This window comes from Phoenix dactylifera, chromosome 16 (assembly GCF_009389715.1).
Source record: "Phoenix dactylifera cultivar Barhee BC4 chromosome 16, palm_55x_up_171113_PBpolish2nd_filt_p, whole genome shotgun sequence".
NCBI lineage: Eukaryota > Viridiplantae > Streptophyta > Magnoliopsida > Arecales > Arecaceae > Phoenix > Phoenix dactylifera.
In genome coordinates, this window is record NC_052407.1 from 420,220 (window position 1) to 481,276 (window position 61,057).

The 61,057-nt window shown below is 41.7% G+C and overlaps 5 protein-coding genes across 6 annotated transcripts; 2 read left to right on the top strand and 3 right to left on the bottom strand.

The window, feature by feature from the left end:
• Window positions 1-10,062: 10,062 nt before the first annotated feature.
• On the bottom strand, window positions 10,063-11,586 carry LOC103710206 (agmatine coumaroyltransferase-2-like). The gene has a single exon (XM_008795853.3). It carries the CDS (start codon window positions 11,565-11,567, stop codon window positions 10,230-10,232), a length of 1,338 nt encoding a protein of 445 aa, XP_008794075.2. The 5' UTR covers window positions 11,568-11,586; the 3' UTR covers window positions 10,063-10,229.
• Window positions 11,587-20,534: 8,948 nt separating this feature from the next.
• Window positions 20,535-22,493, bottom strand: LOC120104117 (dapper homolog 3-like). Its single transcript, XM_039114644.1, has one exon. It carries the CDS (start codon window positions 22,491-22,493, stop codon window positions 20,535-20,537), a length of 1,959 nt encoding a protein of 652 aa, XP_038970572.1.
• A 195-nt stretch (window positions 22,494-22,688) lies between these two features.
• Window positions 22,689-40,732, top strand: LOC103710181 (peptidyl-prolyl cis-trans isomerase FKBP16-4, chloroplastic). 2 transcript variants are annotated; one of them, XM_008795819.3, is made up of 11 exons: window positions 22,689-22,846; window positions 22,938-23,087; window positions 24,060-24,115; window positions 24,205-24,260; window positions 24,815-24,872; window positions 25,818-25,892; window positions 26,210-26,299; window positions 27,668-27,745; window positions 40,019-40,059; window positions 40,159-40,268; window positions 40,569-40,732. In XM_008795819.3, the coding sequence occupies exons 1-10, from the start codon at window positions 22,753-22,755 to the stop codon at window positions 40,184-40,186; spliced, it is 726 nt and encodes a 241-aa protein (XP_008794041.2). In that variant the 5' UTR covers window positions 22,689-22,752; the 3' UTR covers window positions 40,187-40,268; window positions 40,569-40,732. The 2 variants fall into 2 exon arrangements, with proteins under 2 accessions (XP_008794041.2, XP_017699049.2); XM_017843560.3 differs by lacking the exon at window positions 25,818-25,892.
• Window positions 40,733-40,884: 152 nt separating this feature from the next.
• LOC103710207 (protein CHUP1, chloroplastic) lies at window positions 40,885-43,049 on the top strand. The gene is made up of 2 exons (XM_017843559.3): window positions 40,885-42,342; window positions 42,444-43,049. The coding sequence occupies exons 1-2, from the start codon at window positions 41,110-41,112 to the stop codon at window positions 42,921-42,923; spliced, it is 1,713 nt and encodes a 570-aa protein (XP_017699048.3). The 5' UTR covers window positions 40,885-41,109; the 3' UTR covers window positions 42,924-43,049.
• A 2,323-nt stretch (window positions 43,050-45,372) lies between these two features.
• Window positions 45,373-46,339, bottom strand: LOC113463136. The gene is made up of 2 exons (XM_039114637.1): window positions 45,606-46,339; window positions 45,373-45,495 (listed from the first exon to the last, which is right to left on the bottom strand). Exons 1-2 carry the CDS (start codon window positions 45,907-45,909, stop codon window positions 45,398-45,400), a joined length of 402 nt encoding a protein of 133 aa, XP_038970565.1. The 5' UTR covers window positions 45,910-46,339; the 3' UTR covers window positions 45,373-45,397.
• Between the last annotated feature and the right edge of the window lie 14,718 nt (window positions 46,340-61,057).

A 61,057-nucleotide genomic window follows, 5' to 3' on the forward strand; every position in this document is an offset into this window, starting at 1 on the left:
CCGACTAATATCCATATCCATATCTGTATTCATAAAAAAAAATATATATAAATATGAATAGATAACAACTATCCGATTAGTATCCAAATACCTGATTCTATTTTTAATCCTATTTTATTTTATATAGTACTAATGAACTTTTACAAAAAACAAATGATAATATTAATATACTATTAACTTGATGTATTATCTACTTAATAATATCTTTGATTCTGTGATCGTAAAATTTAATTATCGAACTTATATTCGTATTTATATACATACTTTTGGTATCCGATTTGCATATGTATCCATTTAAAATAAATATGGTATTTGTATTCATTAAGCAAAACAAATATGGATATGAATATACTGCTATCCGATCCGAAATCAGCTCTATGAAAGGCTTAATTTAAATCATCAATGATAATAAAAAAAAATCACTTTAATTCAATTAATACATATGCAGCGGATTTAAAAGTATTCTATCTTAGTAACCTCAAGGAGAGGAGCAACCCAAATCCCTTCAGGACTTTCAAGGATTAAGATAAGGAAATCACAATCAGACATTGTCTACCAAATTAATTCTTCTTCTTCTTATTATTATTTAGTTTAAAAATTACAACTAAAGTATTCTCGACCATTCTGTAATTCCCTGCACATATATAGGCTTTTTGTAAATAGTCGGAAACTGGTTGATGATGGATTGGTTTAGCGGTTTCCTTTAAAACATCAAACTTTAGTCAGATATACTGCTCTCCCTCAATTTACATGCGATTGTCCAGCCTGACCTCCATTGCCGGCAAGTGTCTATTGATATCCAAGTATATATCTAGTCGCTAATGTCTATCCTAGATTATTACCGTTACCAATTGGGCTTCAGGGTTCCTGGTTACAACTCATGGCAGGAGAGCTGAATGTGTTATGTGATGACCATGATTGAATGGCCTCCCAAATAAGACTCTGTAACAATCCATGATCTCACCCAAAATAGCTAGCCGGAAGGTATTATTTGAGTTCCTTGATCCTGTATAAGTACTCAGATCTACCCAGCGAATAACCGATATGGGAGTAAACACACGCTCGTACGGATTCTCACATACTCCCCCCGTTCAAGCCCTGACGTCTTCGTCAGGCTAAGGGTTTATATCTATTCAAATCTAATCACAAACACCACGATTAGCCTGTGGTCAGCCCCAATGTATCCGTGCTGTAATGTCCCCAATTCCACATTGGTTATGAGCCGGGTCCGTCCTGATACCATTTATAACAACCCAGTACCTCACCCAAAATGGCTGGCCGGAAGGTATTATTTGGGTTCCTTGATCCTGTATAAGTATCCAAGATCTACCCAGCGAATAACCGATGTGGGACTAAACACACGCCCGCATGGGTTCTCACAGGCTCGTATGGAAAGTGGCTGCAAAGTCCCGGAGGCGCTCTTTGGTCATATTTGATCCTTTGGCATGTGTCATATTCGGCCACTAAAGTTTTAACATGTTGCTTCAATCCTTTCCAAAAAAAGAAAAAATGTTTCACATACAAGTAGGTGCAAAGCCAGCCCGTATGACCCCCTTCCTAAAACAACATGCCATCTATTGATATCCATCGCCATTCGATAACGGCGGTCATACATGGATCGTTATCATTCGATAGATTACTCTCGAGCTTGAAAGCATCCAAATTCCTATATATTTACCGTTAACATAAATCTCCATATACAATTAATCGTGCATGTGAGTGAAGAAGAGCAAATGCCGCTGAAATTTAGATTAATCAGTATTTTTTATTTGAATTTTTCAATAGAAGGATGAATTAGTTGGTACCATCTCAAATGTCAGATACACAGAAAAGCAGGATTTTCAACTTCATTGACATCTTGGTTTGTATCAATATCTAGCGCCTCCAAAATAAACTAATAAAATGCACGATATTGAACTTTTGACTCATTTTTTTCAATCGTTTTTTTCTTATCTCCTTAAATATAATTTTATTTTATGTTTATTATATTGACCGAGATGTCGATATTTAGGTTGGTGGAGATAGGTTGAGTGCATTCTTGACCCTCCATCAAGATGATTGGTATATCGAGATTTAAAAATTGGTAGCCGTACGCTTTTTAAGAGCATCTCTATTGTCTGGTGGACTAGCAACACTGCACGGCCAAGTCAATCCGGGACACTGTCAGAGTTGGTGTTATCTCAGACCGTGGGACAGGTGAAAGGGAGGCGTCTAAAGGGTGGTTAGGCGTCAAATCCTTGTTCCTGGCGAAGTCCTGACCCGTTTCCTGGGTGAAAATTTTAACTAACCAAAAAAGAATTGGCGAAACAAATCGGTATGTGGCTGGTCGTCAAGGATTAGAAATGAAAAAACCCCACTCAAAGTGAATCACACCAACCCAGCTAGCATTACTTGTTCCATAGACCTTTAGGTCATCCTAATCTTTTTGTCATAACAATACTCTTTCTGCTAATGACCTAACCCAAATTGATGTTAAATATGATAGGTGTCACCAACCAGCTAGAAGCATCGATTCTAAACAATGGTGATAATATAAAATATCATTCTAACTCAACATCAAATCTAATAACATCTCATAATCATATGTCAGGTCATGCGCTAAAGAGAGGAGTTCCCCAAATCCCATTGGGACTTTGGGGGACTTTTGAATTTTCAGTACCTCCAAAAGCACTTTTGAATATTATAGTGGCGTTTCGTAAAAAATTAAAAAGTTATCTTGGTTTCAATCAAATATTTTTAATGACCAAAATACCCATCAACAAATCATATAATTACATTTTATATCATATCATATCATTATACTATAAATATGACATAATATAATAAATTAATAATATACTATATTGTATTATATTATATTATTAGATTAAAAAGTATAATATATTATATTATTGTAATAATATATAATTGTAATATATTATATTCTTATATTATATTATAAGCATAATATAACATATTATTACAATAATAACATTATTTTATTATAATATAACCATATTATGTAATCCATTATAATATTTATAGAATTACATTACATTATATTATATATTATAATAAAATTGTACTATTAATAATACATTACTATATTATATCACATTAAGTTATATTATTATACTATAATATTCAATATTATATTACACTTTATTATAATAATATTATAATATATAATAATATTTTAATATATAATAGTATGTAATATTATATTGTATTATACTCCACTATACAGTATTATGTACTGTCCTTTATTGTTATGTTATCATACCAAAAGTACTTTCTTATTTTGGTTGCTAAACATATGTTAAAGTTCAATGGTACTTTAGACATGTAGTTGCCAAATAGTAAACAACTTTTTATAAAATCTTTACTTTCATAAGCTGTACTTTTTGAAAGCTCTACTTCCAAAAGCTCCAAAAACGTTATTGCCAACAATAATCTCAAACAAGGCCTTAATCACAATCACAATCTCTCAGTCACGATAGCCCATGTGTTATGTGATGATCAAGATAGAGTGGTTCTTAAACAACAAGCTATCTCATTCAATGGGGTCATTAGATAGTGGTGGCCATACCATAAATGAATCATTTTGATTTGTAGATGGAAAGCATCTTATCTATGAAAAAAAGTCATATAGGGAAGCCACCAGAGAAAAAAAATATAGGATGGGCTTCTTATTTTGCCATGTTTCTTTTAGTGAGCATCTTAAAGAAGAAACCTAAAAGTTATAGGCCCTGTTTGGGGGAGCTGTTAGTAGTAGAGCTTTTAGAAGTAGAGCTGCCTGAAGCAGAGCGTTTATAAAAAGCTGTTTGTTGTTTGGTAACTACATTTCAAGTGCTCTGGCACTTTAACATGTGTTTAATAAACAAACTGAGAAAGTATTTTTGTATGACAAAATAACCATAAAGGACATTACCAGTATTATACAACAGAGCATAATAAAATATAATATGTATTAATATATAAATATATGATATAATATAATATTAATATAATATAATATAATATTATTATAATATAGTACTATAACATTATGTATTATAAAATAATAATTTAATATAATATTAAATTATTTAACATAACATATCAATGTATTATGATATAATGTTATATAATATTATATTTATAGTATAATACAATAATAAATATATAAAAATATTATAATTATTAGTGTAAATTAATTTTTTATTCTTTTAATGACCATTTATCTCTCTAACACATTTTCTAGCTAGGTGATAAAATTGGTTAAATAATTACTATTATTTATTTATTTATTTATTATTTTATTTCATTTAAATATAGAGGGGTCGCCGGCCATGGGTGGTGGCCGGCATGGTGGCTACCACCGTGGGCAGCCACGAGCTCCCAAAACAAAAAAAAAAAGAAAAAAAAAAGAAGAGGAAGAACGAACAGAGGCGGCGACATTGAGAGGAAGAAGAAGAAGATAGATTGGGAGAGGGAGAGGATGGGTGAGAGAGGAAGAGGCGGGATGAGGATTTTAGAAAAAAAAATGAGATTTAAATGGAGGTATTTTGGTACAAAAAACAGCTTTCCGACAAAGCTGAAAACAGCATTTTCGGAAAGCTCCAAATTGGAGCTTCTCCCCAAAAGCTGTTTTCAGCTTTCCGCAAAAGCTGAAATAGCTTTCCGAAAATTTTACAAAACACCATTTTTTTATCTAAAAGTACTTTTGGAGGGCCAGAAAGTACTTTTTAGCCCTCCAAAAGCTCTCCCAAACAGGACCATAGATTTCTTCTATAAATGGAGTCGTTAGTTCTGTAATTAAAAAAATATAAAAAAAAAATTACAGTACATACTATATGGCCAAATAATATATACCAAAAAATTAGTTATTTAGCTAGTCAATACACACATCTAGGTAGATGGAGATGATACATACCTAGCAAATTAGACCCTATTTGGGGGGCTGTTGGCAGTAGAGCTGTTGGAAGTAGAGCTGTTATAAAAAGCTGTTTGTTGTTTGGTAACTACATTCGTAAAGTGCTGTGGTACTTTGTTTTGTGTTTGGAAAACAAACTGAGAAAGTACTTTTATATGATAAAATTACCATAAAGGACATTGCATAGTATTATACAACAGAACATAATAAAACATAACATAAATTAATACATAAATATACGATATAGTATAATATTATTGTAATATAAAATAATATTATGTTAATATAGCATAATAGTAATATAATTATTAGGATAAATTAATATTTGGTAATATAACATAATATTAAATTATTTAACATAACATATTAATGTATTATGATATAATGTAATATATATTATATTTATAGTATAATACAATAATAAAAGTATAAAATATTATAATTATTAGTATAAACTAATTTCTCATAATATAACATAATATTAAATTATTTAAAATAATATATTAATGTATTATAATGTAATGTAATATAATACAATATTTATAGTATAATACAATAATAAAGGTATAAAATATTATAATTATTATTATAAATTAATTTTTCATACTATAACATAATATTAAATTATTTAAAATAACATATTAATGTATTATAATGTAATGTAATATAATATAATATTTATAGTATAATACAATAATAAAGGTATAAAATATTATAATTATTAGTATAAATTAATTTTTCATAATATAACATAATATTAAATTATTTAACATAACATATTAATGTATTATGATATAATATAATATGATATTATATTTATAGTATAATACAAAAATAAAGGTATAAAATATTATAATTATTAGTATAAATAAATTTTCCATAATATAACATAATATTAAATTATTAACATAACATATTAATGTATTATGATATAATATAATATGATATTATATTTATAGTATAATACAAAAATAAAGGTATAAAATATTATAATTATTAGTATAAAATAATTTTCCATAATAATTTCTCATAATTTCCCATAAAATAATTTTCCGCGGTCCAGGGGCTCTTCTTCGTGGTCGACGCTCGAGAAGGACCTCAGCGTGGGCCGCGAGGTTGATGATAAAAAAAAAACAATAGATTGATTTTGGAAGGTATGGAAAAAGATTAAAAATTTTTTCTTCTAAAATGTGGTTCAAGTGATGCATACAAAAATTAAAAAAAAAATACCTTTTCTTACGGAAGGGAGTCTGACGGCTTGGGTTTGTGGCTCCAGCAGATTTTTAGGTTTATAAAGAGATAAACTATGTAATTATGTTATTTTAATATGGCATTTTTGTCAAAAATATAGCTTTCCGAAAAAGCTGAAACAGCTTCCTCCCAAAAGCTCCAAATTGGAGCTTCCTTCTAAAAGCTATTTTCAGCTTCCCGCAAAAGCTGAAACAGCTTTTTGAAAAATTTACCAAATACAGTTTTTCATCTAAAAGTACTTTTGGAGGGCCAGAAAATGCTTTCTGGCCCTCCAAAAGCTCCCCTAAACAGGGCCTTAGTCAATTAGCAACCCAATACACATTTCCAAACAAATTAATACATAATTTCAGAATATTATATTCACCAATACGCACTATATGACTGATGATATAAACTCGTTGACTTTTTGATACATATTGTATTGGTGTGGTCCCTCCTCATTTGGGATCCACATTATTTAAAAAAAAGATAAGATAATGTGCTAGTAATTTTGTTTCCAAAAACAACTTGGCCTAATAGTATATTAACCGTAAGAATTCGAGTAACGGTGACTGTGGAAATAGAAAAGAAAACAAGAAAAAAATAAAAAAAAAGAGAAAAAAAGAATGCTACTTTATCGGATGATCGGATAGTTGATTTTATCTAGATTTGGCTGAAATTTTAGCATGTAGTTTATGGTATTGAGAGTTATAGGTTGAATGATTTGGATATTTGAAAAGATTTCTCCATTGATTATTTCAAGCATCAATACTTGGTGACATCCATCCTCTATTTTATTGTTTATTGTTGAAATTTGCTTTATTGGTATAAATGTTCTTATTGTGGAAGCCAAGATTAAATCTTGATGATATTTGTGCAGTCTCTAGTTGAACTAGAGAGGATATATTGTAATTTCATTATTTTAACTAATTAAAGTTTTTGGCTATAGTTTTTTTCTTCACATCAAAAGATTTTCTATGTTAAAAAAATTGTGTTGTCTCTTGTTTGCGGATTGCTTGATTATTTTGTTTGTAAATTGCTTAAGTAGATGGTAGAGATTATTGTTGCTTGATGGGTAATATCCCATTTAATTACATAAAGAGGAAAAAGAAGTTTGCAACATTATTATTTCTTGATTGTATTTTTTCATCATACTGCAAGCTTATCTAATACACACCGAGTAGTGATCCAATACACATTTTTGGATAAATTGATATATGGTTTTAAGAACATATAAATTTTTTATCAGCATACACTAAATTGGTAGATGATACACAATAAGCAATTAATCATCTCGTATTTATTTTTTTTAAAGTTATATGGTTGACAGATTCAGTTCGTAGTAGGAGTTTTATTCTTATTTGACTTAGATTTTCTCTTTAAGATGGATGTTAGAGAAAATATGACGAAACAAAAGTCCCACCTCATAATATATTTTATAGCGTCCGTACCATAAAATTTTTGTTCCTTATCTACACATTTACCATTTTAAAATCTTTACTTTTATAAGCTGTACTTTTCGAAAGCTCTACTTCCAAAAGCTCCAAAAACGTTATTGCCAACAATAATCTCAAACAAGGCCTTAATCACAATCACAATCTCCCAATCACGATAGCCCATGTGTTATGCGATGATCAAGATCGAGTGGTTCTTAAACAACAAGCTACCTCATTCAATGGGGTCATTAGATAGTGGTGGCCATACCATAAATGAATCATTATGATTTGTAGATGGAAAGCATCTTATCTATGAAAAAAAATCATATAGGGAAGGCACCAAAAAATATAGGACGGGCTTCTTATTTTGCCATGTTTCTTTTAGTGCGCATCTTAAAGAAGAAATCTAAAAGTTATAGATTCCTTCTACAAATAGAGTTGTTAGTTTCATAATTAAAAAAATAAAAAAAGAAAATTGCAGTACATACTATATGGCCAAATAATATATACCAAAAAAATTAGTTATTTAACTAGTCAATACATATATCTAGGTAGATGGTCAGATGATACATACTTAGCAAATTAGTCAACTAGCAATCCAACACATATTTTCAAACAAATTAATACACAATTTCAAAATATCATATTTACCAATACACACTACATGACTAGTAATACAAACTCGTTGACTTTCTGATACATATTTTATTGTTATAGTCCCTCCTTATTTGGGACCCACATCATTTTAAAAAAAAGATAAGATAATGCGCTAGTATTTTTGTTTCCAAAAACAACTTGGCCTAGTAGTATAGTAACCGTAAGAATTCGAGTAACGGTGACTGTGAAAACAAAAAATAAAATAAGAAGAAAATAGAAAAAAATACAAAAAATGAATGCTAATTTGTCGAATGATCGGATAATTGATTTTATCTAGATTTGGCTGAAATTTTAGTATATTATTTCTGGTATTGAGAGTTATAGGTTGAACAACTTGAATATTTGAAAAGATTTCTCCATTGATTATTTCAAGCATCAATACTTGGTGAGATTTATCCTCTATTTTATTATTTATTGTTGAAATTCACTTTATTGGTATAAATGTTCTTATTGTAGAAGCCAAGATTAAATCTTGATGATATTTGTGCAGTCTCTAGTTGAACTAGAGAGGATATATTGTAATTTTATTATTTTAAATAATAAAAGTTTTTGGCTAGACTAGGTTCTATAGTTTTTTTCTTCACGTCAAAAGATTTTTTATGTTAAAAAAATTATGTCGTCTCTTATTTGTAGATTGCTTGATTATTTTGTTTGTAAATTGTTTGAGTAGACGGTAGAGATTATTGTTGCTTGGTGGGTAATATCCCATTTAATTACATAAAGAGGAAAAAAAGTTTGCAACATTATTATTTCTTGATTGTATTTTTCCATCATACTGCAAGCTTATCTAATATACATCGAGTAGTGATCCGATACATATTTTTAGATAAATTGATACATGGTTTTAAGAACATATATAATTTTTATCAGTATACACTACATTGGTAGATGATACACAACAAGCAATTAATCATCTTGTATTTATTTTTTTTAAAGTTATATGGTTGACGGACTCAGTTAGTGGTAGGAGTTTTATTCTTATTTGATTTGGATTTTCTCTTTGAGATGGACGCTAGAGAAAATATGACGAAACAAAGTCCCACCGCATAAATATTTTATAGTGTCTGTCCCATATAATTTTTGTTCCTTATCCACACGTTTACCATTTGAATAAATCTCGATGAACAACTTGCCATGCATGTGAGCCTGGAAGAGCAAATGCCGTGGAAATTTGGGTCAATTAGCTTTCTTTTTTATTCTTTAGTAGAAGGACCAGTCAGTTGGTAACCACCCCCACTCCCCCCCATCATGGTGGTTATGGACTAATATAGATGGTGGTATTCCTAGCATATATTTTTAAAAAATAATATCAAATTTCATATGCATGATGAATAAGATTTTTATCTCGATTCAAATCTTGGTTTTATATTGATACTGGGCACCACCTGATAAAATATATGTAAAAATCTTAATTCATCGAGACGACACCATTCGCTATCTGCTCTCAACCATTACAACTACTACCAACCTCTCTATACTAAATTCTTAATAAAATTATGTCGGAAGTACCTTACTTCCTCCATGAATCTTCAAAACAAAAACAAAAAAACACGCGGTTCAATTATCTCGATCAAGATAAATTGATAAACTATAAGACATGAGCTAATATGATTTTTTTAATCACCTTTGACCTCCTTAAATATATGTTTAAATAATAAATATTGAGATTAATATTTAAATATAATTTTTAACTTAGATTTATTATATTGGCTAAGATACCGATATCTTCGTTCCTTTTAAATTTTTCCATTAACCATGTCGTTCGAGATAAACCAAAACCACAGTTCATCACAATCTGGACCTGCACCTATCAAGTTAGATTATTGGCAGTCTTGTGTGTTTCTTGAAAAGGAAAACAATCTCATTTCTCAAATACACGTAACATGGTAGATTGGCATGCAGCCCTCCACGGGCAAGTCAATGCGTGGACGTAGAAGGTAGAGTTTTTGTTTCTTTTTAATAAGAGAAGCAATTATTGAGAAAATATTATAATGATCGACATGCGAGACGCTTCAAGCTAAGACCAAGGAGTAGCAATTATGTTTGAAAGCGTCGACATTGTGACAAAACAAAGGCACGAAGGCATCAATGCTGCTATCTCCCATCGACGATGGCAGGATGAACAGCATGCCTTCCACGGGGAAGTAGCTGGGCATGAAGTAGTACGGTGGGCTCCCCCCACCAAAATCCAGATCATAGAATGGGAACCGAAGCCAGCTATCCACCTCCAGGTCTGGACACAGCACCGACTTCCCCATGTCTGCCGTCGGCGATAAATTCTCCGACTGCACCACGCCGGAGCTCGCAAAATCTATAAACGATCGAAAATATCCGTCGTTCACCTTCGCCACCTCGTCGTGGATGAGCTCCGCCGCGAACTGCAATGGCTGGCTGATCAGCTCTGCCACCTTCGCCCGAGGAAACGCCCACAGAACCAAGTTGCCAAAGTACTCATTGGGCACTCGAGGGCTTAACCTCGTGCGCCCGTTCACTGATATCCTTACCTGGGTGGTCTCGCAACCATCTAGGCCCCGAGCCTTTGTCACTACCCTCCACAGGTGAGCCACCAGGCTTTCAAACGTGGTGTGGGGCCTATTGGATTTAGACCCCAGCGAAGCCTGGGCCTTGAGCTTGTTTAGGAACTCCTTGGTGAAGTGCACCTTGGAAACAACTATGTCATCCTTTAAGGGATCTTCCTTACCTTTGTCGAACTTGTTCTTGCTCGTGAACTCCACTCCCCGGTGCTTGAACTCGAGCTTCGGAGGGCTGCGAGGGACGAAGAATGTGGTACGGTCGTGCAAGGGGAGCGGATCGATGGCGAGACCGCGCGACGAACGGCCCCATGCAACCAAGAAGTTGCTGGTGGCGTGGCCGTCGGCGACCAGGTGGTGCGCCGTGAATCCCACCATCAGGGAGCCGCAAGTAAACCGTGTCAGCTGGACCTGGACCAGCTCTGCCACGCCGTGGAGGCTCGGGTGAAAGCTTAGTAACGCCGCTGAGGGCTTGAAGGGCATGGCCTTGTCAAGGGTGGTTTCCGCCGATGCCTCGATGAAGCGGACGCCTTCATCGTTGAGGAGGATAACCGGGTTGCCTTTAGGGTCTTTGCCAAGCCTTCCGGCCCACTCCCGGTACTCGGAGAGCACCATGGAGAGGCCCTTCTCCACCGTAGAGTTGCAAGGGGTCGGCGGCCGGAAGGCGTAGATGACGGCAATGTGGGTGTTGTAGGTGACCTTGTCGAAGACGCTTAAGGGGACGCGGAGAGTGGTTGGGGGAGGGTGCCCTTCGTAGGAGGGCTTGACGAGCCTTGAGCTCTCCACTCTCACCTTCATGGCTTTGGGGTCGTTTGGCATGGTTTCGGGTTATGGGCTAACTGTTTATGAGGTATGAGAAGGGGCTTCCCTGGTCTTGTTGCTTAAATAGGCTACTAGAAGTGGGTCATCGGTGTATTGTTTAATTAAAAAGCCTAGGGTATATGCTTTTGCCAAGTCCTCGGATCCTCGTTTTGCTTTTTTCTCGAAGGTCCAGGTAATTTGGATTTCGTAAAATAAAAGCTTGGATGGTTAAATTGAGGCTGAGTAGGAGCTGATTTTTGAACCGTATTTTTTGTGGACTGTTCATGTATTCCCTTCATTGCCATTTCAATTTTTTATTTTTTTTGGTAAACGGAAATTTATTAAACCATTCAAGTGTCAATACAACCCTGAGAAAATAAAATATCTAATAATTGCGAAGAAAAATCAGACATAGATATCCACAATGTAGAATCCATATATATGTGCAGCAATATATGAAGCTGTGTAATTTGCAGTACTATTAGCTTCTTAAAAAATATATTTAAACTTCAAAAGATTGAAAAGATGCAATGAGAATTCGAAGCTTTTTAAGTATTAGTTGCGAAAGATAAGCTTTTCCATGCAGCACGCAGCTCCGTCGCATAAACCATGATATCAAACAATCTAACTTCACTTGCTACCGTTACTACATCACTCGAGTTCCTATTAACAAAGCTTGATCCATGCATGTGCGCCAGGTAAAACCATGAAGCCTAGTGCATGCATGCATGCATGCTTTTATGGATGTATCACCATTAAAATCAAGTTATTAATTTTACTGCCAGTTATAGGATTCATATCCCCGATATCAGTGAGAATGTAAACACTTTCTATTTTCTTCTATCAGTTAACTCCAATATATTTTCAACATTTGAAGGCATGCAAGTAACTAAAGTTCAGATATACTCTGCGGTGGATAGTTTGTACTGCAGAGGATTGTATAAAGCTCTCGATAGCCGTCACATCACCCCCATCGCAAAGATCGACGCCGTCTTCTTTGAAAGCTGAACGAGGGAGGTATGCTCCATTGTTTTTATTAAACATTACTGATGACATACAACGTCAGAGTGATCTGGCCACTCTTATTATATTGTGAGAGGTGGGAGAGGGGGGAGGGTGTAGGCTGACCAAGCAGGCCTGCGGACCTAATTTTTGGTGGCCGGTACGTATCCTGTGAGCATCTCCGTTCGTCCGTGAGCAGCGCTCCTTTCCCTACGTGCATGGGAATTCTCCGTCTTTACCGAGAAAATCGTACATAATGTGTACGAATACAGTAAAAAAAAATCAAAAAAAAAAGAACATCATAGAGTGTACAGGATAACTCCGCCTCTCCTACTTAGAGGTGGTTCCCGAATGGTTGGCAACAAAAAAGGCCATTCAATCTGCAGCCCTAGTGGCCTTTCTAAACACATGCTTCGCCTGGAGCACCATCCCACCATAAACCATAGTCCGAATATCTCTCAACAACAGGTAGTAATCACCGTCCCTTCGGACATTTGCTGGATCTACCCAATGATCGTTGCAGTCACCCTCTAGAAGAACCTCTCTCTCCTGCAAAGCGTGCCAAACGTAGCACAAATCAGCTGCGCTCAAGCCGCTCTCAACTCCGTTCCTGGCACCGAGGTGTTAAACAAGTGGCAGCTTCCGACAACAATCACTCTGAAGTCCGGGCCCCTAACAACAAAGCCCGCACCACCCCTAGTCCTACCTCCCTCCAGAACGTATCCATCGAAATTGACCTTGAGGAAACTCGGAGGTGGGAGCTCTCAGATGAAAACTCCACAAATAGATGAGGAGCTCCAGATATTCTAAGCTGTCAAAGGTCTATCCGACGAGATCGTCTGAGAGGCTTCCATCGCCAACAGTCGCACTCTCTCCACCACTACTTCCGGTGGGGGGCAGCCCTCTCCAAATATCTATGCATTTCTTGCGAGCCAGTTCTAATAAATAGCATATGTTGTCTGAACTGCTTCCGATCTGAATTGCAAGGCCCGACCAAAGATCGAGAATCGAAGAAAAGAGGCCGCATGAGTCCGGTCTTTATCCCTTTATCTGCACGTAACTCTTTCCCACCGACCAGGCGTGAGTTAGAACCACCATCTCCTGTTTGAGCCCAGACACGGCCGCTTCTCGGACACTCAAGCTTCTTTTTGGACAAACATACGTACGTCAAAGAGTGCATCGTGGTGGGTGCGAAACTCGGCATATTCTGATTGTCACCAGACAGCCGTCCGTCCATGCGATGGGGCCATATGGTGGTTATTGAGAGCTGCAGGCCTCTCGGTGCAAAGCACATCCCGAGGGCAAGCAACTAACCAAAGTAGAACTCTTTTAACTCTTGTTGAAGTTTATAAATTTGACTCAAATGAGATGTTAATTGGATCCGGTCAGGTTTGTAATTCGAACTAGCTTTCAGCTAGCAAACCTACAATGCAAGAAGCTGGGAAGGAATATGCTTTGCACCTGTGGTTTTCTTCATTTTTACCTCAATTGCAATTCTAGTATAAACTGGGATCTCAATTTGTTTCGATAATTGACATTCACCGATACATTGATACTTGATACGAGCTGATGTTTTATTTTTCAATGCATCCATATATACAATATACATATACACACACATATATACATTTATGTATATATAATATTGCCTACTGTTCTCTCACTATAGGAAGTTGTTTGCCTCGTTGATTCTTGGCTAAGGAGAATCTAAGTTTTTAACGGTTAAACATATGCTAGCCGAACATGATCATCATTTTCATGAACGTGGGATGAGATAATTATAAGTGAGGTGTTTTCCTTTTCTTTACTTTTATTGAATAAGAGAGTATCTTACTAAGTAGAAAGACGTAACTGCGGAGTCTGCTTGACAGATTGATGGAGGTTGGATTTGAAGGATGCTGATCCATCCTGGGTGGCCCTGTTCATATGAAAGATGGCATGGAGCTGCCTACCGACCAGGAGGATGTTAGCCAGATGAGGTGTGCAGACCTCTCTGTTTTGTGATGTATGCTCAGATGCTGAGGAGACCATCACCCATGTCATCCTCAGGTGCCACAGGGCTGCGCAGATTAGGGAGTGCTCCTCCTCTCCTCCCCCACAGGTGTTGAAGTCAGCAGAGGACCTACTACACCGTTTGAGGGACTCCATGAGGAGTCTGAGCTGTGTCGAGAAGGGGATCAGGAGGCCATACCTGGCCTACCACATATGGTTGGACATGAATGCTCGTGTCTTTGAGGGCAGCAGCTTGACGCCGAGGACGGTGGTGGCCATGGCTTTTCGTCATGCTGCGAAGATCACTACGGTTACCGCATAGAGATCCTCTGGGATGGTCAGGGACATCTGAAATACCTGTTTCGCTGTTACAACACCCAAGTTTGCCCTTTTTTCATGGATTCACCTACCTCTTGGTCATCTTAAAGTTAATTTCGATGGTGGCATGTCAGCGGATGGATTGCATGGAGGAGTGGGATTTGTGATCAGAGATCATCATGATATGTTGGTAGTGACAGGAGGTCGGCGCACCTTTGGCCTGACTGTAATTGAGGGGAGCTTCAGGCAGCCTGGGAGGGCATTTCTTATGCAAGGAGAGTATTCAGAGCTGATCGGGTACACCTGGAGGGGGATTCCTCCATGGTGATTGACTGGATACGGGGTGTGGACCGCTACGGGAATGGCCACCCATTGATTGGGGAGACCTGCAGATTGGTCAAGAAGATAGAGCATTTTCAGGTAGCTCACGTATTTTGGGAGCCAAACAGAGCTGTAGATTGGGTTGCCTCCTCCGTGGCTCGGCACTTCGATGAGTTTATTTGGACGATTGCTGATATCCCTTCTTCCTCGTATCATTTTCTTTCTGTTGACTTGTCTGGCTGTACTCATGTGAGAACTATATGATATGCCGTTTTTACCCCCCAAAAAAAAGAGAGAGTAGAAGATCTACAATAATTACGGACTATTTGAATATTCCTGCAGATTGGGTTGAAATTTTTGTAGGAGAATGGGCTGCCCATTTAAATATTGCTCTATCAACCAAATACCTTCTAGCTTGTTACCAAAAAAAATCCAAATACTACTTTCCAGCTCAAATATTGTAGAGAAAAAGAAAAAAACCTTAATGGATCGTTTTTTTCTTCCTGTAGCATGAGGGCTAGATTTGGACCGGGATTTACGCATGCTCTTAAAAATTGTGAGCTACATAGGCGAACAGATACTATCTGATGTAAGGAGTCGGTGCATGATGATCGGTTGCATGGTTTAAAAAAAAAAAGAGAACAGCACAGCTATTGATTTCTCTTCAACAACAATCTACCATTTACCAATCTATTTATATTTTAACTTGCTGCTTAAAAATGGAAAAGTTATAAATTTCACTTAATCCACCGAAGGAAAATTTCTTTTGTTCACGAATAGAGTAATATATCGTGGCTGGACTTGGGCTAAGCGAAACCAAAGTTTGAACTGGGCTGGCCCAATTATTTCAACATAAAACAAAGTTTTTTTTCGAACCGTCGATTTGTATCTTTCGCCCATCGGATCGCACTACGCACAGATCGCAAAGCAGTCATACGTCCCGTTCGTCCGCCTGCACAGCTCTTGAAGCAACGGTCGATTTGCGCAATCCAACGGTCGATTCGCGCGAAGGAAGGTGAATCCTTCTTTCGCGCGAAAGACACAACCCAGTCCCTATTTTTTTTTTTTTGGTTAAAACGGCAATTCATATAGCTCTAACTTGAGTACATCCTGCCAAATCAGAAAAAAGCAAAAGATACAGATCAGGCGGGAGTTCTGCCGTGGATGACCAACATAACTCCCCAGAATGCCGTGCAGCATAGGAGGCGACCCAGTCTGCTGCCCTGTTCGCCTCCCGGAAAACATGTACTGCCTGAAACTCCTCCATCGCCATAGCCAGCCTGCGGGTCTCCCGAATAAGTGGGTGGCCATCTCCATATCTATCCGCCCCCCGGATCCAATCTATAACAATAGAAGAGTCCCCCTCAAGAAACACCCGCCCGGCCCCGAGCACCCGCCTCACGTAGGAAACACCGGCCCATGCTGCCCATAGCTCTGCTCCCACAACCGAGAGCCCTGTCGAGCCCCGGCCACCCGCCGCAATCAACCTCCCATGGTGGTCTCTGATAACAAAACCGACTCCTCCTGACCTCCCATTCCTCGCCACACTGCCATCGAAATTTACTTTGAGATAACCAGGGGGTGGGAGTACCCAAGAAACCACCGCAAAACTCGGCGCTGAAACAGCACTACGGATACCCCAGATGTCCCTAGTTGGCCCAAGTGAAGACGAGGCCATGCAGGAGAGGACCTCCTCCGCCTGAAGCACCGCTCTCTCCACCACCATCATCGCCGAGAGCCTCCTACCCTCAAACAGACGAGCGTTCCGGTCCAACCAAATATGGTAGGCCAGATACGCTCTAAGTATCCCTGCCTCTGCGAACATAGGGCTCCGTACCGAGGCTCGCAGCAAGTGCAACAAATCCTGTGCCGTCTCTACCGAGTGATGAATAGGAACAGGAGAGCGCCTCCAAATCTCCCTAGCCCTATGGCAGTGTAGTAGAACATGTCGAATAGTCTCCTCTGTGTCCGAACACACCTCGCACTCCTGAGGAACCCGAACACCCCGCCTGACTAGTATACTCCTGGTAGGGAGGCAGCCCCAAGCCACCTTCCATAAAAGCAGCGCAACCCTCGGGTGAATCCTCATCCGCCAGATCCAACCTCCCTCAATCACTCTCGCTGGCTCCCCCCTGAACAAAGCCTGAAGGTCCCTGGCTCGCACCTGTGATCGGCCCGACGGCGCCCAGACCAACCTGTCGGTCTCCCCCTGAACTGGCACCGGGAGGCCCAAAATCGTCTCAGCCAACTGAGCCCCAAATGCCTCTCGGATCAATCCCTCCCTCCACCTGCCCTCCTCTGAGTCCAACAGGTCGCTAACCCTCCGGCCTGCTAATCGCACCGTGTCCACCATGGTCGGCATGCGGCTGATCGGCACTGCAGTCACCCAACAGTCCTCCAATATATCAATGGAGCATCCATCACCAATCGCCCATCTGATCTCCGAAAGGACCACCCCAGCTCTGGCACACATCTCCCTCCACACCGAGGAGTGAGAACGGGCCGCTCGCACTCCGGGCACCAGAACGCCATACTTGGCCCTCATCAGTGAGGACCACAAACTATCGGGCTCCATAACAAATCTAGCTACATGGCGTGCCGCTAGAGCCTCCCTCCGCACCAACAGGGACTGCACCCCTAGACCACCACATCTGGTAGGCTGGCACACCACCTCCCATGCCAGCAAATGAATACCACCTCTACCACCTTGCCTACCCCAAATAAAGTTCCTAACCAGCTGCTCAATATTCCTCAAGGTCGACACTGGAATAATAGAATGGGAAAGTAAATAAACAGGGATCGAGGAGAGAACTGACCTAACCAGGGTAATCCTCCCCATCATAGATAGAGAGCGCATCTGCCAACCCTCCATCCTCTGCCTAATGCTGGTCTCCAGATAGGAACAGTCACTCCCACGCAAGCGCCGGCCAGAGAGCGGGACCCCCAAGTATCTCATCGTGCCATCCTGCTCACCTATCCCCAAGATCTCCCTAATAGAATGTCTCATCTCCTGTCTGGTCGACGGGCTAAAGCACAGCAGATTTCGAAAAGTTGACCCTCTGACCAGACATAGCACAATAGTCCTGAAGGACTCTAGTAAGAACCAGAGCATCTCGGCAAGTCGCACGGGCTAGCAGCAAACAATCATCCGCAAAGAGCAAATGTGAGATCGATGGGGCATCCAGCGCGGGCCTGTAAATCTCCAGCTCCTGGGCGAGCACAACCTGATGCAAAGCTCTGGATAGCGCATCCGCACATAGAATAAACAGATAAGGGGATAAGGGACACCCCTGTCGTAGCCCTCCCGTAGACACAAAATAGCTAGAAGGCGTGCCATTCACCAAGATGGCAAAAGAAGGAGTCCTGACACAACCCATGATCCACTGAATCCACACCCCAGGAAAACCAAACCCCAGCAGAGACTGATATAGAAACTCCCATCGCATCCTATCATAGGCCCGCTCCATATCTAGCTTGACTCCCATCAAGCTCCTCCTCATCGGAGCCCTCTCCAAATCAAACATGAACTCCTGGGCTATCATCACATTGTCGGATATACTCCGACCACCTATGAAAGCACCCTGCTCCGGACTGATCAAACTCGGCAGAACATCCCGCAACCTGACGGCAAGAATCTTCGCCGTAGCCTTGTACAAAGTGGTACAGAGGCTAATCGGTCGAAAGTGACCCGGCTCAGAGGCATCCTGCCGTTTCGGTATCAGGGTAATGAAAGTCCGCTGCCAATCCGAGGACATCACTGCTGAAGTAAAAAACTGCTGTATGGCCGCCGTCACATCCTGTCCCACTATCCTCCAGTACCTCCGAAAGAAGAGCGGTGGAAAGCCATCCGGCCCTGGCGCCTTGTCCCCCTCAAGAGACCAAACCGCCCCCCGAATCTCCTCCACCGAGACCGGCCTAGTCAGCTCAGCAGCCTCCTCCCCCGACACCCTCACTCCCGGTACCGGCGGCTCCACTCGGCCCCCCTCTCCCCTCTGCTCCGTCCACCTCGCTCTGAAGAAGCACTCAACAATCCTCCGGATAACCACCGGGTCATCTGATACCTGGCCGTCCTCACCCCTGATAGATCTGATCCTGTTCTGGTTCCTCCTAATCACCGTAGACTGGTGAAAGAACTTTGTATTTCGGTCCCCCTCCAAAATCCACTGTACCCTGGACTTCTGTCTCCATAGTGTATCCTGCTGTCTGAGAAGGGAGTCATGCAATGCCAAGTGAGATCTAAGCTCCCCCATCAGAACCTCCGATAATCCTCCCATCTGTGCCTCCTGAACCTGAAGTCTGGAAATGGCCTCCTCTTCTTCCTCTGCCCTCCTAAAGATGTTCCCCACTTCCTCCCGATTCCACCTTCTCAACCTCCGCCTAGTCAACTCCAACCTTCGGGATACCCGATACATAGCATCGCCCCTAACCGGGGAACACCACGCCTCCCTCACCATCTCCCAAGAACGTGGATAGCTAAGCCAGAACTTCTCAAATCTGAAAGGGGGGCGAACTGGGGTGTATATCTCAGTACTCACCAGCAATGGATGATGATCCGAGGCAATCCTCGGCAGATGTCTGACATGATGGTCCGGAAAGCACTGAACCCACCCGGCTGTAGCACAGGCTCTGTCCAATCTCTCCCATACTCGGGCCCGCCCCTGCTGATTGTTACACCATGTATACCTAGGCCCTGAGAAGCCCAAGTCAATCAAACCATTGGCAGTAAGAAAATCCTGGAACTCCTTGATCTTCCTGTTGAGAGTAAAAGGGTTCCCCCCCAACTTTTCCGAAGCATCCACAATACAATTGAAATCTCCTGCTACCAACATAGGGTGACCATGACTTATCAGTCGCGTAGCCTCCTCCCATAGTGTCCTCCTGACCCTATAATCAGTACTGGCATAAACTGCTGAGAGAACCCAAGGACGCCTGTTACCCTCTGAGATCACCAAGATCACCTCTTGAGAGCAAACATTAAAACACCCCAATGTACATCGACCCAAATCCCATGTGACGATGATACCTCCCGACAATCCTTGAGAATCCACAGCATAGAAGCCCCACGCTCGCGGGATCACCCTTCTCACCTTCTGCAAACTACTGCCACAAAGCCGAGACTCTAATAGCACACAAATATCCGGGTTGTGCTGTTGCACCAACCGACGAAAAGCCGGAGCAAAGGAGGGTTTCCCCGCCCCCCGGCAGTTCCATAGTAGGATCTTCATAAAGCACCCAATGGTCCCGCACAACTCCCAACACCGGAGCTGTGGCTACCCCTTGCATCCTCATCCATGCACTCTACACCTCCTAGTGAGTCACTTCGCATTCCCTTAGCCGAAGCCATAAGCTGAGCTAGAATTTGAGGATGCTGACTGTTGCCCTGTGCCATATGGCACAAACCGTCCACCGACCCCGTGCCAATTGTGCCAGTCTCCCCCCCTTCCCTACACATTCAGAGAGGTCCTTCCCTCCGCCGTTTTTTAGAGCCAGCTCCCCAGCATCAGAGGCCACTATTTTCCCCTTCACCTTTGAAGCTTCTGGTTCACTGTACACCCGTGCCATTTGGCACGGACTGTTCCCCTTCAAAGCCGATGTCACCTGCCCATCCGAGCCACTCCCAGTACCACTAACAACATCGGTCGACACCGTCAGCAACTCCCCCGAAGCCATCGTCTGCGACGCCGTCCGGCCAAGCTCCGTCAGGTCCGCCGCCAGCGACAACGAACGCGCCAGACGGCCACCTGTGCTCGCGGCCGGCTCCAGCCGCACGTCACCGCCCGCCGATTGCTGGTCCACCCGGGGAGGTCGTTCACCAACAGGCGCGAGGGGCGGAGGTGAGCTCCGACTCCTCTGCCGGAAGAACACCGCCGGCCTCCGGCCCTTCACCTGGACAGGAGTCTTCCCCTCACCCGAGGTCGTCGAGTCGCCCGTAGACAGGCCAGCGCCCACAGCTCTCCTGGGCGGGCTTCTAAAGCGCTTCATCGGACTCTGAGTCGGGCCCCCCAGTCGAAGGCCCCCACTGGCGTTGGGCCGCTCTTCAAGCCGGCCCACACACGGAGCCACCCGGCCCGAGTCCTGAGTCAACTCAGCATCCGACCCGGAACCCGCACCAGGTTGACTCGGTCCACCCATCGGCCGGCTCGCACCCGCCTCCGACACGTCTTTCTCCGGCGTCCTCCGACGAGCCACCTTGGATGGCTTCTGCCACCCTTCAAGGTCGATCGGAGAGGCCGGCCCGTCCCCCGGCCGGCTCGGACTGGCCCCGGACGCCGCTGGCCCCGCCGTCTTCCCAGCATCAGGACGCGGGGACTCCTTCTTCCGGAACGCCGGCGGGGTTGGCCCAATCCGATTCGTCACCAACCATGGACCAAAGGCCCCTGCCTCCCGGGGTCGTTCCCTCCCTGTCTCCGCTTGCTTAGGCGTCTCCGAGGCGTCAATCCCATCACGGACCTCCTCAGACCCACCACTTACCTCCTCCGGATTCAACCTCCCCTCCGCCGGAGGCACAAACACACATCCCACCGCCGAATGGCCTACTCGTCCACATTTAGCGCACGACACTGGCAGGTTTTCATAAACAAAACCCTGCCAGAAAGGGGCCCCTCCATCCGCCGAGCTCCCCCGCACCCATGTTCCGGGCACAAGCGGAGCAGAGGCGTCGAGTTCCACCTTCACCCTGGCGAAGCCATACCTCCGCCTCTGCTCTGTGAAGCCATCCAGCGCCAAGGGGGTACCGGCCCTCGCCGCCACCCTGAAGATCGCTTCCTTCTTCCAGAAATCCATCGGCAGACTGGGGAGCCGTAACCAGACAACCACCCGCCCGAAACACCCGGGCTTCGGAACAAAGCTGGGCCGCCACCGGTCCATGGCGAGCACCTGTCCCGCCACCATCCACGGACCATTCCGCATCGCGGCTTCCCGGTCGTTCTCGTTGGCGAACCTGATGGCAATGACCCCCTCCGACAGGGTGAAGCACTCGGCGTCATAATCCAGCTTCCCGGCTCGCCGTATCTCCTTCACCACCCAATCGGCCGGTATGCTCCTACCCAGGCTCCTCACGAGTACAGTGGTACTCCTCCATTCAGACCGCACCTCCTCCAACTCTTCTTCCGGCACCTCGACGACCTCCGGGAACCGGTTCTGCAGCTCCTCCAGCTCACGTGAAGGGGTCCGGTGGTAGGTCCATACCGGAGGCCTCGGAACGCCTTTCGTCACATCAGCCCACGACGGACGCTTGGCCGCAATCCCACTAGATGGCTTCCTCTGTGCTCCCCCCTTCCCCAGCGCCGGCGTCCCCCCAGCTTCGGCCATAACACCCCGCCGGCAGGTGTTTGGCGAAATGCTCGAAAGATCACCCCCCCCAAACACAAATCTCAAAGCACCCGCTCACCCGCTCACCCGCTCACCCGCTCACGGCCCTCCCTGATTGATTCATTGAACCCCAGTCCCCATTTTCGAACGGTCGATTTAGAGCCTTGCTTGCGAACATTATCATGACTCATAAGGCGGGGGAAATAAAGGAATCGATCCTGCTGTTCTCAGCCGCTCGCCCCTCTCTCTTTTCCTCACCATGGAGCTCTCCCTTCTTCCGTTCGGTCAGCAACAGCGGCTACCAAGCTCTCGTCTCGACGCTCTCCACCACCCGAGCCTCTTCCCATCCTCTGGTACCCCGCTACTCCCCCTCTTTCCCTTTTTTTCTGCCGCTTTCTCTAATCTTGTTACATGTTTCTGGATTCTTTCCTTCCAATACCGCAGCAAGAACGCTCCTGAAGCGAAAGTTGGCGTCTTTGCCGTGTCGCTGCTCCAAAGACCCATCTGCGAGCCCGGCGGGTTTGAGTTCGGTCTTTTCTGAGGTTCTTCCGGCAGATGGAAGGAGATGGTTCTTGGGCTTTCTCCTAGCTTCAGGTAATCCCCGCTTTGATGGGTTTTTTCTTCCTTTCTTTGTAGCACAAGGTTAGTTTTTTAGCCCTCTCTTTCAAGATCGCGCTGATTCTTGAATTCTTGAAACATACTGGGAAATAGAAAGAAAAAGAATGGCGCCCAAGGTTGCCCTTTGACAATGCCTTGCTTTTATTTCTTTTTACTTTTTCATAATCTTTTTTTTTTAAAAAAAAAATGGTTCTTGGAACATACCTGAAAAAGGAATGGTGCCCAAGACTTCAATTCGATAATGCCTTGCTTTATTTTCTGTTTGTTGTTCCAGTTTTTTCTCTAATTAGAAATTGGCAGATCTAATACGCTGTTAATGTAAGATATGATAGTTTCTCTTCGACAATGCTTGGCTTAAATTTCTGTTTGATTTTTCGTAGTTCGATGAGAAATTGGCTGATTTGATGTGTTTTCCCCGTCATATAACTTTTGGGTTCATCCCAAAAGAATGTGATATTAGATTATCGTTTAACTTATGCCCTATTTTTGGATATTAACATTCTTGCATGGTTTTCTTTTCTCTAGTCTGATATTTTTCTTACTAGGCATTGCCTTCTATTGAACAGAGATAATAATAGAATTAGAAGAACAATGGCTTTTTCAGATCGCAACGTTTACTTCTGTGTAACTCAAGATTTAGATTTTTTTGTTTTCCTTTTCACATTTCTATGGTCTTCTAATTTCGAAGCATTAGATGAAATGCAATACTGCACAAGGTAGTATATTAGGTTGTTTTGTTCTGGGGGTTGGAACATGATATGTGTAAACTCTGTAGTTGTAATAAAGGTGGAGTAATTTTATTTCATTTTAGGATGGGGTGAGCTAGGAAATTAGACTTGAGTAATTGTTGTTTGAAATATTCGCAAGAAAGGAAGAAATCAGCTTTATCTGTATTTAGTTGCAAGTGATTTCTGATCTAACATAGCATTGGTTTTCATATTAATTCAGCTGCTGGGCTCAATGTTTGTGGCAAATCTGATGCTGTTTCCACCAGTCGAAGAGCTGTAAGAAAGTTGCTAATCCATAAATTGTATTGACTCGTGAAACAACAAAAGATGCTCTGGATAAGCATTATTTCTCCTTTTTTTTGCAGCTTAGAGCAGCAAAGATACCTGAGAGTGATTTCACTACTCTTCCAAATGGTCTGAAGTTAGTATATCTCTTTTAATTATTAATATTGATGCAATAGTCCTGCCTATTTATTTTGTTAAACCTAATTTAGGCTTACAATTACTATTGGTGGTAAATAAGATCACTTCTTAAAAAGAAGCAAGATCAGGCATATTAATTTTTTTGGTTTTTGGTGCATCTCAAATGATAAGTCACATTATTTTCCACACTAATGTTCTCCTATATTCAAGTTAGTTGTATCCAAGAAATATTTGAATTAATGGATTCTTGGCTTTGGGTCACACTTATTTAGTTATATTTATATGTTACCTAGATATCCTTTTCTGATATTGGCAACTTCATGCGTAAAATAAGTGGAAAAAATGCTGCTTGGTACTAGAACTTGTACATGCCAAGAAGTTAACATTTTTGTATATACTACGCAGAATTCCTAATTGTCATTATGAATTTTGTGAGAATATTAGTTGTTTCTGTTTGTGTTTGCCATTTTAAAGTGTACAGCATTACTTAGGTATTGTTGCTTTGCAGAATCCTGTCTCTCTGTCTCTCATTATTTTATCACTTTTAACTAGGTACTATGATTTAAAGGTTGGAGGTGGGCCTAAAGCCGTGAAAGGATCACGCGTTGCGGTATGATTGTTGCTGTAAGCAAACTTTATTATCTTATCACTTGCAGGACTGAACGTTGATGATGTACCATAATTTCTACTATGCAAATATGTTTATGTGACATCATAAACACCTACAAGCATGCATTTGTATATTGACATGTGCCTGAATGCATGCATACATGCATGCATGAGTATTCTAGCTGAATGAGGCTTCCCTGAAGTATCTGTCTGTAGCTGTACATAAAGTCTATAATACACCAACAGATCTAAAGGTGCTCTACAGTCCAATTGTATTTCTTATCCAATTGTATTTCTTATCTTTATACTGTCAGTTTCATTGAAACAACAATTGCAAGAACTCACCTTGATCAGCTAGTCCAATCAATGAATGCAGACTGTGGGCAATGTTAAGCTCGATGTGGTCTGTGATACTAGGTTGGTGTGTTGAACTTGTACTATAGTGTCATGTCATTTAATGTTCATTACTGATATTTTTTTAATATATATATCTATTTTTGATTTCATCAGACTTGCCTGTTTGGTTTATCTTTTCTTGGTAAGGATAGCTTTTTCTTTTTTGTCTTAACTGAGAAATGACAGTTAAAATGTGGTGAAAAGTAGATGAATATCTGTTTCAACAATTCTGTCCAAAATGATCATCATCTTTATAAAATGAAGCAGATCCATGCCATATTCTTACAGTGAAATTCTAAAATGTATTTCCCCTAATTGATCTAATAATTTTGTCCAAGTACTTACAATCTTTTTGGTCATTCCAAAATTTATTTTTTTTATTTTTGTAATCATTTTAATTTTGAATTCTGTATCATTGACATATTTTAAAATATAACTCATGTTTCAGAAGTCCAAAATTATTCCATATATTTCCTTCAACCTTTGCTTCTTATTTATCTGTCTCTTTCCTCATACATGACGGATATGCTGGTCATCATTATTGTTGTAGGTACATTATGTTGCGAAGTGGAAAGGTATAACTTTTATGACTAGTAGGCAAGGGCTTGGTGTTGGTGGTGGAACGGTATGGTAGATTACGCACACTTCTGTCAACTATAGTTTTTTTCCCCTAAAAAAGGATATCTTAATGATTGTTATAAGTTTTCTATACCCAAAAGAAATCATTTTTGATCAACATAATGACAGTCGTCCACTTTTCATGGTTTTTTATTTTTATCCAGCGTGATATCTTGCTCTTTTTGTATAATAGTTTCTTTTGCAGTTGACTTCAGATGTAATTCATGGTTTAACATGAATTCTGAAGAATGTAATGCTTCAGTAAATTTTTGTAGCCCTAGAAGTACATCTTTCTCATTACTAAAGCTGTCTGACTCTCTGCAGCCTTATGGTTTTGATGTTGGCCAATCTGAGAAAGGAACCGTCTTGAAAGGATTAGATTTGGGGGTTGAAGGAATGCGAGTCGGGGGCCAGGTCTGACTGATTTCACTTTATATACCTCCAACTATTTTTGGAAATGGTTGTGTTTACGTTCATATTATTGGTTTTAACTAGGATAAAGTATTTTAAGAGGTTCTTCAAGGGTCATGTTGAGAATGTAGATGATAGTCAAACTCTATCTTCAACATAGGATTTCTGTCTTCAAACTCGTGATGTGGACAATTGAGGCAGTTTGCTTTGCATTTGCATCGTTTTCAACTAAATATTATAATGGATTTCTAGATGACCTGCAGATTTAACTTTCGTATCCTAGTAGACTATTCTGTTGGAAGACATTTGATCCCTAGTTGCAGAAGAATCTTACTTGTTGTTGCCTGAAGCCATTTCCATCGTGTATACATGGATCCGTTAGGTTTAGCAGAATGTATGGTGAATTTTCAGCAGTAGTTCTAAATGGAAGAAATTTTAGACCAGTCAAATCTAGAGAGGTTCTGGCTCCATCTTGTTTGTCATGAAAACATCCATTATATAAGATATTTATCCTCACACTCTACCTTTCCCTTAATTGATAAAGCTTAAATCTCGATACCACTATGTGAGAAAACTTATAATTCAAGCACTATACTCCTAATTAATATACATTTTTTGTGGTATTTCAATTGTCTTGGAGGTGGCATAGCACTCCCATTGTTGAGGTTTATCAGTTTTTTCCAACTATGTTGATAAAATTGGAGTCTGAAAATCTACCTTACACACCCAATTTTCTTCCTTCTGTCAAGAATTTAGCAATCATTTAGCTAGTAAGGCTGTTTTTGGATAGGTAGATAGTTGATCGGTAGGATTTAGGTGGCTGGCATATGATCACATCAAGTCACTCAATCATTTGATATTGTTGCTGAGGCCATCGATCCTTGAATTCCATTTTGGCTTCCATTCTTGGCTGAACTTACGACCATTGCTTTGCATAATTTTGTACAGTAGACAACTTGTGTGTGGGTGTGGACATGCATGTTTGGACTTAAGTGAGATAAAAAGAAGAATTTTCTATTGTATACTATATGATCCAGTCCTTTTCTGGGGATTGTAGCTGATGCATATTGAATCTAATGTTCATAATTGTGCATTAGATTCTGAGACGGTGAAAAATAGATTGAGGAAAGAAGCAACTAAGGTCATGTCAGATACACCATAAGAAATAGTCAACCATATAAATACTTCAACTTATTTGTGGACCAAAACTTAGTGCTGTAACAAAGAGTTTTAAACCAAAGTGTCTAGACACCCAGTAATTCTGCAGCCTTTAAGTGTGTAATATTGTTTAATGTAAATATAACCATCTTCAAACATTCTCTCTTTGTTTCTTTTACTTTGTACACTGATTTATGGGCATGTGATTTTCAGAGATTGCTGATTGTTCCGCCTGGTTTAGCTTATGGAAGTAAAGGAGTTCAAGAGATTCCACCAAATGCAACAATTGAGGTAAGCAATATTGTCTATTCACTGTCAAAGCAGTTTAAAGTCAAACCATTTATCAAATATGAGTGACACACCCAAATCTTGAGTGCACCTAATTGTGATCATGGCCCTTGAGTCTAAGCGAAGAAATCATGGACATCTAAAGTACTCTCTAGAAGGCTCCTAATATGACACATTCAAAAAAATTGGAAGAAAATTGTCACTAAGTTACAGTAATAACTTTTTTTGCCACTTTTTGACTCAGAAAACCACTATTTTAAAAAGTTATGTGGTCGCATATGAAGAGGCAGCCCCTGAATTGCAGTGCATAAGCCATATGCGATCCCTCTAGGCATTGGGCCGCATAAGTGGGTCACATACTCTTGGTGGCTGCATATTTGCCCGCAGACCCACATATGAGGCTGCATTGGCACCTGCATACTGTATATATTCTCCTGCATACCTTAAGTATTATACATTATGTCCTTTTCATTTATGAGCAATGTACTTCAAAGTCTAAACTTTGTTCTAAACCCACAATTTGTCACTTTTGTTTATGAAATATGGACTTCAAAGTTCTAACCATACTTTGTGGCAAGTTATAGTTTACTCCATTTTGCAAGTTTTAGCATGGTCTATACTTCATAGGATGACATTGTCATTTTATTAGATTAACATGTTGTGTTATGCGAGAACTTAGAATATACACTCAAAAATCTCAAATCAGTCTGAATATGCGTACTTAGTTCTTATTATCTTTTTTGAGTTTTTTTAATTAATTTCTAATTTTTTGCTATGTAAATATGCTTATGCTTTTTATTTATTTTTAAATATTTAAAAAATCAAATCGCATATGTGGCTGTATATGTGCCCTTACCATGTACGCACAGTATGCAGTGACCTGACTGCAAGCATACCACTTCAGCATTTTTAAAACATTGCAGAAAACATGAGAATTTCATCGAGAGCTATGAGATATCAATTTCCGATATTGGAGACATTTTCCCAACAAATCCAAGATCATTGAAATCTGATATTTCTAAAAATTGCATTGCTTTTCCAAAAATCGAAAGAAAATCTTCACTAAATTATGTCTATAGCTTTTCACGATGTTTTGAGCTAGATACAATTGGAATTTCGCCAAGGGACTTTATATATTAATTGCAGATATTGAAAGGACATTTTCAATATTTCATATAATGACCGCTGAATGGTTGAATGGTCAGTACATGGAACCACAAAATTACGAAATTTGGGATTTATAGTAATCAATGAACTACAAAGGAGCCATCCACTAAATTTCAATTTCCATGTTTCGTATATTGTCCACGAAATGGTTTTGTGGTTAGTATATGAGCAACTTGGGGGAAAACTTCCAGTTCCCTCACTCATTTTATTAGTAGATGAAAAAAGAGAGAAAAGGTCTCAGTCTAAGAGTCCTGAGAGTAGGGTCAGAAGCCAACCCTCAATGAAAAAAAAAGCTTCAAATCGCCCGGCACAATTGGGACTCCAATTCCACCGCAGGCCTCTATCAGAAGCAACACCAAAACCCTAGAACCAATTTAACTCGCAAATAAAGGGACCAAGACATCACTTTAAAACCAACTACTGACCAGACCTGTCCACGCCAAAAAGAAAGCAGTCCCTCAACGTGCTAGGGTACCCTGTTGGCGTGCTGGGGGTGAGTGTGCTGGTGCATTCCCATAAACAACTCGGTCCATGCTTGAAGTTTCCTGGATGATACATTCATCCCCCTCTATTCTTGCAGAAGAAGAAACTATGATGCAGAACTGGATGAGCTTGATGCCGCCTCCATGCAAAATGTTGATTCTTCTGCTCCTTCTAAATTGCCCAGCACAGTGCTGCCATGGCATAATCCCAACCAGCCCTCTTTCAAGTAGGAGCCCGCCTCAACCTCCAAACATTCCACAATGACTTCGCTGAAGGCAGTCTTCCTTTAACCTGAAATCTGTTTTGGGGCTCATCCAGAGAGACTGCACAAAACTGCACCAAAGAAAAAAGTGCTGGACGGTCTTGGGGGCTTGTCGACAAAGCACACAATCTTGACCTCCAACGCACCCAAATGGTTTTGTGATCAGCGCGTATAAACACAAAATTTTAGCTATAGTACAATTAGTGAACTATAGAAGAACCTGCTATTAAATTTCATTTTCCTTGTTCCATTTAATTACACTATTTAGAAATCAAAATTTGGGTCAATAAAATTAGATAGTAAAGAGGAACATACCATTAAATTTCATTTCCTGTATTTCATATAGTCATTCCAGATTAATTTTATCAAAACACAAAATTTGGGATTTATTTTAATGAACAAACAACAGAAAGATATTTCAGGAAATTTTATTACTCATGGATAGTGATCCTAGAATAGTTGTGGCTACTACATGGAAATGAGAGATTTTGGGTTTTTATCATAATCAATGAACTACAAAGGGCCCGTCATGTAATTTTTTTTCCATGTTTCACATGTTGACCAAAAGATAGTCATATGGTTATCATATGGAAACATGAAATTTGAGCCTAAATGTAATCAATGAATTACAAAGGGATCAATTTCATGTGAAAATGGTTTTGTGGTCACTATATGGAAAAGGAAAGTTAGGTCTTATTATAGTCAATGAATTATAGAGGAGCCTATCAGACAACAATGGAGCCTATCATACCACAATGTTTTTCTGGTTTCTGGTGATCATAAGGAAATACAGTTTCAACCTAATTGCCTAATTACAGAGGGATTTATCATTAAATCTCATTTCCCAGAATTCTCATGGCGACCGTGGAATGTTTTTGCAGTCATCAAATGGGAAAAACAATGAACCACATAGTAGCTTGTCGTTTTATTTCATTTCCATTTTTCATATGCTGACATGATAGTATCGGGGAATCAATGATCTCATTTCCATTTTTCATATAATGATTGTAGAATGATTCTACAGTCATTATACTAATGCATGAAATTGAAGCTTTGTTGTAATCAATAAACTACAAAGAGACTTGTCATCAAATTTCTTTTGCCATGTTTCACATAGTGACCCTAAAACGATTTCATGGTCACTATAAGGAAACATGAAATTTTGGCCTTAATATAATATGAATAAAACTACTTAGCAAAACATTATTTAATTTCATTTCTAATCAGAGAGTGTTCACAAATTGATTCTATAGTCACTATATGGAAATATGAAGTTTGTGTCTTAATATAATTAATGAACCATAAAGGGAATCTATTGTTACATTTCTCTTACTATTTTTAATAAAGTGACCCCAAAATGGTTCTTGCTCTCTATATGGAAACACAAAAATCAACCTTTATAATAAAAAATGAACTACAGGATAACCTATCATTAATTTTAATTTCCTATGTTTAATATGGTGACCATAAAAATGGTTCGATGGTCACTATATGTGTGATTACTATATGGTCAAAATTAGACCTGTTTATTAAACAGGTAACCCGAGCTGTAACGGCTAGTTTGCTCCGAGGGGCGATTGCTTTGATTTTCGTGCACGGCGGAGATAGAGGAGAAGACGAGGGCCGGGAAGGCGGTGGCTGGAGCCGTTGCGGGTGGAAGCTGAGCTCAACCGGCGTGGGGAAGCTAGGCGATTGGGCAAAGCCCGAAGGTTGAGCAACTCATCGGATCTCTGAGGCGGAGGTGAACCTTTTTGCCCGAACGCTGAGCAACTCATCGGATCTCTGAGGCGGAGGTGAACCTTCGGCGGCTCTTCACGACAGTCCTCGAGCTGTCGAAGGAGCCCTTTGAGGCACCGCGGAAGGAATGGGAGGGCCATACGGTGGTGGTCCGAAGTCTCGACCGTTGGGTGCCGGCAAACTGGGTAGTCCCGGATGTCGCGATCCTGAGAAAGATTGAGGCTGAGGTGGAAGCGGTGCCCTTTGCTGACGACCACCTTGCGCGTTGGTTTAAGTTGATGGCGGATCGGGATCGGGCTTTCATCGGAGGGCCGTGGGTGGTGGCGGGCCAGCTCCTGGCCATGGAGCCGTGGGTTCTTGACTTTGTGCCAAGCTTGGACGCCATGAAGATGACGGTGGTCTGGATCCGGCTATTCCGACTTTCGGTGGAGTATTGGTCGAGCGAGACCATTCTCCGGATCGCGGCCGTGGTTGGTCGGCCGCTCGCCGTCGACGGAATCACAGAGCAACAGAGGATGATGGGGTTCGCTCGGGTGAAGGTGGCCATTGACGCCATCGTGCTGCTGCTGCCTGGAGTCCAAATAAGGGGAAGATGAGGGTGTTGTGGCAACCCTTCGTCTATGAAAATATGTCGGAGTTTTGTTTTAGGTGCGAGTAGATCGGGCATGTAGAGGCAAGATGCATGTTCCCGGCGTTGGTGCTGGCGGAGGAGGGGTGGGATTGGCTGTAGACCCCCACTTCCATAGTGGTGGAGACCAGCAGCGACCTCGGAGAGCGAGACTCGAGTTTGGGGGAGGAGACTTGGAGGCTGATTTTCGGCCCCTGACCGGTGGCGATGTGGATCCGGCCACCGCGTGCAACGAAGGGATTGCTGCGGCCGAGGAAGACGACCAAGTCCACGCCCGAGTTGTCTTCGTCTAGGTTGTAGTCCCCTCTTGACTGTCTGAGTTTGCTTGGCTCCTCATCGGACTTGAACAGCTGGTAGAAGCGGCGAAGGTGGCTCGCTGGCGCTCGCCTCCGAAAGAGCGGCTGGCCGAATAGCGTGGCGACTCGGGATCGGGCTCGGGATCGACCTAGGATCGGTGTCGGGTCGGCTCATGCTTCGACCCGCTCTCTGGCTTGGTGGACTTGTTGGAGGATGCGGGGCTCTGGGCCGGCTAGGGTGCAGGCCGACCTAGAGATTCTAGTGGTAGACACGGGTCGGGCCCATCCAATAAATGGCTCCTAAGCCCGTCTAATCTAGGGCTGGATCGGACTGTAGGGGGTCGGCCCGGGAGCGCGGGTCAGGCCTCATCGGCAGATGACTTGGACGCGCCTTCAATGATCGAGGTGGCTGGGCCTGACTGGGGCCCGAGAGTGGGGGAGCCGGGGGCTGGCCAGCTCTCCGCCTCCTCGCCGGTGTCTTCCTCAGCGAGGGCGGCTCTAGTGTCGTTTCTGCCTCCGACGACCTCTAATCTCCCTCAGTCTTTGCTGACGAGAGCCCCCGAGGAGGTGTTGGACACGAACTCATTAGGGGACGGCAGTTCGAGAAGTTGGGTTGGAGAGCTTGGGTGGTTGGGCCGGACAGGCAGGCGGCGGCGCAGGCGGTAGATAGTGGAGGACTAGAGGCTAGTTGGGTGGCCACTAGCCGTGCTGTGGAGGCTTTGGACCATCTGACTGTTGTGTAGAGGGCGAAGTTGGCGGTGATGGGGGAGAGTGCTAGTTCAGGTGAGTAGGATGGGCTGGGTGATGGGCCGGCCCAGCTTGGAGTCAAGGGACTGGAAGATCTAGGTGGGCATAAGTCGGGGCTCGATTAATAGGGTGGTGTGGAATGAAAATTTTTGCATGGAACTGTACGGGGTTAGCTAAGCCCTCTCTCTATAATTCATTTAGAAAGCTGGTCTAGGTGAATGACTCGGATGTTTGTTTCCTGTGTGAGATGCGGCTTTCTGGAGATGGCGTCTGTCAAGTGCAGCGTCGCCTTGCGACCCCTTGGGAGTCCTTTGCAGTGGAGTCTCGGGAGTTGTTTGGGGGTATCTTGGTGCTATGGAAGCGGGGGGTAGCCACGGTAGATGTTTTTTACAACTGCTCTTAGCAGGTTGTAATGGTTATTTCTAAGCCTAATGAAGCCTTTTGGGTTCTGTGTGGTGTGTATGCCAGTACTGACTACATGATAAGAAAAGTTCTTTGGGGTGAGATCACCAACATTGTCTTCCAGGGTGTCCCAATAGTGGTGGTGGATGATTTCAACTGCATTCAGGGGCCTAGTGAGAAAAGGGACAGTGGGGCCTACATTAATAAAGTGGAGAATGGAGTTTTAGAACTTCGAGAAGGTGTGGTTGTCGTACTCCCAGCTTGGGACATTGTTCGAAAGGCCTGGGGGACGTCGGTGTGAGGTGATGCTATGCAGAGGGTCTCGCGCAGTTTGGAGCTCACCAAGCGTAGGCTTTGCTGGTGGAACCATGAGGTGGTGGGCAACATTTTCAGAAGACTGGAGGAGGTGGAAGCGTCTATCGTTGACCTCCAAGGGAGGGAGGATAATAGTGGCGAGCTTTCGGAGGCTGATATGGTTGTCCTGCGGCAACAGCTGGCTACGCACCACTCCTTATTGCGGCAGCAGGTCTTTTGGAGATAGAAATCCAGAGTCCAGTTGATAAAGAAGGGCGACACGAACACTCGGTTCTTCCACCGGACGATTATTATCAGGAGGCAGAGGAACATGATCCGATCCTTGAGAGATGGGGTAGGGCAGTGGGTGGAGAAGAGTACGGTCAGACAGATTCTGGTCGATTTCTTCAGGTCCAGGTGAACGGAGCACAGCGGCTCTGAGGTGGCTGGCCATATTCTGCGGTCAGAAGTTGAAGTTGAGGCAGTGGAGAATGCAACCTTGTCCGAGCAATGTTGGAGACAGAGGTTGGGCAGGTTGTTTGGGCTCTAACAGAGGACAAAGCCCCTAGGCTGGGCGGGTTCTCTCCTTGTTTAGGTGGTATTGGTGCATCATTCGGAGGGCAGTGGAGGCAATCCAGCTGTTTTCAGAAAGACGTCGATGGCAGATGACTGGAAGGCTACCTACATCATCCCTATTCCGAAGCACCAGGACGCGACGGAGCCCAGCCATTTCAGGCCTATCAGCCTGTGCAGTACGCTCTACAAGGTTATGGCGAAAATCATGGTGGGTAGGATAAAGCCCTTGCTGCCCAACATTATTTGTCAGGAATAAGGAGCTTCCATGGGGCGCCGGAACATTACTGACAATGTCTTAATTGTCTAGAAGATGATGTGGGACCTACAACGGGCTACGAGGCGGCGGAGTTTGATGGAAGTAAAGCTGGATATGGAGAGGGCTTATGACAGGGTACGATGGGGGCTTCCTTAGGCGGTCTTGGAGAGTTTTGGGTTCTATGAGACCTGGATTGCTTGGGTCCTGGGCTGTGTGCGAGGGCCAAGTCATCTCCATTTTGGTAACGAGACACCGTCGCCCTTCTTCCGGTCCACCATCGAGTTTCGCTAGGGTTGTCCCTTGTCCTCATATTTGTTCATTATTTGTGCTGACGTATTTTTCTGTGCCCTGTGGGCAGCTTGTCAGAATCGGAAGTTGAAGGCTTATGCACCAGCCCCTGGTGCCTAACAATCTCTCACCTATTTTTTGCAGATGATTGTCTTCTCCTGGTTAGGGCGAGGGCGAGGGATGCGCTGACACTCATGGGGGTCCTGACGCGGGTGAATCTTCACAAGTCCACCATTTGCTTTAGTCCAAAGATGGAGCCGCGGGTGAGGCGGAAGATCACAGGGCTCCTCAGAATGAGGGAGCAGGATGGGTTGTGAATCTACTTGGGTGTTCCCATCATAGGGAGGAGGTTGCGGGTGTTGGAGTGCTCCAGTGTGGTGCAGTTTGTCCAGGACCGGCTGGAGGGTGTCCTTGCTATCCATAATAAGCAGGTTGACACTAGTTAGGTCGGTCTTGAGCTCCATGCCAATTTACCTCATGTCCAATATTGTTGTTTCGAAGACTGTACTAATAGGAATTGAGCGACTCCTTCGAAACTTTGTTTGGGGCTCGCATGGTGGCGACCATAGGGTACATCTGTTAGCCTAAAAAAGGATCTGCATGCCGATCTACAAGGGAGGACGGAGGGTGCATCCCTTATGGAGTGGAGAGATGCGCTGATTGCTCGACATGCGGTGAGGCTTGTCCTTGAGCCGCAGTGTTTTTGGAGTTAGGTGATGATGGCTCGGTACGGCTGGGTGCAGACCGGTGGGATGTTTTCAAGTAGTCGGAGGTGCTCCTACCTGTGGAAAAAGATTTGTAGATATGTGTCCACTGCCTTGGCAAACTACAAATAGCTGATCGACGATGAGCAGAGTGTGGATGTGGTGGACCCCTGGATGGACTCTCTTCCAATGACTTTGGCCGACCATGGTCAATGTCAAGGCTATGGACGAACTTCGGGTTTGTGATCTGCTCCGGCTGGAGGGGGCGGAGTGAGATATCTGCAGGATCGATCAGTTATCTAGAGAGCATCTCGCAGAATGAGTCCAGCCACTTTTGGTCTGAGGTGTGCTGGTCCGGATGTGAGGGTTTAGAGCACGTCCACCAGACCCAGTGTTAGAGTGGGAGACATCTATTGCATCCTCCAGAGGGAGCATCAGCCGGGGCCGGACTATGCTTGAATCTGGAGATTTGGTCTTCATCCGAGGGGGGCATTATTCCTGTGAAAGTTGGCCTGGGGACAACTGCCGACGAGATTGGTATTAAGTGGAAGGGTACTGGGCGTTCAACCTCAGTGTCTGGATTGCTAGGTGGATGAGACCGTGGATCATGCTCTGCTTCAGTGTGAGCGAGCAAGGGGGTCTGAAGGCTTGTCAAAATTCTGCCGGGTACAAGGAGTCACCTGGGTCCCTTCCTGCAGGCGATTCGTCGATGGGCCGACACTCCCCAAACACGGCAGATGGTCGTTAAGGCAACCTACATTGCTTACCAAATCTGGCTGGCTAGGAATGCCTAGACTTTTGGCGAAAGCGGCCCTTCTCTGAGGTTCATTGTGGAGGGTGCTCGGGTACAAGCAGCTGAGATTATTCATGCAGACCCTTCGTATGGACTTTTGATAGCTCCAGGCATCTGAGGCTCTTTTTTTGCTCGTGTAGTGCCTCAGATGGTGTTTTTCACTTGGTAGCCCCCACCCCCAAGTTTTCTCAAGATCAACTTCGATGGATGCATGCTTGATGGTGGCAGAAGGAGAGGTGCTGGCTTCGTCATCAGAGGCCCGAACTCTAGGGTGGTTCTTGCTGGAGGCTGGTAGATTTTTGACACCTTAATTCTTTGGACGGAGCTGAGGGTGGCATGGGCCGACCTGGGCCATGGCACATGTTGTGGGCTAGTTCAATCATGCTTGAGGGTGACTCAGCTACGGTGATTAGCTGGATTTAGAGTGGCACCAGCGGCGGTGGAGGGTGCCACCCCTTTCTTCAGGATATTCGGGCTATGATCAGTGGCGATGTGGCCTTCTAGGCCAAGCACGTGTTCAGAGAAGCTAATGGGGCCGCGAATTGGATGACCTCGTATGCGGCCAGTCACTCCGGAGGTACCCTGTGGGTTGGGGAATGGGAGTTGCTTAGAGCGCTCCAGGACTTGTTGTTTTTTGATCTTATTGGATGTATCCGTACTAGAACGGTATGAATCATCCATTTTAGCCAAAAAAAAAGTAACCCGATCCGACCCACATAACCCATTTATTAATAAAGTCAAGCCAGGTTAAACGGGTTAAAGGAATTTTTAATAGATTAAATGGATTTAGATATGTTAAACAGGTTAAGTTGGTCGGGTTAAATATGCATAGACCTGCAAACTTCTACTACTATGTGTGTGTATATCACTAGTAAATATAAATCTTCTCTCCCCATAAAATAGCAAGCACCTAATCTTAAGCATATACACATAATTATGTATGGACATGCTTGGATTTGTTTGTGGGTCTTGCTTTTCTAGAGCTTGTATAGACTTTTCCCCCTTCCTTCATCTGAGCAATTTGGCCTGCTCTAAGGCTAGATGTAAGTTGTTAGAACAACCATTGTTGCACAGGTAATATGGCGATTTCAACCAACATTTTACTTGGTAATCTAGTATGAATGTCTCCCTAGATATTAACTATTTTGCTCAACCATTTTGCCAGTTCTCCCACAGTTTTAGCATTGAAAATATCATTTCTGATAAAGGAGAATATATCTTGGACTCCTTCCAAGAGCTTAGTGTAGTATTTAGCACCCTCTTGGACTTGTAGGTCTTAGATCCCAACTCTATAAGGAGTTTGGGATTTCAAAGTGGTGTTGCTGTAGATTGTCATGCAAGGCGTTAAAATGAAGTGCTGGCCTGATTACAATATGAGGGGCTAACAGGCATGGATGCAGCAGATATATGGTTCAGAATGTGAAAATGGCTGATTAGTCTTGCTAAATAAGGTTTGAAAAAGCATCCTTTCTGGCATGTTTTCCTGACCAATTGTTTGGAATTTTAGTCTGTCCTCAAAAAGATTATATTCTAATATTTGGGGTCCTATATTCAGATTGTTGATGCAGCAACTTTTCATCAAGTCTGAAGCCGAACCTAGTTTCTTCTCCTTATGTTGATGTAGCTTCAGTTTATTCCAGCACCTATTCATGAGTATTGTAAATGGAATCATTTTATAAGGGAATATCCTTCACAGAGGAAAAGATAAAATCTTGATAATATGATGTTGCTTCTCGAATTCTCTTCTATCTGTCAAAAGCTCATTTGAGAATGATTGTGTTCTCTGCACAACAAAAGTATCGTACATAAACAATTATAAATAAATAAATATTCTATGCATGCTGAAATTACGAAGCTTCACTGCCACAGAGTACCCATCAAGACCAAGAAACAATTAGATATAAGCTAATTAACCACATCTTAGAAATAGATAGCTTTCATATTGCTAGATCAACGACATAGATTCATTCCTTACCTACCTATTCTAGTCTTTGTAGAAAATAGATAAATTGATCTTTGTACTCATTTTGCATACACAATCTTTCCCCGCCCCACAAACCCCCGCATCCCGCCTCCCCCAATTCCTGCACAGCCCCACCACCCAAAAATAAGAAGAAAAAGGAAAGAGAAGAAAGAAAAAAGAAGACCAGAAGTGAGGTGGACTATGGAGGATGGTCCTACCCTAACCAGGCTCAATCAGTGATTGGGTGTATATCCCATAATCGTGCCAATCCTGCCAGCGAATGCACATATTGATCACATCACCATGGCAATACATATGAGCACATGATCGCCGCATCACATCTGCAGTTCAGTTCCCCATCTACACAGTGCTCCTTTCAGGGAACCTGAATATCCATGCCACCAACAAATCACATGTGATGAACCTCAAAAATGTAACTTCCTCCAAAGAAGGGCAAGGCACCAACCATTGAGCCAAGCCCTGGTTGGTATTCCATGTCTCAATGATTACCAAGAATTCGGTAACTTGGTTGCTGAAGATGAGCTCTGTATCGGCACTGCTAGAGCACCCAATAAAACCAGAAAAGAACCATAACCTACATTCTCAACTTCTTGCTGTAGGCTAGATAAGCTTCCTTTATACTTATTATATATCATTGTGGTGAATAAAAAATTTACTTTGCAGAATTAAAAGCTATGAATTCAATGAAGTTTTTTAAGTTATTTGAAGTAATCTTCCATAAAGATCATCCATGGATATTCTTTAATTCCTTTATCCAAATATCTTCAGGAAAAGAAATGTTTACAAGTGTGTATCCTCAATGTGACTGTCATTTGCAATAAGCTGTTCGCATGTATGCATTCCCCATATTAATTCCACATTAGAACAATTGAAAGCATATGATTACCATTTGTGCTTCAACATTGTTTAACTGCCTATGCACTTGGCAGGTGTAAATCAATCCAGTCTGAGACTTCCTATACTGTTGACATTGCCATTCATCCTTTCTCTAGGATTCTGTACCCTTGTCTCAAGGCTTGCTTGTGAGCTGGGACCATTTGATATTTAAAAATTAAGTATATCTAGTATCATTTTATCTTCAAGGAACCCCCATGGACCTATGTATGGTTGTGTTTTCTATCTAGTTCAGTTTATTATTGTGATGTCTTAACTCTGATATTACAAGGGCATATAATAAAAGGATAAAAAGCTCTATCTTTCAAAATTTTCTTAAGGAATCATACAAGAAAGATTTAGAAAATTAACTTAACAAAAAATATTTGTTTATGATAAGTAATTTGGTGCTATTGCTTTCAATCATGAATAACTAATACTCGATTTTTCTAGAGGGCCTACTTCAGGTTGGGTCCCAGTTTCGTTCTTCTTTCCTTTTCTGTGGGTAGTCTTGGTTTGGTTGATAAGTAATGAAAATTTACAGCCCATATTTTAGATTTTGTGTTGCTGCTCATCCTATTTTTATGTTTTCTTCTATTTGATTCACTGGGGCATTTGCATGTCCTTTCATCTGATTCTACCGAAGTATCACTGAATACTGAAGTTGTTTTTTCTTTTGCTGATTGTTTTTGGGAATTGTCTACTTTCACTTCATATATGTATACTTAGCTGTTTATTAACGGCATTTCTGAATAAGGCTCTCATGTATTCTTTTTTAAGCTGCAGTTAGATGTTGAACTTCTAGCAATCAAGCAAAGTCCTTTTGGGTATTTATCAACACTAACCCGCATTTTCACCTATATTCTTTTCTGTCTCTGTTTGAAAATTTTGTTTCAGAGTTTATTGAATTTTGAGGTGTTCTACAGGTCTAGTGTGAAGCTTATTGAAGGGTGAAAATTATATCCTTTGTTCGCCTCACTGGCTTAGAACAGAGGGAATGCACTACGAATGTTCCCCTGATTTGTTTATCATTGTGGTAAGTTGCAATAAAAGAGGGAATTAATTCTTTTGGGGACTGCCTCGTAATTGTTCATTCCATATCTTATTTAAATTTGATGATCCAAATATATGCTATACCATGGCTGGATTTCAGTCATCTCACTATTGTATGAAGAATATGCCTGTCCCCATAACAGGGACATACAAACTTTTCCCTACTGAACCGATAATTAGAATATGCATCTATTTTTTCATGCATGAATTTAGTTTGTCTGCATCTTCGTATGGCGGCAGATTTGATGTTTGCAGTTCAAACAAATTTGTTGTTTCACTGCAGGAAATCAAGGAATTTGTTTGGCAAAGGAACAACGTGAAATTAAGTAATTCGATCTTGTACACAACAGAATAAAACCAGATAGCATGACAACAGTTTCAATGTATGTCGAAAGTCAGCTTGTAATTATTCTTTAGAAGTCAATTCAATATGCTTTATTGATGGCATATATCTATTGCTTTCTTGGCTGTTCTATGAAAGTTTTACGCCACTATTTTCTCCTTTGAACTCCAATGAACTAGTAATTTCTCTCCAAGACACCAGGGTTCTGCTAATATATTGCAGGAGCTTAAGACATGTCTGACGACCAAGCAGAGTCGATCTTGGAGTTTGCTTGGGGTCCAGCCCAAAGAGTTTTGCAAAGAAAGAAAGGCAGCAAACTGGATTCCAAAACCCGTTGGCGGGAGAGTGGCTGGTAGTTTTAACCCAGGGCGACGTAGAGGGAATAAGAGTCACCTCAGGGCAAAGCAATAGAAAAGAATCTTTATGTCTCCCGCAACCTTTACTACTTTATTAAGACAATGGCATTTTCGAACCTTTCTCTATGGAGAGGGAGAAGAAGAGAACCGACGAAATCAATCCTCTTCTTCTTCTTCTAAAGGTTGCCATTCCATTAGCGTTTCCCTTGGCCGGTTTTGTGCTATCCACTCTCGCAACAAATAGTAGAACAAAGGGAACAACCCAGTCTACTTGTCCACCCCAAGAACAAATGGATTCCACCATTTCCGTTTCTCAGGACGAGCATGGGGAGGGCGAGAGATCCCATGGCCTGAACTCATCTTCCATGTGCCAGGAAAAAGGGGAGCAAGAACCAGAAAGGAGAGAGCCTTTGGTAAGCTCGCATAACTCTAGTTCCCTGGAGATCACGAGGGTGCAACGCTCCAAAAACAAGAGAGAGATTTCGATCGTGCAATCCCAGGATGGGCCAGATTTAGAAGAAGACATCGAAACTCTCAAGTCTAGTTCCCATGGCCTGAACTCATCTTCCATGTGCCAAGAAAAAGGGGAGCAAGAACCAGAAAGGAGAGAGCCTTTGATACGCTCGCATAACTCTAGTTCCCAGGAGATCACGAGGGTGCAGCGCTCCAAAAACACGAGAGAGATTTCGATCGAGCAATCCCAGGGTGGGCCCAATTTAGAAGAAGATATCAAAGCTCTCAAGTCTAGTTCCCATGGCCTGAACTCATCCTCCATGTGCCAAGAAAAAGGGGAGCAAGAACCAGAAAGCAGAGAGCCTTTGATAAGCTCGCATAACTCTAGTTCCCTGGAGATCATGAGGGTGCAACGCTCCAACAACAGGAGAGAGATTTCGATCGAGCAATCACAGGATGGGCCCCATTTAGAAGAAGACATCGAAACTCTCAAGTCCCAGATAGCTGCCCTTCAAGAGAAGGAACATGAGTTTGATTCCCGAATTTATCACTACTGCAATCTAAAAGAACAGGAATCTGCAATCCAAAAGCTTCAAATCATGTGTTTGGGTTTCAAACTCGAGTCTCTGGAAGCTCAAAATCAGAGGCTTGAGGATACAATTGTGGAGCTCCGAGAAGCTGTGAAACAGTATGACACGATGAAGGATGTCCTCAAATCGCTCCAGCGGAAGGTGAAGAAGCTTCAAAAGACAAATAGACTGCATTCTCGCCTCATTCACCAGCAGGCTCTGAACCTTGATGCTAGAGAAGTCGATCTGTTTGTGGCAAAACAAGAGTCGAAACAAGCTATCAAAGAAATCAAAGATTTGGCCGATCAACTGCACCACGACGACAAAGCAATAGAGGAAAAGCCCGACCAGAGAACACTAATCTTTCATGTATCCATCAAACGTTGCTACTAATCTACTGGAAATAAACTAACAAATGATTTCTTGTTTTCTGACAGGATGAGAAAGAGCTAATGATGGAAGATGACGACACGCTGAGACTGAGCAAGAAAGAATTGTTAGATCAACTAGAGCGGTTCCGAGAACAGTGGTATGCTGGTGTGGAGGAGATGATTTATCTAGGATGGATTGGTGCATGCTTGAGGCATGAGGTATTGGTGAATCAGAAGGAAGAAGATAAGAAGCCGGTGGGAGACCGTTTGGTGGTGGAACTACCAATAGACGATCGGTCTAATCATGGCATCACGGAACTCCACGATTCAGATGGTTCATCATCGGTTGCAGACCTTGGAGATGCCACCATGGAGCTCGCAGTAATGAAGCATCCTCATTCAGGCTCCACGAAGCCAAGATTTCTCCACAAGATTAAAGGTTGGGCAAAAGGAAAGGGGAGATCTAGACTATGGTGCGACCGAGACCGAGCCTCCTCGGAGAGATGGCTCGGCGCCAGGGAGACAGTGTTGGAAAGAAGCTTTTAATGTCACAAATTATTATGCAAAATTCCTCTGACGACCTAAAGATTTGTCGCTCTTGCATGTAAATTCTGATCATAAATATATTTCATGTTGTGATCATGCCATCCTTTTAATTTTCCTTCGTATCCAGCACTTCCCTGATTCTTTCCACAAGTTAAAGAAAAGAAAAGAGCGTGCAGTTTTTTTTGGAGCATCACCAGAACCACTTGCCTTCTACTTTAGACATTCCCTGACGTACGAATGCATGTGCATGGCAATCAGTGTCAAGAAAAAGATACGTAAAAGAAGGTAAATCAAAACTAGGACTTAATAGTAAATTCTTTAATTCAAATAAATAAAGAAAATCTATAAAAATCAATGGTTCATGCGATCCCAACCATGTATCAGTTATTCCAATCGTAATTTGTAGAATTGGGCTCTCTATTTTTTTTTTTGGTAAAAACGGCAATTTATATAGCTCTAACGTGAGTACATCCTGCTAAATTACACTACAGGAATAGTGACTTTTACCGGCGCTTTTATTGGCCTTTACCGACGCTTATTAGCGTCGGCAAAAACCCCGCCTACGCAAAAGCAAGCGTCGTAGACGCGTCGATGATACCTGAGTGGGAAAGATTTTTGCCGACGCGCAAGGAAGGCGTCGGCAAAACCGGGTATTTACCGACGCTTAGGAAAGCGTCGGTGTAGATCTTTTGCCGACGCGAATTAGCGTCGGCATAGACTACCACCTTGCGTGGTTTTATAGTTGATGTTTTTTTGCCGACGCTTATAAGCGTCAGTGAAAGTCTTTCTTACGGGCCAAATTTGGTTTTTAACGACGCTTTAAAGCGTCGGGAGTGGGATTTTTTTTAAAAAAAATATTAATAAAACACATGCATATTATAAATCAACATTTACGCCAATATGAACCTGCATTACATTTACATCAACACAAATATTCAAATCATTCAAAATATTCATCTTGTCATATATGATTAATAAATTTAGAATTACAATGTTCTTTGAAAAATATAAGAAAGATACATATAAAACTCCTTAAATAACAGTCTAAAAAGTATCAGGGACCGGATTCAGCACCATCATCATCTCTATGAGCTGTTGAAGTATCAGGAATCTACAAAAAAAAAGAAGAGAAACTTTAGAAGTTAGAAATATGAAAATTATTAACTCATGCAAAATAAGTGATGATTATGTAAAGTCATCAAATACATATAGTTATTTACCTGAGGAGGGAGAAATCGCTGTAACATAGATGAAATATGCTCAAGCTGAGACTGCAAAGTTTGTTGGTTCTGCTTCAGCTCCGCCAACTCTGCTTGATGGCGATCCTTCATATCTTCAATTGTTGCCCGAAGTCTACTAATTTCTGCATTGCTACTGCCTTCTCCAGCATTTCTAGTATACATGCCTACTGCAGACAACTGAGTGGGGGTAACCCCAACGCCATAACCCCTCACTCTACCATAACGCTCTGGGCCCAATAATTCAGCGAGCACCTGAGCTTCGACATGACTGGTCGCGTCGGATGATGAGTCATCCCCGACGCGCTCTGAAATAAGAGTTGTTGCCCTGTCCTATATCTCTCAAAAGAAAAAGTCATATTAATGTATGCCAATAATAGAACTAATAAAAATATCGTTGAAAGATTCAAAGATGAATACATACGACTATATCTCTTGACTCCTCCCGAACAAAACTGCCATCTCGGTGGGTGTGAGTCATCTTATAAAACTCCACCTTACCAGGCTCCCTCCCATTATCATCCATCTACAACAAAAGATATATTGGCAAGCTAGTTATCATAATACATGCTATATGATAGAACAATTTAAAATAGTTTCAAAGAGTTTCAAAAAAACTTACGAATTCAGCTTTACATCGAGCATAACTCATCGAGCCTGAAGTATGAGGAACAGTTTGAGAGGCTCGTGCAGCTCTACCAATATTGGAATATGTCTTCCCAAAAAAGGAATAAACAATATAAATTTGTAATCTAAATTATTAGTAGATACAATATAAGGTATTGAAAAAAATATACACAACCTGAGCTTTCTCGGAAAACCAATAGTGGACAAGCTCCCTCCACTGATGAGGGATTACATCAGGAGGACAAACACGGGCTACCTCCTCTTCTGTCATACCATCGTGCTTCCAGTCCGCCTTTAACTTGGCCCTATATTCTTTCCACTTGCGGTTGACGGACTTCAGCACCCAATCATGACTCTCTTTAGGGAGCAAAAACTTTTTCTACATCAAAGTAATTAAAGAATGTTATAACAATGTTAAATCAAAAAATAAAATTGTGATAGTAAGCAAATTCAATTCTTTACCTCAATAACTTTAAGAAGCTCAACCTTATACGAAGGAAGCATTTCATTCCATTTCGTATAATTGAGCGGACACAACTGACCCTTCCGCGCAACCGATCCTAGAAAAGTCGATAAAATGCTTGCAGCCCTCTTAATAGGCTGCCCCAGTTAATTGCAATGCACCACAATCTTCTCATCCTCGCGTAGGCTCCACACGTCCCGTGCTCGAGTGGGTCCTCGTGTCCTCCTCACTCTTCCTAGTCCATCTATAAAAATAAAATAAAATATCCATCCATTAAATAAAACATTAAAGGCAAATGATTTAATATAATTAGATTGTAAAAAAAATTAATATATAAAATGTAAATCAAATTACCCTGGATGTTCACGTCATCCATGTCTGGACAATCAGCAGGTGGCACGTGCTCAGACTGAGACTCGTGCTGAGAGTGAGACTCATGCTGAAAATGGGACTCGTGCTGCTGCGGCTCGTCGGGCTGCTGAGACTGCAGGGACTGATCGGAAGAAGATCCCACAGACGTGTATTGAAACTCAACATCTTTGAATCGTTTTCTTCGCGGCATGTTGTTACCTAGTATGCACAAAAAGAAGCAATATATCAACCTGTACAGAGAAAGACAGTCATTCTCTGTTATTACCTCATGATGATTATGCCACATGTTAAATGCTGGAGTTTCTCCTGGCTTAAAATGCAGAATTCAATCATTTTTACCTCAGTAAGTGAGACCAAAAGGCAGTTCACCTTGCATGGAGAAGCAACTGAAAGATCATACTTTTTGCACCATATAGTAGCGACCGCATTGAGGATCCCTGATAATTGATGTATCTTGCAGAATAAACTGTTTCATCTGCTCTCTGTCACATTCTCAAATTTAATGAGGTAAATCCTGTTCTATTCAGAAACTTAATATATGCTACTGATTAGCTCTTCTTTTATTCATAATGCAAATTAACTTCTTTGGGTGCATATCCTGCATCAACCATCTGACTGTTAACCCCTTAAATGTCTTATTAATACTTCATGGCTTTGTGTTGCTTTCCTTTCCTTTCACATCATGCTGAGGATCTCTAGTGAAGTGACTGTTAACTCCTTTGTTTGAACGTAGGGAAATACTTGCTGAACTTACACATGAGATACAAGACAATGTTCAGACATGGGGGAATATGGCATTGAAATTATTTCAATAGAGGTTTTATCTAAGCACTAGGAAAGTAATGTTTGTGCTATCATGTCTTATAAAATGAAGTAACTGAATGATCAGATGAGTATCATTTGAGATAGAGCATGACTATAAGTGATGATCCACATTTTAATTCCGATGCCAATCAGAAAGCCAAGATATGAAAGCGATTCATGGCCAAAACTTACAAGTTTGTTTGAAAAGATTGCGAATGTAAATAAAGCAGAAAATCAGAGGCACAAAAAGAAATGCTGATTTTTATTAAAAAAACTACAAATTACTTGAATAAATATATCCTCCTTTTAATTACCTGATTGATCATCCTCCTAGTCTTTAACCAACATATCATGATTTTACCACATCACTTAAGAGCAGGAGTTTTGTTGTCTCAAGAAGTATATAACTGATCCAACAGCTCATTGATCCATCTCTCAAAGCATTATAGTCTTCTCAATACCAAAAATTAGTTTCTGAAAAGTTCCACCCCCAACATAATAAAGACATTCACCAAAAAGCCATCAGTAGCTACTGTTTTTCAAAAACAAACTCTATTTGAGAGACAATCGTTCAATCCATGCACAGGCCAAACCAAGTCCTCACCCATAAGCACAGAATTATGGTATCTTCTCAAAAACCTACTATTCTTTGCAGAAAACAGAACTTCTTTCACAGACGCACCCTCCACTCCTAATATGTCCGATTTGCGCATTGCAGTATCGGACAGAGTCAGCTCCTAATATTTTTCTGCAAGTTATTTCAATAGCCTCCATTGGAATTATTGCAGCTTCCAAGCAGGGTTTGATGTCGACCATCACCAGGACTGCTGTTGTCTCAGCAGCGGTACTGTGCTTCCTCGCATCCAGGTGGCTGTCTCACTTCATCTACAAGAATTTCTATTTCCATGACTACAGCCATGCTTTCAGATGATTGTTCTAGATTTTGCCCTTTCTCTGTAAACAGATCGAAATGCTTATGTATCTATTATTTTCTTCCAAAGAGCTTGCAATTTTAGTTGCTGATATTGCTTGTTGATCCTGAAGACTACTGATTTTATTACCAAGTAGAGCTATTAGCCAGTCATTCTTAGGGGGAACTTGCTGTATGCAAAACCCTTGAATACTAAAAGGCAGAAGAGTACGAATGTATGCAATTAAGAAGTAATCATCCCGAACCCCCCAACCCCTAACCCAGCAGCTTAATTATGTTCCTGAAATCACTATGTTGAATATATCTAATGAACAAGCAGCGCAAAAACATACATCATGACTTAACTGCCTTATCTAATCGATATATGAGAACGACAAAATAAAGATCAAATGATGCGCCTAACTTCTTGCAATACAATCTTCATATCACAAATATTTGCCAGAGGTACCAACATGCCCAAATTTTTTTCTTAACAAGTTTGGCTTTATAAACCCACAGAAGGTTGTAGATACTCTTCCTAAGAAAATCCCTTGTTGCTCATTGAGTCATTTCTAAAATCTCCAAGAACCCTATTATTTATTAGTCAATAAAACGAGATGTCGATTGCCTTACAGCAAGAACCAGATCAACAAATAAAAGAAGAGGGTTTGAAATGCCGGAGAGGGTTGGGGAAAAAACTCACCTGCTATTAAATGCCGGAGAGGAGGGAGGAGGAGAGGAGCTCGCCGTCGGACGTCGCTCGGCGCCGGAGTGGACAAGGATCGGCCGCTCATCGTCGGAGAGGAGGGAGGAGGAGAGGAGCTCGCCGTCGGACGTTGCTCGACGCCGGAGTGGACAAGGATCGGCCGCTCGTCGTCGGAGAGGAGGGAGGAGGAGAGGAGCTTGCCGTCGGACGCCGCTCGGCACCGGAGACAACAAGGGTCGGCCGCTCGTCGTCGGAGAGGAGGGAGGAGGGGCTAGCCTTGATCGGGATGCAGAATGAGGAGGAGGGGAACGGCCGCTAGGTTTTGATGCCAATTTTACTTCTGCCGATGCTTATAAGCGTCGTCGTAGGAGAGAGTATACGACGACGCTAATTAGCGTCGTCTATGGCCGACGCTTTTTAAAAGCGTCGGCATATTTGGGCGGGAGTCGGAAAATCGCCGACGCTTGGATAAAGCGTCGGCAAAAAAGAGTCGTTAAAACAAGATTTTGTTGTAGTGTTACGAGAAAGTAAAGAGTACAAAGGAGAGAGAATGTCTCTTGTAGATGTCCAGAAAAAATCTCTGGAATGCCGGACAACGAAAGAGCTGACCCAGTCTGCTGCCATGTTCGTCTTCCGAAACATATGTGCTGCCTGCAAGCCAGTCATCTTCTGAGCCAGCCTATGGGTCTCTCTGATGAGAGGATGGCCATCACCATATCTATCTACACCTCGAATCCAGTCAATCACCACAGAAGAGTCACCCTCGAGATACACCCTCTCGATTCTAAGGAACCTCATCGCATATGACAGCCCCTCCCATGTAGCCCGAAGCTCTATCCCTACAACAGTGAGCCCAAGCGTGCGCCGACCCTTGGTTGCTACCAGCTTGCCAAAGGAATCTCTGATCACAAATTCAACACCTCTAGATACACCATCCACCGACATACTACCATCGAAATTCACTTTGAGATGACCAAAAGGTGGGGGCACCTAAGAAACAAAGGCGAACCTGGGCGCTATAACAGCAGAAAGAGTGCCCCAGATGTCCCTGGCCATCTTAGTAGAGAACAATGCGGTAGTTGAGATAACCTCCCTCGCCTGCAGTATAGCTCTATCCATCACCAGCCTCAGAAGTGACCTCCTACCCTTAAATATGCCGGCATTCCTGTCCAGCCAAATATAATAAGCCAAGTATGCTCTAAAGATTCCCCCTCCCAGAATCTGGGACTCCGCATAGAAACTCTCAGCAAATGGATCAAATCTTGTGCCGTCTCCACCAAATGGGGTAAGGGTGCAGGTGATCTACTCCATATCTCCCTCGCCTAGGGCACTGCAAAACAACATGATCAATAGTCTTCTCAATCTCCGTACACACCTCACAGAACTGGGTGACCCGCACTCCTCACCGAGCTAGCAAACATTTGGTCAGTAGGCACCCCCATGCCACCTTCCAGATGAAGAGCGCTACACGCGGGTGAACCCGCATCCTCCCTCAATCTGTTGAGCTGACTCCCTGTTGAACAAAGCATGAAGATCCCTAGCTCATACCCGTGTCTGGCCTGATGGCATCCATACTAACCTATCAGACTTCTCTCGGGCTGGTACCGGTAGAGCCAGAACCAACTCTGCCAACTGCTTCCAAGAACCTCCTGAATCAGCCTAGCCCTCCACTGACCCCCAACAGGGTCCAGCAAGTCACAAACTCTGTATCCACTCAGCCTCGCCAAGTCCACCATGGTTGGCAGACGACTGATCGGCTGCTCAATCACCCAGCTGTCCTTCAAAATATCGATAGATCGCTCGTCCCTAATGGCCCATCTGATCTCCGAAAGCACCAATATATCTCTGGCACACATCTTCCTCCAGACCGGTGAATGGTGACGGCCAGCCCGTGTCCCGGGCAACAAAGCACCATACTTGGCCCTCATCAATGAGGACCACATACTATCAGGCTCTAGCATAAATCTAGTTACGTGACGTGCTGCTAGAACCTCCCGCCTCACCACCAATGACTGCACCCTCAAACCTCCAAACCTGGTAGGCTAACACACAACCTCCCATGCCAACAAGTGGATACCGCTTCTACCACTACTCCTCTCCTAGATAAAGTTTCTGAAAATCTGGTCAAGAGTCCTAAAAAACGCCACTGGAATGAAAGAGTTGGAGAAAAAGTAAGTAGGGATCGAAGTAAGAACTGACCGAACCAAGGTAATTCTCTCCATCATTGATAATGTGTGCATCTGCTATCCCTTCAGTCTATGCCCGATACTAAGCCCCAGAGAGGAGCAATCCCTGCTACGCAGTCGCTGACCTGAGAGTGGTATCCCTAGGTATTTCAATGCGCCCTCCTGCTCACCCATCCCCAAAATCTCCAAAATAGAATTCTTCACTACCAATCTAGTCTTCAGGCTGAAATATATAGCTGAATTAGACAAATTGACACACTGATTCGACACTGCACGGTAGTCCCGGAGGATCCTGCTAATGACTCCTGCGGCCTGCCGAGACGACCGGGCTAGCAATAAACAATCATTGGCGAAGATCATGTGAGAAATTGGAGTAGCTCCCTCCAATAGCCTGTAAACCTCTAACTCATGCATGGACATAGCATGTCTAAGAGCTCTTGAGAGTGCATCCGCACAAATAATGAAGAGCAGGGAGGAGAGGGGACATCCCTGGCGCAACCCGCTAGAAGACTCAAAGAAACGGGATGGCATTCCATTAACCAAAACGGCGAAAGAGGGACCCCGAACACATCCAATGACCCAGCTGATCCATATCTCGAAAAAGCCAAACCCCAGCAAAGACTGCTGTACAAAATCCCATCTCATCCTGTCGTAGGCCCTCTCCATATCAAGCTTGATCCCCACCAAGCCCCTCCTCATCGGGCCCCTGCGAAGGTCAAACATAAACTCCTGGGCGATAAGCACATTGGCTGTGATACTCCGCCTTCCCATGAAAGCCCCCTGCTCTAGACTAATCAACCTCGGGAGAATGTCTCTCAATCTAATGGCAAGTATCTTCGCCGTAGCCTTGTACATGATTGTGCACAGGCTAATCGGGCGGAAATGGCCCGGCTCAATAGCATCCTGCCGCTTTGGTATCAATGTGATGAATGTCCTCTGTCAGTCAATAGACAACGTAGCTGTACTGAAAAACTACTGTATGAGTGCCGTCACATCTTGTCCGAAAGAACAACGGAGGAAAACTATCCGGCCCTGAGGCCTTGTCCCCCTCAAGGGACTAGACCGTCTCCCTAATCTTCCTTTCTGATGCCGGCCTGATGAGTGCTGCGGTCTCCTCCTCCATCACCTCTACCAAAGGCATCGGAATATCCACTGGGCTCCCACCCCCTGTCTCCTCAATCCATCTAGCCCTAAAGAAGCTCTCCAAAATCCTCGGAATCATATCTGGATCCTCCGACAACTGCCCATCCTCACCCCTGATGACTCTAATCCTATTCTGATGCCTCCTGATTAATGTCGCCTGATGGAAGAATCTGGTATTCCAATCTTCCTCCAATATCCATTGTACCCTCGACTTCTGTCTCCAAAGTATCTCCTGCTGTCTGAGAAGAGAGTCATGTAATGCCAAGTGTGATCTGAGCTCCCCCACCTCCTCCTCCAATAAACCTCCACTCTCGACCTCTTGAGACTATAATCTGGTAATGGCCTCCTCTGAGTCCTCAATCCTCCTGAAAATATTCCCCACATCCTCACGGTTCCACCTCCTCAGCCGTCTCCTCGTCAGTTCCAGCCTCCGGGATATTCGGTATATAGCATCTCTTCTGACTAGTACACTTCATGCCTCCCTAACCATCTCTCTGGACCGCAGATAACAAAGCCAAAACTTCTCAAATCTAAAAGGAGAATGGACAGGAATAAGTGCCTTAGTACTCACCAGTAATGGGCAGTGGTTCGACGCTATCCTCAGTAGATGTCTAACGTGATGATCTGGAAAGCACTAAACCCACCCAGCAGTAACACAAGCTCTGTCTAGTCTCTCACATACTCGGGCCCGTCCCTGCTGATTATTGCACTAAGTGAATCTTGGGCTCGAGAAGCCCAGATCAACCAATCCATTCGAGTCAAGAAAATTCTGAAACTCCTTAATTTCTCTTTTATAAGTGAAAGGTTTTCCTCCCATCTTCTCCCGGGGACCGACAATGCAGTTGAAGTCACTTGCCACCAACATCGGGCGATCCTGACTGATCGATTGAGAGGCCTTCTCCCACAGAATCCTCCTCTTCCTAAAGTCTGTGCTAGCATACATAGCTGCAAGGACCCATAGAGTGTTGCTGCCTTCCGAGATTACCATAATCACCTCTTGAGTACAAACATTGAATATGTCAATTCTGCATTTGCTTTGAGCCCAAATAACAATAATACCTCCCAACAAGCCTTGAGATTCCACTGCATAGAAGCCCCACGACCTCGGCACCGCCCTCCTCGCCTTCTGTAGGCTACTCCCCGATAACTGAGTCTCCAATAAAATACAAATTTTTGAGTTGTGTTGTTATACCAACCTGCGGAAAGTCGGGGCAAAGGAAGGCTTCCCCGCTCCATGGCAATTTCATAGGAGCACCTTCATGATGCACTCGACGAGGCGGCACGGCTCACTTCTCCGGAACCGCTACCACAAGATACCTCCAAGCTCCTCTCCCCTTCACTCACCACAACATTGGGATTTGCCCCCTTTGCTGAAGCCATCATTTGGAGCAATAGTTGAAGATGCCTCCCTTCACTGTTTACCTGTGCCAAATGGCACGCCAAGTCTACAGGCCCCTCACCACAGCCCTCTAATCCCCCCTGCTGCCCTCCTACAGTCGTCTCTCTTCCACCATAGCCGACCTTTCCTATCTGCACATGGCCCTCCCTCTAAATTATTGGGGCAAGTATATTATTCGGACCACTTTCATTCCTAATTTGTTTTGATGCAAAAAAGGCTTTTATGAACCTAATACCATTGATAAGGTGGTGATGTATCTTTATCCAGATGGGGGAACTGGTTGCAAAACACATATATGCATTAAGCGCATAAAATGTAGTGAAGTTGTGTGTGAATTGTTTTGCAGAGGACCACAGTCATAGGCTTGTATCACCAAAAAAAGGCCGCACTTGATGCAGGGATAAAACCAAACCAGCTTTCTACTTGCTTGCTAATACCATTGAAGTCTCAGGGTGCTTTCTTTTTTACTCAGTATGAACTCACAAAATACTTAGAGTGGGCTTGATCATAAGCATGCAACGAAAATGGGAGATGTTGAAGCTATGACACATTATATTAAGCAAAGGCTGCTGAAAATCCAAGGTTCTTTTCTGCCATACAACTTGATGCAACATATAAGATTAATGGATGCGGGAGGCTGTTTGCTCTATTTGCTGGGGCGAACCATCACAAGTTGAATGGTTGTTTGAAACCTTTCAAAGAGATAAAGATGCAGCTATGAGAAGTGCATTGGCATTAGATGAAGTTTGGCCAAATACAACCCACCGGCTATGTGCATGGCATGCGTATCAAATGCCGCTAAAAATCTAAAACATATCTGTTGAGCCTCTTTCGATTTTGAAGCTGGTTTTAGCAATTATGTTTATGACTATGAGGATGAGTTCATGTCAGCAAAGCAGAATACATGGTTGTCCGAATTGTTTGAAGATAGGAAAAATGGGATTTGGTACACATATAGGAGGGAAACATTTTGTGGTGACATGAGAAGTACTCAAAGAAGTGAAAAGACGAATGTTGTCATAAAAATATACTAGAATCCTGATCAAGACCTTGCATCTTTTTCCAAAAGAAAAACATTATAATAGATTAGTGGAAGATCGGCGCTATAATAAACTGGAATCTTCTTATATATTTTCGTTCGAATCAGACGTCCATCCCTAGAGTTACTCATTCTTGAAACAAGAGGCAGCGATCTATACGTCTAAAAAAGGCTTGAGTTGTCTGTGGATTGTCTTACAAAATTATGGGCATGATGAGTCAGCTCTCGTGGAGTGGAGAGAAAAAAGGCCATGTCATGTAATAATGCTGTAGTCGGAAGAGCTTTTAATTTGTTGGTGTTCTTTGTGCATATATTGAAAGTTCTTGGTCGTAGAAATATCAAGTAAATTCCAGAAAAATATTTTTTTCAAGAGGTGGAGAAAAGGTGTGTAGGTTGAGGTCTTGATAGACTACTATGATGGATTAAGTGAAGTCGATCTTAAGATTGCCATTGTAGATAAGGGTTCAGAAAGCTGAGAAGCTTATAAAATTGCCATTGGTGAAGCTGAAAGCCTCAAGAAATCATTAGATATTTCTATGCAGAAGAAGGTACCTGATATGCAACCATCTATGTAACTAACAAGGAGAAGGACATTCATATTGCTGAGATCCAATCTTTAGTAATTAGAGTCAAATTATCACAACTTCAGTGGTTCCATTAGTAGTTGGATTTTTCTCTATCACATCCTTCATGTTTTCGTTGATGATACAATCTCCTATGATCCCAATACTTTTAATCAATCATGAGTTATCTTTTACCAAATCAATCATGACTATGTATCACTCATCTTCATCTTCTCTGGTATTTACACTTTCTAAGAGGCTTGCAATTAATGATCAATTGGACAATCATCATGATTGCTATTATCGAAATGATAATACATGCCGAATCAATTTAACTATATTTGCATTGACCTGAGATCTTCAATTGTCTTAGATGCAAATCTTCGCAGCTCTACAAGTTGCCTCCAATTGGTTAACAAGTTGTTCTTAAGATGAACACTTTGAAGATATGGAGCAGTACTCAAGATGTGCATAAGATTGTGGCAGATTTTTTTTAGACCTAGATCTCTCTCTTGGAACCTTAACTGCCCTTCAATGCTGTCCGGAGAGGCTAGTCTAGAAAAAGCTCAGCAATTATATATGCTCAGCAACTTCATTCTCAGTCTGGTGCCTCATAAATTGATTTGGAATTTGGAGAACTCTAGTTTATTCTCCACTGCATCTCTAAATAAATACTTACATTCCAGAGGTACAGAGTGGGGCCTAGCTAGACTAATTTGGAGGGTTAAAAGCTTCTTTGAAAACCAAATGCTTCTTATGGCTCTCCTTAGCCGATAATCTGAATACAAGAGATCAGATTGGTAGAAAGCTGAATAGATTTTTTGCTCTTTCATTCTTCAGATTTGGGATGCTATTTTTTGCAGGTTGGGAATTCAACCACCTCCAACCAGATTCTTGGGTCTCTGTACCTCATGGATTGACAGGAATTTTCTCAAACACCAGCAACCTGCTGCTCTAATGCTGGTACCTGCGGTGACTAGGTGTTGTTGCAAAGAAAGGAACTCCAGAAATCTTTCTTAACAAATCCACCACTGCTCCCTCTGCTGCTTTCAATGCTTCAAATTTGTTAAAGGGCTGGTCTATTCTATGCCATCACAAGGAGCTTCCTGGTTTCTCAAAATAATGTCCAAGCTGAAAGGTTTTTAGAATAATTGCTGATCTTCCCTATCAGCTTGTGCAGGAATTCATGTTCCATCTTTGCTTTGCCCGCAATTGCGTTCATTCACCGATATTCTATCTCTGCCTTGTACTGGAGGCTACTTTGTGATATTGCTGGAGAAATGCCTTACTCCATGATTATTTCTCCCAAGATTCATCGTCTTGGCATCGGATCCTCTATATTAGTATCTTTTTATTATAGTGTCAATATATAGTACAGTACAAAATGGTGAGGCATATTAAATATATGTACGTAATTAAACTGTTTCAGTTTGATATCGGTATAGTACAGTATTTTTAGTATAGTATGGAACTGGTATGACAAATTTTTCTCCCTGTTGTATCATGTTTCTGAATGCTCTGTAATCAATAATTGGTACGATTTAATTAATGATGATCCTCTCTCTCTTGGATGTCAGCCATTTCCAGCTACGTCCAAAGGACTGGAAATTGGATGATATGAGTTGCTGCCGAGCATCTTTTTGGTTAGCCTCTTCAATACAATCTAGTGAGATCTCTCTTACTGTTCTCTCTTTTATTTGTTCTATGCTATTGGCCATTATTCTGTTTCGAGGAGTCTCATCATGCTATTATAATTCTCTTTAATTTCTCACTTTAATCCTCTAAACTCTGTAAATCTTGTAACATATTTATTTCCATCTTTAATAAAATTCGGGTGGCCTCAGCCTCCCTTTTCCTAAAAAAAAGACCGTGGGTTACGGTCGAGGAACAGAGTGGACGGCAGAGACAACCCCAGTGAGGAGATCAGAAGACCTATCAAAATTCTCGGTGGAATTTCTGGAGACGGAGTAGTCGAAGAAGGCCACGGAGAACGAGTTGGAGAGCAAGCCGTGTCGAAATTGTTGGAAGTTGATAAACTTAATTATGCTGAAGAATTCAAAGGATTATATTCAAAATCCACAGGGTCATATGAAGAATCCAAAGGATCATATGAAAAATCTAAAAGGTTACATAATGATGTATTTATTAGGGAAGTTAAAAGATCACTTCTAGTACCAATAAATATGTGGCTATTGTGAAGAAGAATATATTGAGGGAAAAAAAAGAAATAAGCGATAGATAGAGGAGGCTTGTAAGTAAAGTTGTATTTCTCCTTGAAGAAAAGTTGTACTATTCCATTATCTTATATAAAGTATTTTCTCTTCCATATTCTTGTGTTTCCACCACCGTTGCATACTCTATCAAAGTGGTATTAGAGCAAAAGAAGCCTACTAAGATAAACATTGATAGCAAATCAGCCATTGCACTAGGAAAGAATCTGGTGTATCATCAAAGAAGCAAACATATTGATATTCGTTTTCATTCAATCCGGGAACATGTGAAGAATAAAGAGGTAGTGCTACTATATGTGAAGACACAATATCAAGTGGCTGATATATTCACTAAACTTTTGAAAGTAGACCTCTTCATCAAGTTTAAAAGTTCTCTTGGTATGATAAAGAAATAACAATTAAGTTTAAGGGGGGGTGTTGGAAGTTGATAAACTTAATTATGCTGAAGAATTCAAAGGATCATATTCAGAATCCAAAGGGCCATATGAAAAATCTAAAAAGTTACATAATGATGTATTTATTAGGGAAGTTAAAAGATCACTTCTAGTGCCATAAATATGTGGCTATTGTGAAGAAGAATGTATTGAGGGAAAAAAAAAAGAAAGGAGCGATAGATAGAGAGGGCTTGTAAGTAAAGTTGTATTCCTCCTTGAAGAAAAGTTGTACTACTTCATTATCTTATGTAAAGTATTTTCTCTTCCATATTCTTGTGTTTCCACCACCGTTGCATACTCTATCAGAAATTGGTGGGGTGGATGTTATTGCTGAAGCTTCTCGTCGCCGGAGTCGCCACCATTGTTATGTTGCCGAAGTAGGAATCATTTAATTGAATTAACAAGAGAAGCAAGATTGACTTAGTGTTTACATTGGAGTAAATTGGAGATGAGACTTAAAAAAAAAATAGCTTTATCTAGAATTTAAAATTTTGGATCATCCCAATTTATAATACAAAGTAGTATTTTGGTTCGAAGTTATTTAGTGAATTCAAATAATTTAATAGTTTAAATCAGAGTGTGCAGTGAAAGTATAGTGATCTGAATTATTTTTAACGGATCAGAAATATTAACCCTTTAATTTGAAAGTTTATGGTGGGTGACTTAATTTGATTTTCTTGTAAAGAAGGATTTCATTAACAAAGCAAAGGACAATATTTTTGATTCTTAATTAATTTCGATGTTGCTATGTGATTTTCCCAAGTAGGCTCTCCTTATGTTATGCTAAGAAAATTGTAGCATCTTGAGTCTAAGGTTAGTGGACCATCGGTTCTTGATCTTGGGTTAGAAATATTTTGATGTTGATCTTTTTTTTTCCTCCTAAATTTGTAGCTTATGCTCCTCTATCTGTTTGAAAGAATTTGAAATTATTTATCAATCTTAAAGATTATTCTATGCTTAGATGTTTCTTTTATGGATAGTAAATTAAAGTCATTTATGATCTTGTGATAGATCGATTAAATTAAGATCGATCAATGTTTTTAGCAAGAAACATGGTCTTCTTAGATTATCCGACATGATGGTCGAGTCTTGAAGTGTTAGACCTTATTCTTATGATAAGACTTAATGATAAAATTGCATCGATAAGTAGAACACCTAGAAACTTGCGGATGAGGCTACAATTATGAAGCCCCAAATTTTTGGAAGTACAGGTAGAAAATTTTGGGTATAAATTTTTTTGGGAGAGGAAAAAGTAATACCCGACCTTTTGGTGACCTAATATTGAATTAGGTCCGTTCCACTCAACTGGCCTGGTATGCTAGAATTTGCCCAATAGCCTAAATAGGCTTAGAACTCAGGTCAGCCGAAGCTACTTGACCCAAATCCACCTTGGCCCAAACCGTGAAGTGAGAATTAAAAAAAAAAAAATGATGCACATGCCATAAGGAATCGTGGTTCGAAAGATTCCTGTCTCTACTCCATTTATTTAAGGGACACCACAAACTATTTTGCAGGTAATGCGAGATTAGTGTGAACTATCAGTGTATAAAAAAACATAAAAAAAAAAGGGACACCCCAACTTCTCTATAAGCCCATCGTTAATCACTGTAGATTTTATCGGCAATCTCATGACGAAATCTTTTTGATGAGCCATTGATCTTCTTTTTCGGAGCATTTTCGCCACCGTTTTTCCTTCTCGCCATCTTCCCTCGACTAGTTGTCACTGGGCCCTACCACCGAAGGCCCAGGACGAGGCTCGGATGGGTGGCGACTCCTATTTTCCTTTTTCCCTTGTTTTTCCTTCCCTTTTCAGGCGTCGTTGACTGCCATCTCCGCCTTTGCAAGACGACAGACTTCTAGCTGTGGAATACCGCTGGCTTCTCTCTCTCTCTCTGCCCGAAAGCAGAAAAAGAAAGGGAAAAACAAAGACTACTTTTGACTCTCTCTCCCTCTCTATAGTCTTCCTCTTGAGATGGGCCCAGCAAAACGATCCTCTCATGTGATCCTCTCACTTTTTTTTTTTTTTTTTTTGCTTAAAAAAAGGGGAAGGGAGGAAGGGACAAGCCCACCCCCGCTATGTAGCAACCCCCACTGAGCCCCCACCCTGCCAGGAGAATGTTCGATGCGGATAGAAATGACCGTGTGTTGGGCATCCCGGCCGGTTTTACTCATACCCTCTCCATCCGTGGGCCTGGTTCGGTTATCCCTCTGTGCTCCGACACGAATATTACGTGTAAGTACGTCACACCTGGCACTACTGAGGCTACCAGTAGAGTGATACGTCCTTCCAGACCCCATGTCCGAGCAGTAAGCATCCGGTCTCTACAATTTAATCGACGCCCGTGCGTTTCGAACTCGGAACCACTTGGTTGGAATTAAGGCCAAGCTCCCGCTAGACTAACACCTCAGTGGCTCCACTCACTTTTTGTCATTATCCTGATTTTTCATCTATATTCTCTGATTACTGTAGAGAAAGAATCGTTCAGACATGAGATAAATCGATATGGCCTATAAATTAAAAATATTGAAAGAAAAGTTTTTGGAATTATTTGGATTTATCAAAGTACTTGTGAGGTGAGTAATGCTTCACTTTTTCTATATTTATCAACAAATTATTAAATTATTATATTAATAAATTTTAAATTATACTATTCATGATCTATGAATTTGATGAACAATACTTTATTATTGAATATTCTTTATTTTGGAATATTATGATAATGCATGATTAGAAGTATTAATTTTATTATGGATTATGCATGATTGGAAGAATTGACCTTGTTATAGATTATACTTAATTGATTTTCATACCACATGACTTGTTATATTTTTGTTGAACCAAGATATGAAACCGCATGATTGTTTTAAATTCTTAGCATGACTATGTTTAGGATTTCACTAATGGAGCTAATATGTTGGCACTTGATTAGTCTTGATAGGTTTATATTGCAAGAAGATGCATGGCATACTACAAGAAGATATGTGGTTCTGAAGAATTTTACTGCAAGATGATGCACGATATACCGTAAGCAGATGCGTGGTATCATGACCGTGCCATGGGAAAAATGTAGTCATAGCTCATGATCGATGAGATTAACTTACTATTTATAAACTATTACTTATTGAATTGTCTGATTTATCTAATTAATATATTCATTGCTTACTTTTTATAAATTCGGAGAACTAGTTTAGCTTAGGATTTGTTATGAGCGAGTAATTAGAATTTTACTACAGTTTAATATAAGATCTTTCGAATATTATTGAATATGATGAGACATTATAGTTTGAATTTTAATTATTTAAAATTTAAATTTAAATAATTAATTGTTTATTTTGTTGTTTATTTTATAATATCGGGATGAAATATTTTGTATGTTTGTAAAAAGAGATTCTATAAATATACAGTAATTTCCACGATGTTGAGTCGTAATTTTGGATCAGAAAATGTGACAATTACGAGCAGTAAAATAAGTTATTCATCTGACTTCGAAGCGCGCTTACTTGAATCCCACGCGTGTTTCAGCATGTGAAGAGATCTTCCATTTATGAAGGGTAGTAAATCCCACTCACTCCTACGGTATATACCCGTTCATATCTATTTTCATATTCAATTCGGATCATACTATTTTTTTGGTCCGGTTAAATTTAAATACGGATTCGAATAATCAATTCAAAAATCTTCCGACTACAGATAGGGATGTATCTGATTTTTCTGAATTCAGATCTGATTTCGAATTCGGATATCCATATAGTAAGTAAAAAGAAGAAGTTTAAGTTAAATTTTATTAGAAAATTAATTAGGTGATTAACTAAACTTAAACTAAAAAGAATCTAAATATTGGACGACTGGCACTTAAGACAGTTTTCGAAATACAGAATACCCAATTCGAATAAAATTCTTCGAATCATCCCACATGTCTGAAAGGCTCAAACCTCTTATTCGTCCGCTTCATCCCACTTTCCTCTTCGCCGTGTTGAATTAGAGTTTTGAAAATCTCTCCTTTTTTTTAATGGCTATA

Coding starts and splice junctions, on each gene's coding strand:
- LOC113463136 (XM_039114637.1), bottom strand. CDS start 45,909: ATGTGGCATAATCATCATGAGGTAATAACAGAGAATGACTGTCTTTCT. Junction 45,496..45,605: donor GGATGACGTGAACATCCAGG/GTAATTTGATTT, acceptor TTATTTTTATAG/ATGGACTAGGAAGAGTGAGG.
- LOC103710207 (XM_017843559.3), top strand. CDS start 41,110: ATGGAGAGGGAGAAGAAGAGAACCGACGAAATCAATCCTCTTCTTCTT. Junction 42,343..42,443: donor ACGACGACAAAGCAATAGAG/GAAAAGCCCGAC, acceptor GTTTTCTGACAG/GATGAGAAAGAGCTAATGAT.
- LOC120104117 (XM_039114644.1), bottom strand. CDS start 22,493: ATGGCCGAAGCTGGGGGGACGCCGGCGCTGGGGAAGGGGGGAGCACAG.
- LOC103710206 (XM_008795853.3), bottom strand. CDS start 11,567: ATGCCAAACGACCCCAAAGCCATGAAGGTGAGAGTGGAGAGCTCAAGG.
- LOC103710181 (XM_008795819.3), top strand. CDS start 22,753: ATGGAGCTCTCCCTTCTTCCGTTCGGTCAGCAACAGCGGCTACCAAGC. Junction 24,116..24,204: donor TTTCCACCAGTCGAAGAGCT/GTAAGAAAGTTG, acceptor TTTTTTTTGCAG/CTTAGAGCAGCAAAGATACC. Junction 40,060..40,158: donor ATCAAGCAAAGTCCTTTTGG/GTATTTATCAAC, acceptor GGTGTTCTACAG/GTCTAGTGTGAAGCTTATTG.